Source organism: Cinclus cinclus, unplaced genomic scaffold (genome assembly GCF_963662255.1).
Source record: "Cinclus cinclus unplaced genomic scaffold, bCinCin1.1 SCAFFOLD_32, whole genome shotgun sequence".
NCBI classification, from domain to species: Eukaryota; Metazoa; Chordata; class Aves; order Passeriformes; family Cinclidae; genus Cinclus; species Cinclus cinclus.
The window spans coordinates 2809196-2879944 of record NW_026912098.1 but is presented as its reverse complement, the minus strand read 5'-3'; the positions used below and the strand labels follow the sequence as shown (position 1 = coordinate 2879944).

Here is a 70749-nt window from a genome sequence, read left to right as displayed (position 1 = left end):
CTTGCAGGGACCTTGCAGAGCACCAGCCATGCTGTTTGGGCCCAGCCTGCCCACGGCCAGCCTGGGGCTGCTCCCGGGGCTTTTCTGTGCTCAGCGTTGGCCTGGCCAGGTGTTCTGGAGAGAGCCTGGGCAAGGAGCCTCCAGCCCCCAGGCCCTGCCCTGAGGTGTCAGCGCTGCCCCAGCAGTGCCCATGGCCTGTCCCTGCTGCAGCCCTGGCACTGCCACCCCCAGGGCTGTGCCCGGCCCCGAGAGCACTCAGGCCCTGCAGCAACACCAGGGGCAGGAGGGCAGCGGGGCAGTGGCACGGGAGCAGCACTGGCAACACCAAGTGCTGCTGCTGCTGCTGCTGGGCACAGCTGCTGTGCCAGCACTGATCTGCCCCAGCTCTGCACACAGACATTGCTGCTGCAGCTCCACAGAAGGGAACAAAAGAACATTTCTGGAGAAAACCTTTCTGGGAGATCCTTTATTTCATTTTAAGCCACTGAGAGCATAGCCCCTCATTGACACACTCTGGGGGTCACAGTAAAGTTGCAGAAAAACAAAATGAGAAATGTCACAACGAATGACGTTGGTTTTTACAGTATTTTATTTTAAAGTATTTATTTTTTAGTAGTAAAGAACCATGAAAAGGGAACTCCAAATTGAAAGCAAAAATAAGTATCAAAAATGATTTTTATTGCATGGGATTTGCAGAAAATTCTGGGCGGCTTAATCATTCCAAAACCATCCTGTCATCAGTGTCCACAGTGCAGCCTTGAGCTCCTGGTTCCTCAGGCTGTAGATGAGGGGGTTCAGGGCTGGAGGCACCACTGAGTACAGAACTGACAGGGCCAGATCCAGGGATGGGGAGGAGATGGAAGGGGGCTTCAGGTAGGTAAATAAACCAGTAATGACAAAGAGAGAGACCACAGCCAGGTGAGGGAGGCAGGTGGAAAAGGCTTTGTGCCTTCCCTGCTCAGAGGGGATCCTCAGCACAGCCCTGAAGATCTGCACATAGGAGAAAACAATGAACAAAAAACAGCCAAGTCCTAAACAAATGGAAAATACAATGAGCCCAAATTCCTTGATGTAGGAGTTTGAGCAGGAGAGTTTGAGGATCTGGGGGATTTCGCAGAAGAACTGGCCCAGGGCATTACCCTGGCACAGGGGCAGGGAAAATGTATTGGCTGTGTGCAGCAGAGCATTGAGAAAGGCACTGGCCCAGGCAGCTGCTGCCATGTGGGCACAAGCTCTGCTGCCCAGGAGGGTCCCGTAGTGCAGGGGTTTGCAGATGGACACGTAGCGGTCGTAGCACATGATGGTCAGGAGGGAAAACTCTGCTGACATGAAGAATGCAAAGAAAAACACCTGAGCAGCACATGCAGAGTAGGAGATGTTGTTGGTGTGCCAGAGGGAATTGTGCATGGCTTTGGGGACAGTGGTGCAGATGGAGCCCAGGTCAGTGAGGGCCAGGTTGAGCAGGAAGAAGAACATGGGGGTGTGCAGGTGGTGGCCGCAGGCTACGGCGCTGATGATGAGGCCGTTGGCCAGGAGGGCAGCCAGGGAGATGCCCAGGAAGAGGCAGAAGTGCAGGAGCTGCAGCTGCCGCGTGTCTGCCAATGCCAGCAGGAGGAAGTGCCTGATGGAGCTGCTGTTGGACATTTCTGCACTCTGGGTATAGTCGACTGTTCAAATAGACATTGACAAGTTGGTGTCAATTTCTCTGACTCAGTCCTATGCTATTTCTTTTTGAATCCCCCTAAAATACTGTTCTTCCAGGGGAGAAACTTTGCTTAACTTTTTGAATTTGGGGACTGTTGCTGCTTATTTACTGCCTCATCTTTAGCAGTGCTATCAGCCTGGACACTGAGGAGCATAGATGGCAAACAGAACTCCCTATGCCTTTTGCTCCTTACAGCTTCTTCTGTTTCTGGGTGATTGCACTTAATGCATCCTTGAAAAAAGAAGTAGCCTTTTTAAAGCCTCCAATTCCAAAATAATTTTCCCTAAACTCTTTTTTTTTTTTTCCCTCTGTGCAGATGGACAGAGAAAGAGATACCCAGAGTTGCTCTGGCTCTCTGCTGCCTGGAGTAGTGCCTATTATGGGAGCTGTTTCTCTGTTTCCAAGGCTTGTCCCTGCCAGTGCTGCCAGAGCCCAGCCCAGCCCTGGGGGCTCAGCTCTGCCCTGCAGACCCCTCCCAGCACAGGGCACTGCCCAGGGGCATCTCCCTGGCAGCAGGGCCTGAAGGGCAGCTCAGACAAACTGAGATGCTGCAAGCCAAGGTGCTGCTGCTGCTGTCTGTAGGCAGAGCAGGCTGAGGAGGAGGCACTTTGTGAGGCAGATCTGAGGCACATCTGCTGATGCCCCGTGGGACAGTGCAGGAGTCTCAGGGACACAGACACACCTGACAGCCCCTTTGCCTTGCCTTGAGGAGAGAGCTGAGAGCAGCCCTGGCCATGCAGCAGCATCTCCAGAGCAGGAGGAATCTGCCCTGATGGGGGTGGCTCCTTCCACCTCCAACTTCTGCCCACAGTCCATGGGGAGCTGCCAGGCAGGCTGAGAGCTGTCCCTGGCAGGTGGCACATGCCCTGGGCTGGCCAAGAGCCCTGAGGGCTGCAGGAGCTGCTCTGCAGGACAGCCCTGGGCAGCCCTGGCTGCAGCCCCAGCTTCAGCCCCTGCAGCCGTCCCTGGCAGCAGCACTGGCAGAGTCCTCCTGACACATCCCCCAGGCTGTGGGCTGTGCTGGCTGCAGGAGATCCCTCCAGGAGCACAGGGGACATCGCCCTGCACCCACAGACTCACCATGTCCAGGCCTGTGAAGATGTTTCCCCAAGTGAAGTCTCAGCTCAATGTCTTCCCAGTCCTGATTGCCTTTATCCTGTCTGTGCCTGGCTCCTGTCCCCTCAGTGCCTGCAGTCAGTGCCCTCAGCCCTGCTGGGCTGGGAGAGGAGCTGCAAATCAGCAGAAATGCCCTTTTTGAAGCTTTTCTTAGTTTACCTTAGGAGCCACCTCTGTGCCCTGAGCTCAACGCATCTCAGATGCACAGACACAGCACAAGGACTTTAATGACCCTCTTGGGGACTGGGTGCTGTTTACATCAGACTCAGTCCCTCAGAGAGTGTGTTCAAAAAACTTCTCAAGAACTCAAAACTAAAAGAGAACTCTAAACTTACCTGAAGTTTTAATGGGTTCCACTGAGGGACACAACTGAGTAATTGTCCCAGGTTCCAGTGTAGAGCAGAACACTGGAGACAGCGATGACAGGTGGGGACAAACAAGGGAAAGGTGTCTGTGATGCTGAGCAAACCTGGATGTGTCTCAGCAGTGCCAAGGGCCAAGGGCTGAGCCCCAGCCCCTGGCAAGGCAGATCCTGTCCCTCCCTCCTTGCTCAGGGCTCTTCCCGGGGCACTGGGCTCTGGGGATGTGCAATGCCAAGGGCAGCACCATGGGGCGGCCCCTGCCAGGCTGCTGAGCAGGGACAAGGAGGCAATGAGGCCCCAGCACAGCAAGGCTCACTTGTCCCCTGCTGGCCAAGGGCCCAGGGCCAGCAGCCATGGCCAAAGTGCTGCAGCACTTGGCTCTGGCAGGGCCTTTCAGCTGCTGCCCATCCCTGTGCCCTCTGCAGCCCAGGCTGTCCTACGGTGTCCATGCCCTGCCCCTCTGTCCCTGCAGGCTGTCCTCATCCCCCGGCTGCCCCACCTGGCTGGCCCCTTCCTTTGCTGACAGCTCTGCGTCCTGCCTGCCTCTGCCTGCACACACAAAGCCTTGGGCTGCTCCAGACTCCTTCTGGATGCCAGGTTTCACTACAGCCCTGCCCTGCGAGTGAAATTTCTTTAACCTTGGGTCCAGTCTGGACCATCCCATTTGCTCTTGGCATCAATTCTTTCTTTTTTTCTCAGGCTGTTTTCAACTATGTCCAAAGGATCCCCTATCTATGAAACCTCCCTTCAATCCCTCCCTGCGCTCTCTTCTGTCCTCAGTCTCCACTCCACTGAACACAGAGCTCCTTTGTCCTTATACATTGGTCATGTTCTTGCAGCATCCAGACCCAAACTTGGGAGATTCACTGAATTCCTAGAATTCACAAAATTCGCAGAATGAGTGGGTTGGAAGAGACCTTCAAGAACATCTAATCCAACCCATGTCCTAACACCTCAACTTGACCATAGTCACAAGTTCCATATTCAGACTTTTGTTTAACACATCCATGGATGGTGACTCCACCACCTCTCCAGGCAGACCATTCCAGTACTTTTATCGCTCTTTCCGTGAAAAACTCTTTTCCTAGTATCCAGCCAATTGTTCCCTTTACACAATTTGAGACTGTGTCCTCTTGTTCTGTCAGTTGCTGCCTGGTGATCTCTGGGCCCTCTCCAAGGTGTTGGCAAATGAAAACATTGTGCTCATAGTCTAAGGAAATCACCAGAGAACAAGGCAGCCAAACCTGTCTGTCCTGGCTACTTTTGTCTGGACCCAGTTCTTGGACAGATGCAATTTTGGAGGTAGAATCCCAGATTTGGCATTGGCAGCTTGGTAAGGAGGGCAGTTCTTTTCCACTGCAAGGAAAGCACTGAGTCCCAGTGTGTGGTGGTAGATGGGAGACGCCCTCAGGAGGCCAAGGCCAGCCTGAGCTGTCTGTCCTGGCAGATTTTGGCTGGGAGCAACCCTTGTATATGAAGAACTTTTCATGGGGATTGCCAATTCCAGCCCTGGGCACCTGGAAAAAGGGATGGTTCTGTTCCACAGGAAGGAAAGCCCAGAGCCCCAGTGTTCCAGGGGCTGATGAGAGGCAGCCCATGACATGCCAGGATCAGCTGGACTGTGCAGGTGGCCCCCAGGAGGCCAAACCATCCCCACCCATTCCATATCCCCTTGGTTCCTTGAGGCCCCACACTGTTGCCATGGTCTCCATGGATCCATGGTGCCCTACAGTGTCACAATGGCCCTTTGGTTCCATGGCGTCCCAAAGTGTCACAATGGTCTGCACAGGATGGAAACCACAGATCCCCAGTGTTTCAGGGGCTGATGAACTGCAGTCAGCAGAGGCCAAGGCATGACAGACCTCTCTGTCCTGGCAGGTTTGTATGGAAATAACCCTTGGATATTTGAAATTTTTTAATGTGGAACCCCAGTTTCACCCTTTTTTGGCTGGAGGAGAAGGCCAGTTCTTTTCCATAGAAAGGGATGCACAAAGCCCCTGGGTTTGGAAGGCAGGTGAAAGTTGTTCCTCAGGAGGCCAAGGCCAGCCAGACCTGACTGTAATGGCAGCTTTTGTGTAGGAGCAATCTTTGGATCTAGGAGTTTTGGAGGCAGAATCCCCATTTTGGCTATGGGCACCTGGAGAAGTAGGATGGTTCTTTTCCATAGGAAGGAAAGCACTGAGCCCCAGTGTTTCAGGACAGAATAGAGGTGAGTGCCAGAGGCCAAGACCAGCCGGACCTGTGTGTCCTGGTAACTTCTGTCTGGGATAGAGTCTTGCAGTAAGGAATTTTGGAGGAAAAGTACCAATTATATTGATGGGTGCCTGTGCAAGAGGTACTTTTCCTTTCCATTTGAAGGAAAGCCCAGAGCCCCAGTGTTTCAGGGGCATATGAGAAGAGAGCCTTGACATTGCAAAGGAAGTTGGACCTGTCAGGCCAAGCCAACCAGACCTGTTCCCTGTTCCAAGGAACCCTGCAGTGTCACAATGGCTGTGTCATGTTGGATCCTTGGTTCCATGAGGGCTTGCGGTGTCACACTGGTCCCTTGTTTCTAAGGGGTTCCACAGTGTCACAATGGTCTCTTGCCTCCATGATGACTTGAAATGTCACGTGAGTGATGTAACCCATCTGCCAGTCTTCCCCATATATATATTTGGACCACCGCCCCCCATACCAGAGGGGCTTCACTCGCTTGGCTTGCTTGATGGCAGCACCCGTCTCACAGTCATGGATAACCTGGGAAATACTGTCCATGGTGAGATCCACCCCTCGGTCTCGTGCCCACTTATATGTAGCATCTCTGCCTTGGTGACCTGAGGCATCGTGGGCCCATTGAGCCAGGAACAACTCTCCCTTGTGTTGCCAGTCTAAGTCTATCTGTGACACCTCTATCCTTGCAGCCTGATCTACTGGCTCATTGTGCTGGTGCTCCTCATTAGCCCGACTCTTGGGGACATGGGCATCTACATGATGGACCTTTACGGGTAGCTTCTCTACCCGAGTGGCAATGTCTTTCCACTTATCAGCAGCCCAGATTGGTTTTCCCCTACGTTGCCAGTTAGCTTTTTTCCATCTTTCCAGCCAGCCCCACAGAGCATTGGCTACCATCCATGAATCAGTGTAAAGGTAAAGCTTTGGCCACTGTGCTGTGTCACAATGGACACTGAGTTCCACGTGCCCTGGCAATATCCAAGTGGCACCTGGCTTCCATGAGGCCCCGCTGTGTTTGCAGTGGACACTTGGTTTCCCCAGACTGCCTTGTGCCACAGTGCTCTCCTGGGTGCCATGAGGCCCTGCTGTGCAATAATGCAGCCTTGTTTATACCAGGCCTGGCAATGTCCCAGTGTCACCTGTGGGCCATGGCACCCATCCTGGTCAAAGTAGAACCTTGTGCTGATGTGGGTAAGAGTCTCTACTCAGTTACACAGAGTCCCCAGGCAGGTGCAAAGGAGAGATGTTTTATTGCAAATACCAGTCCTTTCTAAGCAGTTAGCCCATTTCCAGTTACACCGTTTTAAATCATAACAAATATTTTGGCTTACCTTAAAGGGAGACCTGTCCATCTGGAATTAAAGCTCCCTCCATCGTCATCGCACCTTTTGCTGCTTTTTTGCCTCTCTGTCTGACAGCTCATTTTTTTCCTCCAATTCTGAGCTCACCTTCGGGTGTGCCTTAATGTGCATCATTGCTACCTGCTCAGGTAGCTGAATTGCTTCCAGCAGCAATATTTCCTGTGCATGTTTGATATTTTCCCCTTTTGAATTCAACAGTCCCCTTTTCTTTCCAGATGGCTCCATGTGCATGTAGAACTCCAAATGCATATCTTCAGTCTGTATGAATGTTTATTTTCTTTCCTTTCATGATCTCAAGAGCACAGGTTAGAGTAGTTATCTTTCTGTGCCAACGTACCTATTGGTAAAGGTCCAGATTCAATTTCCACTTTGCAGGTGGTAACTGCATACCCAGCATGTCGCTGTCCACTGATGACGTGGCTGGTCCCATCAGTGAACCAGGTTTCTGCATCATCCCAAGGGGTGTCCTTCAGATCTGGGCAGCTGGAGGAGGAGGCTTCGATAGTCTCCAGGCAGTCGTGGTGTACTGGCTCCCCTTGATTTCCACTAAGGAAAGAAGCTGGGTTGATAATGTTAGTCACAATTATCTCTGCATCATCTTGTTCTACCATGATGGTTTGGTGTTTCAGGAACCTTTGTGGGGAGAGCCAGTGCCTGCCCTTTACTTCCAGCACTGCACACACTGTGTGAGACACCAATGCAGTCATTTTCTGGCACAAGGTGACTTTGCATGCCTCTTGAATATTCAGCACCACTGCTGCAATGGCTCTGAGCCTTCCCAGCCATCCCTTGGCTGCTGTGTGTAGTTGCTTGGAGAAGTGAGCAGCTGCTCTCCAGTACAGACCCAGGTCCTGGGCCAGTATCCCCAGGGCAATTCCCTGCTTCTCATGGAGAAACAAAAACAATGGTTCACTCACATCTGGGAATCCGAGAGCTGGAGCTGACATGAGAGCATTCTTCAGCTGGTGAAAGGCCAGGGTGGCCTCTTTTGTGCACTGGAGTTCTCTGTCCCCATTTGTAATGAGCGCATACAGAGCTTTCACACGTACGCCGTAGTCATAAATCCATAATCAGCACCACCCTGTCATTCCTAACAATGTCCACACTTCCTTTACTGTCTGAGGTTTCAGGGTTTGGCAGATTGCTCCCTTGTGATCTTGCCCTACAGTCCGTTGTCCCACACTAATTTCATAACCCAGGTAAATTACCTTTTGCTTCCCTACCTGGGCCTTTTTCTTTGACACCCTGTATCCCTCAACTCCTAGAAAGTTTAGGACGCTCACCATCCAAGGAATACAAGCCTCTTTCATCCTTGTGGCTATGAGGAGTTCATCCATTTACTGCAGTGGTTTTCCTTTTACTGGGGGAGCCTCCCAGGATTCCAGATCTTTGGCAATTTTTTTCTCCAAACAATGGAGGAGAATTTTTAAATCCCTGAGTCAACACCATCCATGTTATCTGGCATTTGCACTTGCTTTTAGGGTTTTCCCATTCTAATACAAAGATTTCTGTCTGTGCTCATGGAGAGGGAGGCAAAGGAAGGCATCTTTAAAGTCTAAAATGGTAAAACAAAATCAACTCTGGTGTTAAGCACATTAGGAAAGCCTATGGGTTTGCTCCCACAGGATAGAGATCTGCAGATATTTTGTTCACAGCTCTTAGATGCTGTACTGTCTGATATGGCCCATCAGGTTTTTGGACTGGTAAGATGGGAGTGTTGAACTCAGAGGGACGTTCTTTTGTAACAACCTTAATTGCAAAAAGTTTTCAACTATCGGGGTAATTCCTTACCTGTCCTCTCTTTTGAAGGGGTACTCCTTAATTCTTGCTGGTTGTTTTCCTTCCTTAAGTTAAATTCCTATAGGAGTTGCATTTTTCACCCTCCCTGTTACCTTAGAAGCCCACACATCAGGGAACACTTGATTTATCATTTCTTCACTAATTTCTCCCTCCATTTGAATGGCTACTAAGATTAAACTTATTGCCTCTATGTACTGTTCATCATTTACCTCCAAAACAATCTCCTAATTTTTAAATTTAATGGTCACGTGTAATTGTTCTAACAAGTCTCTCCCCAGAAGATGTCCCAGGGAATTGGGCAGATATAGAAATTTATGAATGCCCCATTGCTTTCCTAGCCTATACTTTAATGATTTGCCAAAATATGCTTTTTCAGGTTGGCCAGTTGCTCCTATTACTGTAACATAATCCTTTCCCCACAGGTTCCAGAATTTTATTCAGACACTAATACGCTGCCTCCGTGTCAACCAGAAATTACACCTCTTTCCCCTTTCCCCCCAGCTTCAATTTTATAACCAGTGGATCTCCTGGGTTTAGATCTACTGGTCCTCCTCAGTCTTCTTTCACATGTGCAATCACTTTTCCCTTTTCCTGGTTCTCCCTTTTCCTGAAAGCCACCCCAACTTCATTCTGGGCACTGATATTCCCAGTGACCATATTTCTTGCAGATCGCACACTGGTCCCAGCCCAGCCAGGACAGGCCTTGTCTAGGTGGTCCCTGTCTGCCTCTTCCTCTCTCCCTCTCACTTAGAGCAGCTACAAACTTGCTCATTGCTTCTTTATATCCTTCTGCCCACTTTCTAAAGACTCTCCACACCTCATGCACAGAGTCTCTAAGTTCCTCCCATCTCCTCCCCCAAAGCTTTTCAAGTTTATGTCTTATGTCACCCGTAGACTGCGCCAGGAATAAATTGACCAGCTGCTGTATCCCTGTGTCAGACCCAGGGTCCAGTGATGTGTGGTGGCACATTCCATCCCTTAATCGATCAAGGAATTTGGATGGTGACTCAGAGGCCCTCTCCTTAATTTCATAGAACTCTGACCAATTTATAGGTTTGGGAATGCCATTTCCATACCCTTTGGGATCCATTTCTGATAGCTTTCCAACTTTCTCAATTCTGCTGATTGGTTTGGGTCCCACTGTGGATTTTGGAGGGAGAAATAATCTTTCATATCTAATTGTTGTGTTTTATAATAATCTTCTGCCAAATCCCCTGCCATTTTTATAAATTATTGACTTTCAGTCTTGGTCAGTGCATCCAATAATAAGTGCATATCACTCCAGTATGCATTGTGTTCTTTTATTATATATCACAGACATTTAGACATCTTAACTGGATGGCTGCAGTAAGTTTTAGCAACCTTTTCTCATGCCTTCAGGTCGATGGTGGAGAAGGGAACTTTAAGCAATACCGTTCCTCCCTCTGGTCCCACTGCCTCTCACAGAGGTGCCTGTCATATGTGTGTCTGTTGTCTACTCTGGTGAGCGATTCGAGGGGATGAATGGGCTGGGGCTGATGGTACTTCTGAATCTGCATCCTCATCCTCATCCCTTTCCTGTCTTATGAGGGGAGTCATGAGAAAATCATCAGCCAGATCTTGTTCCTGGGCCACAGTCTGGAAAACCTCATCCAATTTTGTACATCTTTGCCCTGGACTGCAGGCTGAACAACACTGCTTTCCTCTCTTAGTCTTATTCTCCTTCTCTAGGACCAATACCAGAGGCTCAGATGGAGCCCTGAGCCCACACATCCCTCTGCCATTTGGGGTGACTTTGAAGGGACAAAAAATATCAGCACATGACACCTCTGTCCACTTCCCTTCCCTCCTAAGAAATAGCATGAGCTGTAATAGTGTGTTATAGTCCAAAGTTCCACTGGGTGGCCACTTCTCTCCATCATCTAATTTTTATCAAGGACACCAGTCCTTGCAGAATCTAATAAGGTCTCTCTTGTTTTCTGAGCCCCAATGTCCAGCAATGTCTTTCTAGTGTGCAATAATACACCCTGTGCAATAAGTCCACCCAGTGGACTGGCTTTAGGAATGTCTTTATTTTGTCCAGTTCCCATTATCTCCTCCTTCTTGTCCTGTCCAGTTTCCACCTAAATCTCTCTTCAGAATTTCTCACAGACCTTTCTCAATCTTCGTCCCATACCCATTCCCAAGTTGCAGGTATTAAATGTGATCTTCCAAAAATCAACATGAGAATCTTAGGTTCAAAACTAGCTCAGTTACGATGCCTTGATTTACACTGAGGGCATAGAGCTTGCTGTTTATCAGAGGAACAATACCAATATTTTTCCCAAGTCCTACACTGTAACAGTAACCACGCACTGTGCCAACCTCTAGAAGCCCAAAAGCTGCTTAACACCTGCCAGAACAATCTATTGCAGTTCTTCTCTCTTCAATGTCCAGTTCTAATGCAGACTGTTCCCAATACAAAGGTACCACTCTTCCTGCTCAAGTTCTACATATTCCTTCCAGATAAACTTGATTGTTTCCCCTTTCTATCCAATAATTCACGGGATTTATGAACTCCCACGGATCCAGCCCAAACCACTGAGGGAGAGGGATTCCTTCTGTTTGTCTAGGTCTAGCCATGGTTAAAACAGACACCAGCCACTCCACATCCAAGCACAACGCTCCTCCATCCACACTTGCACTCACCCCACACTGACCCCGGTCTCTTCCCTTTCCTTTGGCCGCCTCAGTCACCTGAGTTTGAAAACGCGGATAGAGCCGCACGCTCGCTCTGTACCAGAGGTACATCTCACCCACTCATTCACTCACTGACACACTCAACAACTCAACGTGTCCAGACTGAGCAGTCACACAAAATAGCAGCAAAAATCAAGGGTTCACTCGACTCACCCCAGAGTCACTAGTGGGCTGCTCTATCAGCTCAGTGAGACCCCTCTGTTGGCCGCGCTATCAGCTGGGGATAAACTCCTCTCCCTCTGTCTCTGGTCCCCTTGTTTGGCTGCTAGAAACCCACCATGACAGTGTTGTACTTCAGATGTCTCTGTACAACTTACCAGCAGCCCTGTTATTGATATTTAATACATGCCATTTTATCTGCAATGCCAGCAGATCATTGTCTGTCCCCACAGTGAGCGAGACAAGGTTCAGGTTCCCTCCAGGGAAGATCCTGGGATGCACCAGAGAATCTGTTCCTTCACTGGTTCTGGAGCCAGACACAGATCTCCTGGCTGGCTTGCCAACATGAAGCATGGAGAAACTCTCCACAAAAAATAAGTTATAAGAGCAGGCATGTATTTATTCAGTGCTGAGTTGCATGGTGGATAGCTCCTCCAAAAACACTCACACCTTCAGTGACCTGTACCTCTCTTTTTATTCTCCTGAAACTGTGATTGCACAATGCACCTAATACATATTTGTTTCCTAACCCCACTTGTCCCTGCTTAGTATTAAAATTAGCTCCATGTCTCTTTGTGATTGCACACTGCTCGTTGCTGGTTGTTCTGGTGGTCATCTGAGGGTCTTTGTGATGATGTCTCCCTCTCAGTTGAGCTTTTCTCTGTGGAGAGCATAACAGAAGAATGGCTGCGTTGCAAAGGCCACGATACAATCAGGCCAGTCAAAGTGTAGCCGTGGCCTAAGTGACTGCCTGCAGGGACACGGTATCCTTGAGCACAGATATTATACAAAAACAAGGTTGTTGAAAGCAGAAGGAGTGCAGAAAAGTATCTAAAATAGAGGAACTAGCAACTGCAAGGCTTACTGCGAAGGTCATATGCGTCATGAACTATATAACCAATGAAGAGCTATAAGTTTGCAATATGTATGAGCTAATTATTGCATGTATAAAAGTAATTATCTAGCGCATAATAAACGAGGCTCGTTGATCATGATAGCTTGAGACTCGTCTCCCGTGTTCTCCTCCGACAAATGGTGACCACCGACATGATAAATGTGATAAGCCACGGATTTCGGAGAACACGTTGGGTCCAGGTCCTGCAGCTAGAGGGACGAGTACAGAGCTAAAAAAGAAAGTGCTCCATGTCCTGAGCGACCACAGCGGTGGGCTTGGCCGGTACGTGCTGCCGAAGCCTGGAGGGGCTGGAACAGCGCTGACGTGAGTATGGACAGGCAAGGGGCATATGATTTATTTACAGCCTTCTTAAGAAAGAGGCAAATTAAAGGAATAGATTTAGCAAAGGAACTCCCATCCCTTTTGCAGTATGCTTATTCGTATGGGTATTTTATAAACCCTCATACTGTGCACGAATTGTCAGAATGGAAACAGTTTGGAGATAAGTTGTGGGAATTAGTGCTAGAAGATGATAAACCAGCAAAAAAGATGAGCAAATTGTGGAAGGTAGTACACAATGAACTCTTGATGAGTCAGGCGGAAAAAAGAGCGGCACAGGAGGTAGCGACAGCCCAAGAGAGAAATAAAGTTTATACCCGCAATGGAATGCTAGTGCTCCAAATCCTCCCACTTTCACCAGTGTTAATTTACCGGCTTCAGTGCCGCCAGCTCCGTCTGCACCTCCTGTTGAAGATTCAGCAGACCCAGGTCAGGCGCCGCAAGCCCCAATGAGCCCTGAGCCTGTCCCTGAGGCAAAATCTGACCTCGCGGAGGCCATGGCAAGGGAGAGGCGCGAGCTGTGGGCTGCGTTAGCTCGTCAGGGGGTGGAAAAGGGAGACTCTGACCTTGTCGAAGCTGCCACCGAGTCTCTTGCATTTCCAGTTGTTTTTACTCCCAGTCCTCAGGGAGGATTGCAGGCGACTATTACAACGCTAGATTGGAAGCTTTTAGCACAATTGCGTGCCACAGTGGGAAGTTATGGAGTCACTAGTGAACCCGTTAGACAAATGCTGGACTATCTTTTTAACTCCTATATTATGTTACCTTCGGATATAAGGGGTCTGGCACGATTGATTTATACGCCTCATCAGTTAATGCTGTTCAATGCACATTGGCAGCAAGAGGCCATGGCATCAGCCATTGTACAGAGAGCCCCAGGAGACCCGTTGCATGACCTAACAGTGGAAGAATTAATGGGGTTGGGGGCCTATTTGCGAGTTGAAGCACAGGTGCTAATAGGTCCAGATAAATGTCGGGAAGCTATGAATGTAGCAAGGAGGGCCATGAGCAAAATTAAAAGTCCAGGAGGAGTACCTATTTATATGGGCATAAAACAGGCAAGGGAAGAACCACTGGGAGCTTTTGTGGATAAAGTCATAGAGGCAATAGAAAAGGCCGGAGTACAAGAATATATGCAGGGAGCCCTATTGAAACAGTGTGTAATGCAAAATTGCAATACAGCTACTAGAAATCTTATAAGTTCTATGCCAGGAGATTGGCAAATAGCAGATTTACTAGAGAGGGCTGCCTCCCTCCCCTCAGGCTCGCAAGTCTTTTTAGTTAATGCCCTACAAAAGATAGGAGAGGGGTTGCAGGAACAGGCAAAAGCGCTACAAGAGCAGGCAAAATCTTCACAGACTCAGGTCATGGCAGCTCTTGCACCCCTCCAAGTGGCAGTGGTCAACTCTCGCCCCCGCTCTAATGGTAACAGCAAGATAAAATGTTTTCGCTGCAGCAGTAGTGGACATATTCGACAAGAGTGTGCTGTGACGAGAGTCTGGTGTGGGAAGTGCCAGCCCAACACGCACAACACCAGTGCTTGTCGTTGAAAGTCGGGAAACTCGAGACACAGCGCGAGCAGCGGCTGCGTGGGGACACAAGTTGCAGCTGCGATGCCGTCAGGACCAACCAACAACTGCAGCCAGCCACCAGCGGGAGCCTCGGCATGGACGTGGCAGCCTCAGTAGACATCACAATCCTAACCACAATGCCACACAAAATTCCCACAGGACTCCTTGGACCTATCTTAATAAACGGACAACCGGTGGGAGGACTACTTTTGGGTCGCTCATCTGCGTCAATGTTGGGACTTTTTGTTTTACCTGGCGTTATAGACTTGGACTATGAAGGAGAAATCATGATCATGGTCCATACCCCCTATCCCCCAATAAAAATCACCAAAGGGCAAAGGTTGGCTCAATTGGTACCGCTCCCACAATTAACCAGAGAAATAACTCCTTTACAACAAAAGCCCAGGGCACAAGGAGGTTTTGGCTCCACCAGAGGACTGACATTGCTCACATTAGACCTCTCAACACGCCCTAAGCGACCTTGTCAGTTACATTTCCAGGGCCAAAGCATTAAATTAATTGGACTGTTAGATACAGGCGCAGACTCCTGTATTATTTCCCCAGGAGAATGGTCTTCCAACTGGCCGGTACAAGCTGCAACAACCACCGTAACCGGCATCGGAGGAATGACACTGGCTAACCGCACTCCCGTCCTCACCGTAGAAATAGAAGGTAAACAAGCAATGGCATCTTTTTCAATAGCCACGCTTCCTCCCACAGTACAATGTTTAATTGGGCGTGACGTACTGTCGCAATTGGGACTTGTTCTCACTAATGAACACCCTTTAGGGTAGCTGCCATTGCTTGGACTTTCCTGCTCCCACTCACCTGGACCACTAACGAACCTGTGATGGTAAAGCAATGGCCTTTAAAAAGGGAAAGTCTAAAACATGCACATCAGCTGGTACAAAAACAATTTCAACAAGGACATTTAAAATTGTCTACCAGCCCATGGAACACACCTATTTTTGTAATAAAAAGAAATCTGGGAAATATCGATTGCTCCACGACCTAAGAGCTGTAAATGACCAGATGGAGCCAATGGGGGCCCTTCAACCGGGTCTCCCTAATCCGACCATACTGCCTGAAAATTGGCCCATTCTCATCATTGACTTAAAAGACTGTTTTTTCACGATTCCACTACACTCGAGCGACACCAAGCGTTTTGCATTTACACTACCAGCAATTAACGGAGGAGAGCCAGATAAGAGGTTTGAATGGACTGTTTTACCACAAGGCATGCGAAACTCGCCCACCATATGTCAGCTTTATGTTGATGCTGGACTGCAACCTTTAAGACGACAACTGCCTGACACAATTATTTATCATTATATGGATGATATTTTGTTTTCACAACCCGAGGACTTTACAAAAGAGCAAATAGAAAAAATCAGAAAAACATTAGCAGATTCCTCCTTAATCATAGCTCCAGAAAAAGTTCAAAAAACCCCACCATGGAAGTACTTAGGCTGGACTATAACTAAACAAATAATCAAACCACAAAAGTTGTCAATTGCCACTACAATAGCAACTTTACACGATGCTCAAAGACTTTTGGGAGACTTACAATGGCTAAAACCAGTTACAGGCATTCCAAATAATTTACTGGAAAAGCTACAACCATTGCTAAAGGGAACTGATCCCTGTACGCCTGTGAGCCTCACGTTAGAACAACAAAAAGCATTACAACATATTGGCACTTGCATTTCAGAAGGTTTTGTGTCACGCTTAGATCCGGAGCTACCCCTATGCCTTACCATTTGGCATAATGCACCCCACTTACTTGGAGCTATTACGCAACGTAAAAAGAAAACGGGGGAGAGGGTGCTAGAGTGGATTTCGCCACCACTGCAGAAGCGAAAAACATTAACCACAAAAATTGAAAACCTGGCCATATTAATAAAAAGAGGTCGCATGCGAATCCTGGAGATTACTGGCTTAGAACCAGCAGTGATTAATCTGCCCATCGAAAAACCTACATTGGATTGGTACCTGCTGAACTCTACTGACCTTGTAGAAGCACTGCTGGGAGCAGGAGCACGAATAGAGACAGGGACTCTGGCACCTAGAGCACTGCGATGGATAGGAGAATGGAGTTGGATCGGCAAGCCACTAAGAGAAGAAAAGCCCATCCCTAATGCTGTTACAGCCTTCACCGACGCGGGAAAAAGGACGCGCAGAGCAGCGATTGTCTGGGAAAAGGGAGAGAAATGGCACCAGCAACTCCTGGAAGCAATGCCCGAGGATAGTTTGCAGACATTGGAGCTTTTGGCTGTCGTATGGGCAGTGACTCACATCACTGAACCTTTGAATGTGGTGTCCGATTCACTTTATGTAGTGGGGGTTGCTGCCAGAATCGAGGATGCTGATATTAAGAATGTGCAGAACAAAAGGCTGTATGAGCTGTTTTTACAGCTCAAGCGTGCTCTGAGAAACAGAACAGAGGCCTATTCAGTGTTGCATATTAGGAGTCATAAATGGAATGTAGGCCTAGGAGAAGGAAACAAAAAAGCTGACGACTTGGTATCTGCGGCCATTACAGTACCTCTGCCTCAATTTACATTAGCCAGAGAAGCTCACTCAATATTTCATCAAAATGCAAAAGGCTTGCAAAGACAGTTTCGCATCTCGCAAGCCGAGGCTGCAGCAATTGTTAGGAGCTGCCCTGTTTGTGCCAATCACAATAATGGCGTGGGCTTGGGAATGGGGGTCAACCCAAGGGGGACCGTAATTAATGAAATCTGGCAGGCAGATGTCACCCATGTAGCTAGTTTTGGTCGGCTGAAATACCTGCATGTTACTATTGATACACATAGTCATTTTATTTGGGCTACAGCACAGCCGGGTGAAAAGGGGCTTCACGTAGTCAGACACCTGACTAGCTGTTCCGCAGTCATGGGAGTTTGCCAGCAGTTAAAGACGGACAACGGGCCTGCCTATGTCAGCCGCAGGGTTCAAAGCTTCCTGAGTCAATGGGGAGTCAAACATCTCACGGGTATACCGCACAATCCTCGGGGGCAAGCAATAGTAAAAAGGGCCCATAACACATTGAAAAGATATTTAGACAAATTTAAGGACACCCTAGACATACAAGAAAGACTTCAAAAGACATTATTCGTGTTAAACCACTTGTGTGTATTTGGGCAGGAAGAGGTTCCGGCTGCTGTCATGCATAAAATACGTGAGCCAGACGATGACAGGAAGAAATCAACAGGGTTGTGGGTCAAGTACAAATATCTCCAAACAGGACTCTGGCAAGGTCCAGCTGAAGTTCTCTTTTGGGGAAGGGGTTATCTCTGTGTTTCCACCCCTACAGGGCCTGAGTGGATCCCTGCGCGCTGGACTAGGCCAGCGAACCGACCACAAGGTGGAGACCGTCAGGAACCGACCCCTGCAGTTGGAGCTGCTGGTTCGACCACATCGGCCCTTTTTGTGGACAATACTTAGCCCAGCTATCACAGAGCCTAGAACAGCAGATCAATTAGCATATTTGCTTGCTTGCTTAGCCAATTTTTGTGCCGAGGAGTTAAGGCTTTATGGATGCTTAAACTGTGGGGACCAATATCATCATGCATGGGTGCTGATACATTGTGGGGGTTGTGGTCAAGACACTTGGGTACATCAACAGGCAACAGGTGGGAGATTGTGGTGTTTTTCGTGTCGAGGAGCCTGGAGAAATAAGACTCATCGACAGGCACTTGAGGAAAGCACAGGATTACCCTTCCACCAAGCGGTTCCCTTATATGAGAGCCCTGAGCAAAAAGTTCTGGCATATGCCCGTTGGGAGCTTCAACGCTCAGTAGAGAGGGCTAGAGCAATACGTAACTCTCACATAGTACAGAAGCAGTGTGACGTGTATTACAGAATCCCTCGACAGTGGGTAGTCCACCCCCAAGAGTGGGAAGCACTCTGTAACAGATATCAGCGGTTGAGAGTTAAAAAGCAAGCACAAAAGAATAGAAAGAAAGATCAGCAATGAGAGAAAGCGAGTTAAAGCTAGTGTGAACTACTGTAACATCATTTTACCTATATGCTTCCGCTGCTATTTGGGTCCCTCCACAGCCAAAAGAGAACATATGGGTGACGTTAGCCAAAAAATGGGGTAAGAAGCTATATGCCTGGCACTGTTGTCGCCGGGAAATCCCTTTTCAACGTGCCTGGTAGGAGTGCCACTGAATTCATGGCCATGCCCAGAAGGAGTATCCTCCTGTAATGCCAGCAGTCCCACTAACAACGTGGACGGCTGGGACAAGATTATACCCCATTTTCCACAGGCTCCGCTAGAACCTCAGGAACTTGAAATATTTGGCTCAATTAAAGCAGATGCATGTGTCCAATTTAATTGGACAAGTGTGTATCGCGCAGGCCCTGGTAAACAGGGTGCCAATCTCTTATTTCCTATGGTTGTTAACGCTACCCAGCCGGTATACCGCAACGTCTCTAGGTGGTGCAATTATACAACTAGCAATTTGTCGCTGTCCTCTAACTCGCCAGTTAGTTTGCCTCCAGGAGTATTCCTTATATGCAGAGATCGTGCCTGGGCAGGAATCCCCTCCAAATTAGTAGGAGGACCCTGTACACTTGGGCAACTAACATTGCTTACACCAAATACGTCCATGATTTTACGACATAAAAGCTATTTTAAAAGCAAAAGGATGGCGCATGCTTTCACATCCGAATGTGATGATAAAGCCACCGTCTGGTCCCGTGGAAAGATTTTTGGGGCATCATTGGTCCCAAATATAGGTACCGCGCAAGCCTTAACCACCTTAAGAAAACTAGGATGCTGGCTTGCAAAACAAACTAATGCCACATCGATTGCACTGTCACAATTGTTAACAGACGTTGATTCAGTGAGACACGCTACCTTACAGAATCGAGCCGCCATCGACTTTTTGTTATTAGCCCAAGGCCACGGGTGTGAAGACTTTGAAGGTATGTGTTGCATGAATTTATCAGACCACTCTGTTTCCATACACGCACAATTGCAGCAATTACATACACTAACCACACCCTTACAACAAAACTCTGGGTTTGGGCTTGAAGACTGGATAAAAAGTCTTAGTTTAAGTCCCTGGCTGTCGTCCGTATTGCAACATTTAATTACAATCGGGATTGTAATTTTTAGTGTGCTTATTATAGTGCCATGCCTTTTTAAATGCTGGCAAAGCGCAATAATGCGAGCTATAAATCAAAAAGGGAATACATCCCTACTAGCACAAAAAGAAAACGGGGCAGTGTGGAGAGCATAACAGAAGAATGGCTGCGTTGCAAAGGCCACGATACAATCAGGCCAGTCAAAGTGTAGCTGTGGCCTACGTGACTGCCTGCAGGGACACGGTATCCTTGAGCACAGATATTATACAAAAACAAGGTTGTTGAAAGCAGAAGGAGTGCAGAAAAGTATCTAAAATAGAGGAACTAGCAACTGCAAGGCTTGCTGCGAAGGTCATATGCATCATGAACTATATAACCAATGAAGAGCTGTAAGTTTGCAATATGTATGAGCTAATTATTGCATGTAAAAAAGTAATTATCTAGCACATAATAAACGAGGCTTGTTGATCATGATAGCTTGAGACTCGTCTCCCGTGTTTCTTCCGACAGGGCACGGCCAGGGATTTGGGGTGGTTGTGAGCCCAGGGCAGGAGCCGGCCCTTGGCCTTGCTGAAGCTCATCCAATTGTCCTGGGCCCATGGCTCCAGCCTGGCCAGATCCCTGTGCAGAGCTTGCTGCCCTGCAGCACAGCCACACTCCCAGCCAGCTTGGGCTCCCCTGGACACTGACTCAGGGTGCCCTCCATGGCCTGGTGCAGATCAGCAAGGAACACCTTGAACTGCCCTGGCCCCAGTCCTGAGCCCTGGGGACACCCCTGCATGTGGCTCCATTGCCCAGCACTCCTTGGGCTGCACTTGTGCACTTGTGCTCCAGTTTGTCCCAGTATACCCCAGAATTGATCAAAGTATTCAAAATTAGTTCCAGTATTGCCCAGTATCAGTCCCAGTATGTCCCGGTATGTCCCAGTGTGTCTCTGTGTAAGCCCCCAGTCCATCCCAGTCCACCCAGTTTCCCCCTCAGCATTGCCAGTGTTCCCCAGTATGTCCCAGTCCTCCCCAGGGTTTCCAAGGAATACTGAACTTCTCACGGTTGCCGTGGCACCCAAACCCAGCAGTGGGGTCAGTGCAGTGTCCATGGCCACAGCCCCTGGCAGTGCCCAGTGCAGGTTGGGATGATGATCCACCCTCACAGCTGGCCCAGGGCAGCTCTGCAGTGGTTTTGGTGGCACCTTGGGCTGGCACACACCTGAGGAGTGTGTCTGATTGCAGTGGGGGAAATTAGAAGATTGCTTCAAGAAAAAAGGAAAACCCCTTTGCCAGACCTCCTGAGGAGTGACCCTGGATCAGTATCGGTCACTGAATGCTGCAATCACCTCTGCTCTCTAGAGAACAGTAATAAAAAGGACACCATTTAAAATAGGAATGTGGTTACATTTCTTAGAAGTTCTTCTTGTAATATTTGTCCTTAACTGAAGTTGAAACTTTGCTCATCAACTGCACCAGACCAGAGGGAAATCAAGGCAGAGCTGTGGTTTGTTAGGAAACCTCTCAAGAGCTCCAAGTCACAATCAAATTCCAAAGTTTCTTTTCCTTTTAATGGATCCCACTGAGGGACACAACTGAGAAAGTGTGCCCAGGTTGCAGTCAGAGCAGGAAATTGGAGGCAGTGATGACAGGAGGGGACAAAGAGAAGCCAAGTCTTGGTGGCCTGGGGCACAGCAGGGTCTGTGCCAGCAAGGGCTGTGAGCAGACACCTTGTCCTGAGCCACTGGGGCCTCCTGGCACAGTCCCAGCAAGGCTGGGCACTGTCAGCCCTTGTCCTGCCCTCAGCATCCCCCCACATGCCAGTGGCCTCAGGGATCTGCTGGGACCAGTCCCTGGGGAGCCTTGGTCAGGAATGGCCCTGGGGGCTCCTTCATGCTCCCAGGGACTGCAGGTTTTTCCATGGACTTTGGGTTTTGCTTTTGCCTTGGAGTCTCTGAGAAGTTCTTGCAATCATGGCCTCCCATTTTCTGCTTTAATTAGTCTCTTTGAGAGCCTTTCTCAGTGACAACACTCAGTGGGGCTCATGGGATCTTTAAGGTACTTCAATTTTTGAGGTGCTTTCCTTTGTCCTTTCATCTCTCAGTCTCTCAGATGTTTTTGGACATTCGTGGCCCCCAATTCTCTCCTCGAAGGAGTCAAAGAGAATCCTGTGTTGGGGATGGACCTCAGTGGAACCCATTAATGCTTTGAGACACTTTGGGTTTTTCTTCTGACTCTCAGTCTTGGAAGGATAACTGCAATCTCCTCTCAGGCCCTGAGGTTCAAGGGCTCAGCACCAAAAGCACCACGGGGCTCACTGGGATCAAGCAAGTCCTGACAAACCACGGCTCTGCCTTGATTTCCCTCTGGTCTGGTGCAGTTCTTCAGGAAGGTTTTCAAATCCACTTAGGGAGAAATATTTCAAAGAGCTTCTAAGAAATATCCATTCCTATTTTGAATGAATGGTTTTTAATACTGCTCTGTTTAGAGCAGAGTTGACTGCAGCTCTCTGTGACTGATGTTGATCCAGGGTCTCTCCTCAGGAGGTCAGTCCTGCTCAGAGGAGCTGTGACTTGAGGTCTGACCCGGTGTGGACAACCTTGCTCCATATTCCCCAACTCCATCCTGTCTGTCCTCCCTCATCTGGGATCTGCTTTGCTTGGAGAACTGGCTGCACTCAGACAGAGACAGGATTTTCCTTTAATTTTTTAGAAGAATCTAGAATTCCTAACTTTCACCATTAAAAACAGACACAATCCTCAGGTGTGTGCCAGCCCAAGGTGCCACCAAGGAGGTTCCCCTTCCCTAAGGCAGAACCCTGGAAAGAATGTTTGAGACCTTTGAACTCCTGGGTTCCCTGAGGCCTTGCAGTGTCACAAAGGTCCCTTGGTTCCAGGAGGTTCATTGGTGTCACCATGGTGTCTCTCCTTGGTTCCAGGAGGTTCACTGGTGTCACCATGGTCTATCTCCTTGGTTCCAGGAGGTTCATTGGTGTCACCATGGTCTCTCTCCCTGGTTCCAGGAGGTTCACTGGTGTCACCATGGTCTCTCTCCTTGGTTCCAGGAGCCATCACAATGTCACAACAGCCCCCTGGTTCCAGGAGGTTCCTGCAGCAGGACTTCCCCTGTGGCACAGCAGAGCTCATCTGTTCTGTCCATCAGCTGGGCCATCACTCAGGGCATCTTCCCCCTCTCAGCAATTGCTGACATAACCCAGGCTGGACATCTGTCCTGTGCTGAGTTATCTCTGGTGCCAGGGAGGTGGAATTCCCAGCTGACCATGAACATCCTGCCTTGAGAGCAGACTGAAGGGAGGGAGATAAGCCTTGAATTTCTGAGTGACACACACTTCACTGTACAAACTATAAAATATACACAAAACTTTCACCATACAAAACTCTTCTGCATAGTCCCTGGAAGCAGGTAGGGCTTCACTCCCAAATCTGGATGAATCTTCATGGTTCCTTTTCTGGAAGTTGAGTGAAAGGGCTCCATGTGCACTCCCTCATCAGTTCCGTGGTAAGTTACATTGACTCCTGGTCTCTGCTATTTCTTCACTAGCTGTAATATAGGTAACTTTATTGTGCAGTGTCTTTGTAGTTCTGTTTATGCTGCGCACTACGTATGTTACCTAAAGTCTCTTGTCTGTTAATCTTGAGTCCATTCAAAATAAATATTTCATTTTATATTAGACATAATTTGCCATTCTAAAGAACTTGTGAGCAAAGGGAGTTTGGAGTTCAGGTATCCTGAAACAGAGCTACTGCCACAAACCTGAGCATAAGGCAGGACTTGTCTAAGTTTTCACTAAAGTTTTAACATATTTCATTTAAAACAATGAACTAGAAATTTTTTTCCCATTTATTCTTTTCCTGTTTATAGATTGATCTGACCAGTCTCCAGTTTATATTGATCCCCAGCATCACCTCACGCACTCTGAACAGATATGAACATCAAGACCCTTTATGGCTGACAATCAATCACACTCTGTCCCTGCCCCCACCCCACCATTTCCCTCATCCAAGCCCTGGCACTCAGAGCAGCCCAGTGCAAATCTGAGCTTCCTCCAGTCCAGGCTGTGCCTGCAGCTTTCAGCTCCTTGGCACCAAGTCCCAGCTGCTTTCCTTGGAGAAGGAGCTGCCCCAGACACAGAGGGATGTTCATTTGGGGTCAGCAAACAGAAGCCAAGGCAGGCCCAGCTCCATGGCAAACACAAGTGCAGCCCAAGGAGTGCTGGGCAATGGAGCCACATGCAGGGGTGTCCCCAGGGCTCAGGACTGGGGCCAGGGCAGTTCAATGTGTTCCTTGCTGATCTGCACCAGGCCATGGAGGGCACCCTGAGTCAGTGTCCAGGGGAGCCCAAGCTGGCTGGGAGTGTGGCTGTGCTGCAGGGCAGCAAGCTCTGCAGAGGGACCTGGACAGGCTGGATCCAGGGCCCAAATCCAACAGGATGAGGTTTAACAAGACCAAGAGCTGGGTCCTGCACTTTGACCACAACAACCCCTGCAGTGCTCCAGGCTGGGGACAGAGTGGCTGGAGAGGGGCCAGGCAGAAAGGGACCTGGGGCAGTGATGGACAGCAGGGTGGACATGAGCCAGCAGTGTGCCCAGGTGGGCAATGGCACATGGCCTGGATCAGGAATGGTGTGGCCAGCTGTGCCATCACTGATCTGTCCCCAGCTCTGCACACAGACATTGCTGCTTCTGCTCCAGAGGAGGGAATACAAGGAGCATCTGCCATGAAAAGACTTTTTGCATATCCTATATTTCATTTAAAATGATGAAGAGCACAGCTCTGCATTGACACAATCTGTGTGTCACAGTAAATGTGGAGAGGAAAAAAGGAGAGATGGCAGAAACAATGGGCTTGGTTTATAGACAATATTAAAAACTGAAAACACAGATAAAAAACAGGGGAAAAAAATCCAAAGAGAACTAGCAAAGATTACTTTTATTACATGAGCTATGCAAAAATTTGCTACAACTTTAATGCTTCTTAAATTGTCCAGTCATCAGTGTCCACAGTGCAGCCTTGAGCTCCTGGTTCCTCAGCCTGTAGATAAGGGGGTTCAGGGCTGGAGGCACCACCGAGTACAGAACTGACAGGGCCAGATCCAGGGATGGGGAGGAGATGGAGGGGGGCTTCAGGTAGGTAAATGTGCCAGTGGTGATAAACAGAGACACCACAGCCAGGTGAGGGAGACAGGTGGAAAAGGCTTTGTGCCGTCCCTGCTCAGAGGGGATCCTCAGCACAGCCCTGAAGATCTGCACATAGGAGAAAACAATGAACAGAAAACAACCAAAAGCTAAACAGACACTAACAGCAATGAGCCCAAGTTCCCTGAGGTAGGAGTGTGAGCAGGAGAGTTTGAGGATCTGGGGGATTTCACAGAAGAACTGGCCCAGGGCATTGCCATGGCACAGGGGCAGGGAAAATGTATTGGCTGTGTGCAGCAGGGAATAGAGAAAGGCACTGGCCCAGGCAGCTGCTGCCATGTGGGCACAAGCTCTGCTGCCCAGGAGGGTCCCGTAGTGCAGGGGTTTGCAGATGGACACGTAGCGGTCGTAGCACATGATGGTCAGGAGGGACAACTCTGCTGAGATGAAGAACACAAAGAAAAACACCTGAGCAGCACATGCAGAGTAGGAGATGTTGTTGGTGTGCCAGAGGGAATTGTGCATGGCTTTGGGGACAGTGGTGCAGATGGAGCCCAGGTCAGTGAGGGCCAGGTTGAGCAGGAAGAAGAACATGGGGGTGTGCAGGTGGTGGCCGCAGGCTACGGCGCTGATGATGAGGCCGTTGGCCAGGAGGGCAGCCAGGGAGATGCCCAGGAAGAGGCAGAAGTGCAGGAGCTGCAGCTGCCGCGTGTCTGCCAATGCCAGCAGGAGGAAGTGCCTGATGGAGCTGCTGTTGGACATTTTTGGTGTCTTGGCATGTGGACCTGTAAAATAATAAGAAATCATGGAATAGTTCAATTTTGGGAGGACTTGAAATATCCCAGCCCAGCTTGGTGTCACTTTCCCCCCTCTGCCTGCCCAGGGCTCTGCTGCCTGGAGCTCTCCCTGCCAGCTGCTGCTTCCCTGTGCCCAGGGCTGGGCCCTGCCAGTGCTGCCAGAGCCCAGCCCAGCCCTGGGGGCTCAGCTCTGCCCTGCAGACCCCTCCCAGCACAGGGCACTGCCAGGGCCAGCTCTGCCTCTGCAGGCTCTGATGGCAATGTCAGAGCAACCCTGAGGAGGTTGGAAAAGTGACACTGATGGTGCCTGTAAGGGACCCTCTGCTGATTTATTTCTTTTCCTGGTTTATTCAGACCTAAGAGAAATTGTTTTTATTGTTCTCAACCTGAACACACATATGAATATCAATGTTCAATTTTCCATCTAGGCAACCCTGAGCAGTACATTATAAAATCAGGATTTTCCCTTTTATGCAGCCCCTGACTTGCTGTGCTCCCTGTATAATCTATTTGGAAATGTTCTGTAGTTGAATGTCGTGCTGGGAGCAGTCCTGATCATTGCACCATCCTCACCACACAAGGAGAACACTTCCAAGTCTCAGCAGCTGTCTCCCTCCACACAGACCTTGTCCCCCAGTGCTGTCAGCAGCTCCCAGGGCTGGCTGAGAGCTGTCCCTGGCAGGCAGCAGAGTCCCTGCCCAGCACAGCACCCTGGGCTGCAGGACCCTGCTCTGCAGGACAGCCCTGGGCACCCCTGGCTGCTCTACAGGAGAGAGAATCAGAGAATGTACTCACAGAGTCTGTGGGCGTTGGGATGTTCCAGCTTTAGGAGATCCCTGCATGAGCTGCAGCTGCATTGTCCTGCAGCCAGAGGCTTCCTGTGTCCAGGGCTGGGAGTGATTCTGCCCCAGGCACTTGGGAGCATCTTCCCAGCCCTGACTGATTGAAGCTCTCTGTGCTGTGCCTGGGATGGCTGCAGGCCATGCCCTCAGCCCTGCTGGGCTGGGAGAAGAGCTGCAAATCAGCAGAAAGGTCTTTTTGAAGCTTTTCATGGTTGCCAAGAGCTGCCTCTGTGCCAGGAGCCCAGCCCAGCTCACTAGCAGAGACACAGCACAAGGACTTTAATGACCCTCTTGAGGCTTGGATGCTGTTTACATCAGACACGGTCCCCCATACTGTGCTTAAAATCTTCACAAAAACTCAAAGTCATATTCAAACTGCAAAGTTTCTTCAAGTTTTAATAGACTCCAGTAAGGAACACAACTGAGTAAGTGTCCCAGGTTCCAGTTAGAGCAGAACACTAGTGGCAGCGATGACAGGTGGGGACAAACAAGGGAAGGGTGTCTCTGATGCTGAGCAAACCTGGATGTGTCTCAGCAATGCCAAGGGCCAAGGGCTGAGCCCCAGCCCCTGGCAAGGCAGATCCTGTCCCTCCCTCCTTGCTCAGGGCTCTTCCCGGGGCACTGGGCTCTGGGGATGTGCAATGCCAAGGGCAGCACCATGGGGCGGCCCCTGCCAGGCTGCTGAGCAGGGACAAGGAGGCAATGAGGCCCCAGCACAGCAAGGCTCACTTGTCCCCTGCTGGCCAAGGGCCCAGGGCCAGCAGCCATGGCCAAAGTGCTGCAGCACTTGGCTCTGGCAGGGCCTTTCAGCTGCTGCCCATCCCTGTGCCCTCTGCAGCCCAGGCTGTCCTACGGTGTCCATGCCCTGCCCCTCTGTCCCTGCAGGCTGTCCTCATCCCCCGGCTGCCCCACCTGGCTGGCCCCTTCCTTTGCTGACAGCTCTGCGTCCTGCCTGCCTCTGCCTGCACACACAAAGCCTTGGGCTGCTCCAGACTCCTTCTGGATGCCAGGTTTCACTACAGCCCTGCCCTGCGAGTGAAATTTCTTTAACCTTGGGTCCAGTCTGGACCATCCCATCTGCTCTTGGCATCAATTCTTTCTTTTTTTCTCAGGCTGTTTTCAACTATGTCCAAAGGATCCCCTATCTATGAAACCTCCCTTCAATCCCTCCCTGCGCTCTCTTCTGTCCTCAGTCTCCACTCCACTGAACACAGAGCTCCTTTGTCCTTATACTTTGGTCATGTTCTTGCAGCCTCCAAACCCAAACTTGGGAGATTCACTGAATTCTTAGAATTCACAAAACTCACAGAATGAGTGGGTTGGAAGAGACCTTCAAGAACATCAAATCCAACCCATGCCCTAACATCTCAACTTGACCATAGTCACAAGTGCCATATTCAGACTTTGTTTTAACACATCCATGGGTGTTGACTCCACCACCTCTCCAGGCAGACCATTCCAGTACTTTTATCACTCTTTCCGTGAAAAACTCTTTTCCTAGTATCCAGCCAATTGTTCCCTTTAAACAATTTGAGGCTGTGTCCTCTCATTCTGTCAGTTGCTGCCTGGTGATCTCTGGGCCCTCTCCATGTTGTTGGCAAATGAAAATATTCTGCTCATAGTCTAAGGAAATCACCAGAGAACAAGGCAACCAAACCTGTCTGTCCTGGCTACTTTTGTCTAGTCCCAGTTCTTGGACAGATGAAATTTTGGAGGTGGAATCCCAGATTTGGGCATTGGCAGCTTGGTAAGGAGGGCAGTTCTTTTCCACTGGAAGGAAAGCACTGAGTCCCAGTGTGTGGTGGTAGATGGGAGACAGCCCTCAGGAGGCCAAGGCCAGCCTGAGCTGTCTGTCCTGGAAGATTTTGGCTGGGAGCAACCCTTGTATATGAAGAACTTTTCATGGGGATTGCCAATTCCAGCCCCGGGCACATGGAAAAAGGGATGGTTCTGTTCCACAGGAAGGAAAGCCCAGAGCCCCAGTGTTCCAGGGGCTGATGAGAGGCAGCCCATGACATGCCAGGATCAGCTGGACTGTGCAGGTGGCCCCCAGGAGGCCAAACCATCCCCACCCATTCCATGTCCATTCCTTTACAAATCCATTTCTCACAAATATCAATCACACAATGCTGCAATCATGTCAGCTCTAGAGAGAACAGTAATAAAATACACACTTTTAAATAGGGATGGAGATTTCTGAGAATCTCTTTGACACATTTCTCCATAACTGGAGTTGAAATCCTTCCCGATGAATGGCACCACACCAGAGGGAAATCAAGACAGAACCATGGTTTCATAGGAAACCTCTCAAAAATTCAGTCATAATCAAACTCCAAAGTCTCTGATATCGTTCATGGGTCCCACTGAGGGACACAACTGAGAAAGTGTCTTCAGGTTCCAGTCAGAGCAGGAAATTGGATGCAGAAATATCAAGTTGTGTGGGAAATACAGGCATGGAGAGCTCTCAGGGCCTTGTTCATACAGGCTGAGAGATAGAGATGGATCCAAGGTTTGACCTAAGACCTTGGAGTAAGCTTGAAGTACTAGAGTGCTGAAAGTAAAATAGACATGAATCAAGAATATAAGTTTGCAATTTAAGTAGAAATATGTTTTAAGCAAACAGATATGTATTATGTAAGCAAAGCATTATGTTAAGTGAGATCTTAAAAGATTTTCAAGTTTAGCAGTAGAAGCTGTAATAAAGGTAGCTAGAAGTTTAAGGTGTATCAGTATAAGTGTGTGAAGTGTTATATGATTGGTTGAAAAATGATGCGTTGCAGCAGAGCCATGGGAAGCAAAGCAAATAATGACTGGTGTAAAAAGACAGTAGCAAAGTTCCTAGAAGTATTGGATTGGCTAAAAGCTTACATAAGTCATTATAACTAAGAATGAAGCAGCTCCTGATATTATGGCATTGGAGCTAAGACTTTTTGTGTCTCAGCCTTCTTTGAGACTGCTGCCACGAGGCAATAAATCATGTTTTGCAATGTCTCTCTCTTGCCCCATCATTTATAGTAATCATCTCCTGGTAGGGATTATTTGTCCATCAGATGTGCTGATTGAAATCAATAAGGATTTCAAGACACCAAATCTACCCCATTAAAATCAATAGGGATTTAGGGACACCAAATGTACCCAATTCAAGTCAATGGGATTTAGGGACACCAGGTCTATCCATTGAAGTCAAAGGGGATTTTGCCAAAACTTGCTGCTAAAATGGGTAAATTTGGGTAAATTTGGGAGACATCTTGGGCTGAATTCTGGGAATTTCTGCTCCAGGTTGACAGTGCTGATGCTTTGGAAGTTGTGGATGAATTCCTGGAAGCCAGTCCCAAATGCCTGATGCCACACCTGTGGCTCATGCTGAAGCTGTTCCTCCAGGTAGGTGGGAAAATTTCCATTTTCAGCCTAAAGTGTGGGAATTGCTATCAGAAAATTGGGGTTTTTAGCAGCAAATATTTTGGGACATCAAGTCTGCCATTTGAGGTGAATGAAGATTGAACAACATCATGTCTACCCCACTGAAATAAAGGACTGTCAGGACACCTGGTCTACCACGTTGAAGTCAATGGGAATGTAGAGAAACCAGGTCTACCCAGAAAAAGCAATGAGGATTTTGGGATACCTGTTTTAGGAGGCCCCAGGGTTTTTCTGTGATCCAGGTGTCCAAGGGGTACCCAGATGTATCCAGGTGATTTTTGGGGGGATCCAGGAGATTTTTGATGCCCCTAGGTGTCCCGATTCACCTTGATGGGCTGGGAAAAGATCACAGCCACCACTGCATTGTGGCAGTTGATGTGGACACAGATGACCCTTGGTGTTGGGGGCCTGTCAGAGGGCACCCTAACATTCAGGGGGTCCCCCAAAACTCCAGGTGAAGGCCTCTGGGGTGGGAGGGAGCCCCGAGTTACCTCGGGAGAGGATGCAGTGCAGGTACACTCAGGCGCTTTGGTCTGTGGGGTCGGTGAAGACGGCATTCTGCACCAGCTCCAGCTCTCGCAGGGGCAAAGGGGGCACCCCAAAATCTCAGGGGGGAAGTGAGGTCAACCAAATTCATGTGCGTAAAAACTCTATAAGCCACAAAGGAAGTTCTGGGTATGTATTTTATATAGTGCTGAGGTGCATGTGGGATAGCTGCTCCAAAAACGCGCACACCTTCAGTGACCTGTGCCTCTCCTTTTATTCTCTACACATTAGCACTGCACAGTACACCTAATACACATTCAATTCATAACTCCACCTGTCTATGCTTTGTATAAATATTAGCTCCACACCATTTTGCAACTGCCCACTGCTCCTTGTTGGTCGCTCTGGTGGTCGTCTGGGGGTCCTTAGGATGAAGTAAACCCTTCTTTGTGCGTGTGTGTATTAGTCTTTGGGGTCTTTCCAGACCTTGGTACCAGTCTTTGCTGGCTCAGGGGTCTAAGGCTCTAAGGTCTAAGGTCTCACTTATCTGGAAGGCAACTCGATCTTCCACCTTGTTTGCACATTCTTGCTCCTCTGTCTTAACTTGTAGCCTTGCTCTCTTCTCCTGTTCCTGCAAAGACAGAGAATGTGAAGTGTTCATAGAATCTTGTTAGCCTCTTTCAAGTCAAAGCATCCTCCTGTATTTTTACCATGAAATGTTTATTTTAATTCCCCCTGTTTCAGTGTCACAATGGCTCCTTGGTTCTACAGAGCCCCACAGCTTCATCCTTGACCCTGGGTTCCATAGGGGTCCTGAGTTTCACAAGGGTCCCCTTGATTCCATGAGGCACAAGAGTGTCACAATGGTCTCTTTGGTTCCATGAGAATCCATAGCGTCTCCATGGTGTCCTTGGATCTGCTGCTGTCTTTGTCACAATTGACCCATGGTTCCATGAGGTTCTGCAGTGTCACCATGGTCGCTGTCAGAGGCTGGATGAGATCCATGTCCCGAGACACCTCGGGATGAGCTGCCCATGTTGTCCCAAAAAGGCGTTTAAAAGTCTGAGCCCTTAAACTGGCAATCGGGGTTTCGCTGCTCCCCCCGGTGGGGCAGGAGACTCAACAGCAGCAACAACTATCTTTACCTCCGCTTTCATTTCATTTAAGGTGTTAATAACCGTGCACCAGGTGGTAGGGAAGTCTTTAATTTCTCTATCATTGCTCATGATTGTCATGTCCTGCATGTTATCACCTAGAGCACGCCAAGCCTCTGCTTGAAACACAAGCGGCGGGCTAGCGAGAAACCCGTGTTCTCGTGCCCACTTCAATAATTTGGTGAGGGTCTTCTCCGCTACTGATTCCTCTCGCTTAGCAAGTATACTAAGCAGTAGCTTCACCACAGCAGCACATTCACTTTCCATGCTTGTCTTTAATCAGGACCGGGAAGAGAGCGCTCGATTCTTCCTACCTCCTCTAGGGACGGTCCCTCGCTCCTCTTTCTGCTTTGCCTCACCACACGCCGTGGCACGATTAGCCAGTTCGCATCAACGCCTATGCATTGATAGCAAAAACCGCGTCCCACCACGCTGCGTCCCTGTTCGGACACCACTTGTTATGGAGGAATTCAGCGAGGGAAGAATGTAATTAATGAATTGGGACAGCGAGCTCTCCTCTATAGGGTCAGCCCAGGCACGGAGCCACTGCGTATGCCTGCGTACAGTGGTCATTTGCCCTCCGAGTGCTGTTTCTCGGAGCTTGCCTGCTCACTTACCTCCCACAATGGGTCGAATCGAAGGTCCCTGTTCAGGGGCCACTTGTTACGAGGAGTGACCAGAGTCAGAACCGCAACACTCATAGAGTTATGGTGAATGCTCCACTTTATTATACAAGCTGTTGTCTTTTATAAAGTTCTGACATAAGTGCATGTGCTCACATGCCTAATACTCATATTTATTGGCTACAAATAACTGTTCATACCCTGCAACTACCCTACTAATTGGTTACAGCATTTTATGTTTATGTTCTACTTTCTTGCTCTTGTGATTAGCACATCCTGGCTTGCTTTCTCACTCTTGCCACCTGTTTATCTCTTAGTCCAAGGTCAGCATGCCTTTGCTAGCACTAAAACAGCCCAATTTACCCAACACTGCAAAGCAAACTCTCTGCGGCCTCACTGGCCAAAAACTCCTCCACACATGTCCACCCTGTTGTCCATCAGTGCCGCCAGGTCCTTTTCTGCCTGGCCCCTGTCCAGCCACTCTGTCCCCAGCCTGGAGCACTGCAGGGGTTCTTGTGGTCAAAGCGCAGGACCCAGCACCTGGTCTTGTTAAACCTCACCTTGTTGGATTTGGGCACTGGATCCGGCCTGTCCAGGTCCTTCTGCAGTGCCTTCCTACCCTCCAGCACATCCACATTCACACCCAGCTTGGTGTCACCAAGATTCCATGAGGCCCTGGAGTGTCACATTGGTGTCGATGATTCCACGGAGCTTCCCAGTGTCACAATGTGCCTTTGGTTCCATAGGACCCCTTGGTGTCACAAAGTCCCTTGGATCCTTGGGCCCTGCTGTGTCAAAATGGTGCTTTGCTCGCATGAGGTCTCACAGTGCAGCAATGCTCTATTTGATTCCACAGTGCCACAATGGCCTCTAAGTCCCTGAGAGTACCACACTGTCAAACATGTTTCCTTCATTCCATGAGTCCCTGAGGAGCAGCACTGGCCCCTTGGTTCCAGGGGGCCCTGCAGTGTCACAATGGCCCCATCATTACAAGGTCCTGCTCTGTCACAATGCTCTGCATGGTTCCACAAGGCCCTGCAGTGTCAAAGTGACCTCTTGGCTCCATGAGGCCTCCGAGTGCCACCATGAATTCCTGGGTGCTGCAGTGTCACAATGGAGCCCTGCTTACACAAGATCCTGCAGTGTCACAAGGGACCCTTGGTTCCATGGGGCTCCACAGTGTCACAGTTGTTCCCTTAGTTCCAAGAGTCCTTGCCATGGAACAATGGCCCCTTGGTTCCATTGGGCCCCAGGCTCCCACAAGGCTCTCCTTGGTTCCACAGTGTCACAATGGCCCCTTGGTTCCACAAGGCCCTGCAGTGTCACAGGGGCTTCTGTGGTTCCACGAGGACCCAGACTGTCACCATGGGCTCCTTCCTTCCATTTATCCCCACAGTGTCACAATGGCCCCTTGCTTCCCCAGGGCCCTGAAGTGTCACAATCATCCCAGAATCACCCAGGCTGGAGAAGACCTTTGAGAGCATCAACTCCAACCTGTGACCCAACACCACCTTGTCACCCAGACCATGGCACTCAGTGCCACATCCAGTCTTTCCTTAAACACTTCCAGGGATGGTGACTCACCCACCTCCATGGGCAGCCATTTCCAATGCCCTTCCAATCACCCTTTTTGTGAAGAATATTTCCTAATGTCCAGCCTAAATCACCCTTTGTGCAGCTTTAAGATTACATCATCTGCTCCTGTCTCTGTTCCCTGGGAAAACAGCCTGACACCCACCTGGCTGTTCCCTCCTGTCATGTTGTAGTGAGTGATGAGGTCTCCCCTGAACCTCCTCTACTCCAGGATAAATGACCCCAGCTCCCTCAACTGCTCCTCACAGGACTTGTGTTCCAGACCCCTCATCACCCTTGTCACCCTTCTCTGGGCACACTCCAGCCCCTCCATGTCCATCCAAAATTGGGGGTCCTAAAAGTGGACACAGCACTTGAGGTTCTCTCCTTGTTTTCCCACTGTCACAATGCTATCCTTGGTTCCACAGGGCCCTGCTGTGTCACAATGGCCACTTGTTTCCATGGGGCACCCCAGTGTCACAAGGGTCTCCTTGGTTCCCCAGTGGGATAATGCACCCTGGGTTCCATGAAGCCCTGCAGTGTCACAATGGACATTTGCAGGGCTGGAACCCCTCTGCTCTGCAGCCAGGCTGAGAGAGCTGGAGCTGTTCAGCCTGTGCACAAGAAGGCTCAGGGAGACATTAGAGCCCATTCCAGACCTAAAGGGGCTTTGAGAGAGTTGGAGAGGGACTCTGGACAAAGGCCTGGAGTGACAGGCCAAGGGGGAACGGCCATGAGGTGAAGGAGTGCAGGTTTAGATGGGCTATTGGGAAGAAATCTTCCCAGTGAGGGTGGTGAGGCCCTGGCACAGGTTACCCAGAGAGGCTGCAGACTCCCCACTTCTGGAGGTGTCCAAGGCCAGGTTGGATGGACCAATCTGGTCCAGTGGAACCCCAGTGTCTCAGGTCAGATTAGAGGTGACCACCACAGATCAAGGCCAGGCAGAGAAGTATGTCCTGGCAGCTTTGGTCTCAGAGAAACCCTTGCAAACAGGGAATTTTGGAGGAGAAATGCCAGTTTTTTCCCTGGTTGTACAAGAGGGACAGCTCTTTCCCATAGGAAGGCAAGCACTGAGCCCCAGTGCTTGAAGGCCGGTGAGAGCCAACCCTCAGGAAGTCAAGGCCAGCCAGGCTTGTTGGTTATGGCAACTTTTGTCTAGGAGCAATCCCTGGATATTGCAAATTTTTGAAGGGGAATCCTGTTTCAGTAATGGGTACCTGGAGGATAAGGACAGTTCTTTTCCATTTGAAGGAAAGGTCAGTGCCTCATTAGAGCAAGGGCACATGAAAAGTGACCCTTGACAAGCCAAGGGCAGTTGGACCAGTCAGGCCAATCCAACCAGACCTGTTCCCTGTTCCCTTGGATCCATGGGGGCCCTGCAGTGTCACAGTGGTTGTGTCACACTGGTCCCTTGTTTCCATGAGGCCTTGTAGTGTCACAGGGTTCTCACTGATACTGCAGGATCCCAATGGCCCCTTGGTTCCATGAGGACTCACAGTGTCACAATGGTCTCCTTGGTTCCATGAGGTCATGAGGAGCCCCTTGATTCAACGAGGCCTCAAAGTGTCCTCATGGCTCCAGGATTCCATGAGGCCCCTCAATGTTAAATGGACCTTGGGTTCCACAGGCTCCTATACTGTTCCATGAATCCTTAGTTCCATGGGGCCCTGTAGTGTCACAATGGACTCCTTGGTTCCATGGTTCCACGAAGTGACACAATCACTTCTTAGCACGACAAGACCCCATAGTGTCACATTGGTTCCTTGCTTCCATGAGGCCTTGCAGTGTCACAATGGACTCCTTGGTTCCATGAGGCTGCCAAGTTTCACAGTGGCCCCTTGGTTCAGTGAGGCCTGTGATGCCTTAAGATTTTAGCCTTTATATTTTTCAGGTCCTCTACTGAATTTGGGCATTCCTCTGAACTCCACACAAAGCGTTAGTTAAAGGTCTTCACATTTTGGTCAGACTAAACATTTCCTCTGAAAATCAAGAACACACTAGAGCCTCAGACTCTGAAAAGTAAAAGCAAAAAGGAATTGTGGGGGGGAGCAAACTGGGGGAATATAGCTTTGTAAAGACTAAAACCCCAATGTCATGAACTCTTGATTAAGGTGTCAGTTTACTTTTGAATATCAAGTGTTAATAAGCTCTTAATTAAAGTGTTAGCTTGCTATTGAATATTAAGTTGTAAAATGCTAAATCTTACCTTTTGTTGTCATTGTTAAGTGTTAATATCCCTTGGTAAGTTCAGACGTGTTCTGCTGATCCTGTATTTGTATCCCTTCCCATCACCTGCTCTGTACCTGTGCCCCATTCCATCCGGTATCAGTTCACTGCTCCCAAGAGACTGCGCGCCCAAGGCTATATGCAAATTAGAGACATCCAGCATCCTGCAGAACAAAAGACCCCCAAAGACAATGAGCTGGTGTAAAACTAAAGACTGAAAATAACATTCCTGAGCCAGCAAAACAGTAAAGAACATCAAATCGTCAAGCAGAGCTGGTTTCCACCTTGTCACATAACTTTAACAGCACCCATCCAGAATAACACCCCTAGACCACCATCCCACAGGTGTCTTCCTAGGGACTCTTGCGAGGACGGAAGCCCCAGCTCTGCCAAGAGACAGAGCTGTGCATTTGCCTCCTCAGCATTGTCCAGCAGGTGCAGCAGAGGTGTGTGTGACCCCTCAGGCTCCCCACCCAGAGCTGACCTTTAAAAAAGACCTTTAAAAAGGAGCTTGTCTCCTGGCCTTTTCTAACAGCTTCATTACTGAAGTTGTAATTGGAGGAATAACCTCTGATATTTCAATGTGTCAAAACTTATATCTGTCTGAAAAACTCATGACCATGTTTCATCTTAGTTGAAGACTCTGGGAGGCTTTGCACTACCCAACAGGCATCACCTATAGTGTCACAATAGACTCCATGGTTCCAGAAGGCCCTTCAATGTCAAAACAGACCATTGATGATTCCATGATATCCCACAGTGTCACAATGGCCACTTGGTTCCATTGATCCCCACAGTGTCAATATGGTCCCCTTGGTTCCAAAATGCCCTAAAATGGCACAACGGCCCTTTGGCTTCACAAAACCTCAAATTGTAAAAATGGCCTCCATGGATTCATGAGGCCCTGCTGTGTCACACTGGACCCTGGGCTCCCTGATGCTCCACAGTGTCACAATGCTCTCCTTGGTTCTGCAGTGTGAGAATGTCCCCTTGGTCCCTTGGAGCTCACACTGTCACTCTTGTGCCCTTGGTTCAATGAGGCCCTGCAGTGCCACAATGGTCCTTTAGTTCCACGTGGCCTCCAAGTGTCATCATGGTCTCCATGGTTCCATTGGGCTCTGCAGTGTCACAATGGCCTCCATGGTTCCATGAGGCCCTGAACCGTAACAAAGGTCTCCTTGGTTCCACGGTGTCAGAATGGCCCCTTTGTTCCATGGAGCTCCACACTGTCACTGTGCTCCCCTTGATTCCATCAGGCCCTGCTGTGCTAAAATGGCCCCTTGGTTGAACGGGGCCCTGCAGTGCCACAACAGCCCCTAGGATCCAGCGGGTCCCAAAGAGTCACAATAGTCTCTGTTGTTCCATGACACTCCACAATGTCACAATGGAACTTTGTTTCCATGAAGCCCAAGCAGGCACAAGTGACCCCTTGGTTCCATGAGGCCTGGCACAACCAGAATGGCCCCTTTGTTTCATGGGGTTTGGCCCTTTGCATTCATGAAACACATCCAGGTTTGTGCAGCGTTGGAGACACCTTTCCCTTGTTTGTCCCCACCTGTCTTCAGTGTCACCAATATTCTGCTCTAACTGGAACCTAGGGACACTTTCTCAGTTGTGGCCCTCAGTGGGACCCATTACAACTTTAGAAAACTTTGAACTTTAAATCTCATTCTCAGTTCTTGAGAAGTTTTTTGAACACTCTTTCAGGGTGTAATGTCTGATGTAAACAACACCAAAGCCCTGAGAGGGTCATTAAAGTCCTTGTGCTGTGTCTGTTCTGCTGAGATGAGCCAGGCTCCTGGCACAGAAGGAGCCCATGGAAACCAAGAAGAGCTTCAAAATGACATTTCGGCTAAGGAGCAGCTCTTCTCCCAGCCCAGCAGGGCTGAGGGCACTGCCTGCAGCCACCCTGGGCACAGCACAGAGGCACAGAGAGCTTCTATCAGTCAGGGCTGGGAAGATGCTCCCAAGTGCCTGGGGCAGAATCACTCCCAGCCCTGGACTCAGGAAGCCTCTGGCTGCAGGACAATGCAGCTGCAGCTCCTGCAGTGATCTCCTAAAGCTGGAAGATCCCACTGAAAACAAATCTGTAAGTACAACTCAGAGTATGTCCGCTGTAGAGGAGAAGAAGCCAAGAGCTTCAGCTCACTTCCAGGATATTTTCAAGAAGAAGATTTCTATAAAGATGGGGAATTTCCTGAGATTGTTTCCAAATTCCTTCTCCCGTGAAATGGAAAAGATAAAATATTATAAAATTATTAATTTTGTATCTGAGAGACCTGAATTGTAGCCCTGGGTGCTCTGTAAGTCAATGGTAGTTTTCTAAAGAGGTTTCAGCCACTCTGCCCTTGGACAGCACCAGCATCCCCTGTGCTGGACCCATCAGGCTCAGTCTGACCTGTCCTTTCTCCAAGCTGCAAACAGAACCTGCCCCCAGCCAGTGCCCTGAAAACAGGCAGAGTTCTGTAGGGACAAGGAGAGTGCACAGAGATTTGGGGTGTGTGAGTGCTGGCAGAGGGAAACAACTCCAGGAGGAAAATCTCCAGGAAGCAGAGAGAAGTTCAGGGAAGGAGAGAAAACAAAAACCAAAAATGTTGTGGCAGGGAAAGTTTAGAGATCTCCATAGGAAACCCCTCACCCAGTGCAGCCCCTCGGTCTGAAGAAGCCCCCTCCCTCCTGTCCCCCAGCCAAGCCTCTGCCCTCAGGGCTGGGGCTCCAAGGCGTGAAGCCCCTCCTGTGCAGGCAGAGCTGCAGCAGAGCCGTGGGGCAGCTCTGCAGCCCCGGGCCCAGTTCCCTCTCCTCTCATCACTTTGCCCCACAGAAGGTGCTCTGTTATCCCTGCCAGCAGCAGAAATGCTGAGGGTTTCTGACACCTAAAAGAAGTCAGCAAGAAAAATGAACAATACCTTTTTAAAAAATGTAGAAAATGTTGACAGGTTTTACCATTCCCATTCCTACACAGCAGGAGTGAAGATGATGAGGGGTTCCTGTTCATAGGAAAGGATTTCCACAGAAAATATTGAACAGTAGGTCTGGTCCCTGTCCCCTCCCACCCGTGCAGAGAAGACCTGAATTGACATGAGGACCTGAGATGATGTCCTTCCCATCACTGCAGCTGTGGTCTCCACAAAACACACCTCCCACTCAGCCCTGAGGGAGCATTTCCTGAAAGAGAAAGAGTTTTCTATTTGAAAGCAGGAATGTCTTTGATTTTGGAAATGGCTTTGATTTTGTGTTATACAAGTCCCACCTAACTTATCTCTTACTTCTTGTCCTGTAAAAGATTTTCATGCCAAGAGGGGCCAAATGTCCAACAGCAGCTCCATCAGGCACTTCCTCCTGCTGGCATTGGCAGACACGCGGCAGCTGCAGCTCCTGCACTTCTGCCTCTTCCTGGGCATCTCCCTGGCTGCCCTCCTGGCCAACGGCCTCATCATCAGCGCCGTAGCCTGCGGCCACCACCTGCACACCCCCATGTTCTTCTTCCTGCTCAACCTGGCCCTCACTGACCTGGGCTCCATCTGCACCACTGTCCCCAAAGCCATGCACAATTCCCTCTGGCACACCAACAACATCTCCTACTCTGCATGTGCTGCTCAGGTGTTTTTCTTTGTGTTCTTCATCTCAGCAGAGTTGTCCCTCCTGACCATCATGTGCTACGACCGCTACGTGTCCATCTGCAAACCCCTGCACTACGGGACCCTCCTGGGCAGCAGAGCTTGTGCCCACATGGCAGCAGCTGCCTGGGCCAGTGCCTTTCTCCATGCTCTGCTGCACACAGCCAATACATTTTCCCTGCCCCTGTGCCATGGCAATGCCCTGGGCCAGTTCTTCTGTGAAATCCCACAGATCCTCAAGCTCTCCTGCTCCAAATCCTACCTCAGGGAACTTGGGATCATTGTGCTAAGTGCATTTCTGTATTTTAGTTGTTTTTTGTTCATTGTTTTCTCCTATGTGCAGATCTTCAGGGCTGTGCTGAGAATCCCCTCTGAGCAGGGACGGCACAAAGCCTTTTCCACCTGCCTCCCTCACCTGGCCGTGGCCTCTCTTTTCCTCAGCACTGGGTTTTTTGCCTACTTGAAGTCCCCTTCCATTTCCTCCCCAACCCTGGACCTGTCCCTGTCAGTTCTGTACTCAGTGGTGCCTCCAGCCCTGAACCCCTTCATCTACAGCTTGAGGAACCAGGAGCTCAAAGCTGCAGTGTGGAGATTGCTGGCACGAGGATTTCATAAACATTGAACGGGGGGCCAATTTTCACAAATCACTTGTAATAAAAGTAATTTTGAATACTTCTTGTTAGTTTGGTTGTGGAATTTTCTTCCTTTGTTTTTTTCTATTGTCCACAAAGGAAATTTGTAGATTGTGCAGGTTATAATTTTGTTTCTCTCCACCTTCACAGTGGCCACAGAGTGTGTCAGTGAGTAGCTGTGCTCTAAGTGTCTCTAATGAACTAAAGGATCTCTCTAGCAGCAAAGTTTCCTCCATAGATGCCCATTTTGTTCCCTTCCCTGGAGCTGCAGCAGCAATGTCTGTGTGCAGAGCTGGGGCAGATCAGTGCTGGCACAGCAGCTGTGCCCAGCAGCAGCAGCAGCAGCACTTGGTGTTGCCAGTGCTGCTCCCGTGCCACTGCCCCGCTGCCCTCCTGCCCCTGGTGTTGCTGCAGGGCCTGAGTGCTCTCGGGGCCGGGCACAGCCCTGGGGGTGGCAGTGCCAGGGCTGCAGCAGGGACAGGCCATGGGCACTGCTGGGGCAGCGCTGACACCTCAGGGCAGGGCCTGGGGGCTGGAGGCTCCTTGCCCAGGCTCTCTCCAGAACACCTGGCCAGGCCAACGCTGAGCACAGAAAAGCCCCGGGAGCAGCCCCAGGCTGGCCGTGGGCAGGCTGGGCCCAAACAGCATGGCTGGTGCTCTGCAAGGTCCCTGCAAGGGGAGAGCCTGGCAAGGAGCAGCAGAGCAGGGGCTGATCCATCCCCAGTGCGCTGGACACCCCAGGGCAGCGTCCCAGAGCGTCCTCGTGCACCTGCCAACAACATCCCCCCTCTGCAGCCCTGGCCTCTCCCCCAGCTCACACAGGTGCCCCATCCTTGCAGGCACACACACGGCAGCACTGCCTCAGGAGCCCCTGTTTGCATTGCACAGAGCAGGCGTCAGCACCGCCATGGTGCTGCTGTGGGCAGAGGGACCTGAGGGAGCACAAATGCCATCAGCCCCTGGGGCCAGCAAGGGCTGCGGGACCAGAGGGAAACCACTCAGGTTTGTCGTGGCCTCTGAAGTCAGACAGAAAGTTTGTTCCCATGAGCTGTGACTTTCCTGTCCCATTGCAGACATTGCTGCTCAGAGCCAGGGCTGCCTGGCAGCCACCCCCACACTGCTCTGAGCATTTCCTTTGCTTCATCTTTGCTTTCTTTACTCTTTCCTGATCCCGATTTCTTCCTGTTGCGCTTCCCTGTAACCTCCCCTGCAAACCACCCATCCCTTTCCTCTCTGTCCCCACTCCCCATTTCACTTCCTGAGCTGGCACCATGGGAACGTCCCTTGGGGTGCAGGATCATCCTCCAAGTGCTTCAGGAATGGTCTGCAGGGTCTTGCAGTGCCTGGTGCCGCTCCCTTGCCAGAGGCACCACAGGCCAGGGGGGCACATCTGGGCTGGTGTGTCTGGCTGTGGGGCTCCCTGTTGTGGGCAATGAGGAGGGGCTGGAGAGGCTCTGCAGGACTGACAGGATGGGCTTTGGGGGCTGTGAGGAGAAGCTGAGGGACCTGGGCTGCTGCACCTTCTGAGGAGGAGGCCCAGGGCTCATCCTGAACTGCTCAAGGGGTGGTTTCAGAGAATCACAGAACGAGGAAGGCTGGAAAAGGCCTTGGAGACCATCAAGTCCAACCTGTGCCCTGACACTGCCTTGTCTCCCTGAGCTTCCTTTTGTCCAGGATAAACAATCCCAGTTCTCCCAGCCCCTCCTCACAGGACTTGTATTCTAGACCCCTCACCAGCCTTGTTGCTCTTCGCTGGACACACTCCAGCCCCTCCATGTCCTTCCTAAATTGGGGGGCCCAGAACTGGACACAGCACTGAAGGTGCTGTGCAGAGCACAGGGGAGGAATCACTGCCCTGCTCCTGCTGGCCACACCATTCCTGATCCAGGCCCAGGTGCCAATGGCCTTCTTGGCCACCTGGGCACACTGCTGGCTCATGCCCAGCCTGCTGTCCATCACTGCCCCCAGGTCCCTTTCTGCCTGGACCATTTCCAACCACTCTGTCCCCAGCTTGTAGCACTGCAGAGGTTGTTGTGGTCAAAGAGCAGGTCCCCATTCTTGGTCTCATTAAATGTCACCTTGTTGGATTTGGGCCCTGGATGCAGCCTGTCCAGGTCCCTCTGCAGAGCCCTCCTACTCTCTTGCACATGAACACTGCCAGAAAACTTGGTACCACCACAGTTCTATGAGTCCCTGAAGTCTCACAATTGTCTCCATGATTCCATGAGGCCTCCCAGTGTCACAATGGCCTCTTGGTCTCAAGAGGCACCACAATGTCATACATGTTTCCTTCATTCTAAGAGTCCCTGTCGAGCAGACCTGGCCCCTTGGTTCCATGGGGCACTACAGTGTCACAATGGCCCCATCATTACACGAGGCCCTGCTCTGTCACAATGCTCTGCATGGTTCCACAAGGCCCTGCAGTGTCACAGTGACCTCTGTGGTTCCACGAGGACCCAGACTGTCACCATGGACTCCTTGATTCCATTTATCCCCACAGTGTCACAATGGCCCCTTGGCTCTATGGTGCCATGTCGTACACAGTGTCACTCTGGTCCTCTCAGTTCCACCAGGCCCCGCAGTGTCACAGTGGCCCCTTGCTTCCCCAGGGCCCTGCAGTGTCACAATCATCCCAGAATCACCCAGGCTGGAAAAGACCTTAGAGAGCATCAAGTCCAACCTGTGACCCAACACCACCTTGTCACCCAGACCATGGCACTCAGTGCCACATCCAGTCTTTCCTGAAACTCTTCTAGGAATGGTGACGCACCTACCTCTCTGGACAGCCCATTCCAATGACCTTCCAGTCACCAATGTTGTGAAGAATATTTCCTAATGTCCAGCCTAAATCTCCCTTAGTGCAGCTTTAAGGCTGCATCCTCTTCTCATGTCTTTGCTCCCTGGGAGAAGAGCCTGACCCCCACCTGGCTGCTCCCTTCTGTCAGGGATTTGTAGAGAGTGATGAGGTCTCCCTTGAGCCTCTTCTTCTCCAGGATAAACATCCTCAGCTCCATCAGCCACTCCTAAGAGGAACTGTGTTCAAGACCCCTCGCCAGCCTTGTCGCCTTCTCTGGACACACTCCAGCTCCTCCATGTCCTCCCTAAATTGGGGGGCCCAGAACTGGACACAGCACTCAGGGTACTGCCTAAGCAATGCCAAACAAAGGGGAAGGATTACTGCCCTGCTCCTGCTGGACACACCATTCCTGATCCATAGGAATCACTGGAGCTGGATGACGGAAATGGTAGGAAGGCTGTGGGGACAAAGCGTGACTGATTGTCAGCCATGAAGGGTCTTGATTTTCATATCTCTTCAGACTGCACTAGACGGTTCTGGGGGTCAATATTAATTGGACATTGCTGATGTCAACCAAGAAACAGGAAAAGAAAACCTAACAGGACAAAATACTTCTCTCTGCATTGTTGTCAATATAGTATATTCTCTTGGAATACACTTCTGAAACGTATCTAATTAATAACAGAGGATTTGATAACTTCACTTATTCCCACTTATTCACTTATGCTTTTTTCTTCATCTGTTTTGAACAAATGTTTATGAGCCTTTGTCTCTGAGGGTCTGAACTCCATAAAGAAGAGGCTTCTGGAGTAGTAAAATTCTTCAGCAACCTCTAAATCATTGAGGATCCATCCTCATCAGAGCAGGAATGAGCAGAAATGAGCCCAGCTTTGTGGCTGCCCCAGCTTTGGGATGGGCCCTGGGCCTGGAGCAGGAGCAGCTCTGGAGGGCCCCAAGGCCGGGGCTGTTGTGCTGGCCTGGGCAGATGGGATGGCAGGAGGGGCCGCAGAGCTCTCAGGAGCTCAGGGAGAGGGCAGCAGGGCACACAGGGAGCCTCCTTTGGCCTTGGCCAAGCACCTTCCCCCATGGCCGGGGCTCAGTCCTCTCTGGGCTGCACTTGCTCACCCAATGGTGATGGCAGCAGCTCGGGCACTCGCAGTGTGGTCAAACCCACACACGATACAGGGGATGCCAATAGCAGTGCTGTGGGAGCTCCGCTGTCAATGCAGCAGGGTGGCAAGGAAAGGATAGGGGTCCTGGATATCAACCATCCCTCCCTCGGCTTCCTGCACTTCCTGCTTCTCCTCCCATGCTGCGTTCCCGAGGGTGCACTCACTCTCCTTGCTGCTTCCCTGGTGGGTGGTGCCCATGGCATCTCTGCTGGGCTCTCATGGCTGTGTCCAGTGCATGGCTCTGAGCACCTTCTCTTTCTCCTGGGGAAAATCACGTTCCCATATCTCCAGCCGCTTCTTCTTTTTATAAGAGTCTTCTGTTTTCAAGGATCCCCAGCAGGTTTTTCCATTCACAAGGTCCAGACCTCCACAGATCTCAGCTGCTGGCAACTCTTCCCAGTCACCTTCCCCTGCTGGGGTTCCATCTCCACCGCTGTCCCCATGGTCAGGTTATTGCTGATCACTCATGGCAGTGGAGACAGAAGGGATGACACAAAACTTCATGTTCATGTGACAGTAATTACTAACATTTCAGTTATAAAATTACAGTCAGGATTAATTATAACTGTAAGGCCTCAAGGCCAGCTGTTAGCCACTACACACAGCCACTGAGCAAAGCCACTGACCAGCCCCAATCACCACTCCTCACAGCTCACAGACCACCTCCACTGACCACACCAACAACTGACCACACTGCACTGGCCACCCCATTTACCACACCCACTGACCACCCTCTCACTGCCCAAAGCCACTCACGAACCCCCAGCAACCAACTGACCACACCCAATGACTACCCAAATGACCACACCCAAATGACCACACCCAAATGACCACACCAGTGACCACAGCCCACACCACTGACCACCCCCAGAGACCTTCCAACTGCCCACACCCACTGCCCACACACAGTGATCACACCCACTGACCACAGCCCAAAGAACTCCCAGCTGACCATACCCCAGCTAACAACCCCCAACCATAACCACTGATCACACCCACTGACCACACCCATATCCAAAAAACCAATGCCCACACCCCACTGACCACACCCACTGACCACACCCCAATGACCCCTAAACTGACCATACCCCTAATGAACAGCTCCATTGTCCTTAACCAGTGACCACAGCCAATGACAACACCCATATCAGGAAACCAATGTCCACACTCACTGACCACACCCCAATGACCACATCCACTGACCACTCCCCCTTGACCAAACCCCACTGGCCACACCCCTTGACCACACCCAAAAGACCTCCCAACTGATGATACACCCAGGGACCACACCCACAACCCACATCCACTCCCCACACCCACTGACCAAACCCCAATGACCAACCCAATGACCACCCCCTCTGACCACTCCACACTGACCATGTCCAATGACCACACCCACTGACCATAACCACTGACCACACCCAGTGAACACACCTATTGCCAAGACACCAATGCCCCCACCCCACTGACCACACTCACTGACCACAGCCCACCAAATTCTGCCACGGACCACCCCCACTACCCACATCTACTGACCACACCCAACTGACCACACCCAACTGACCACACCTACTGACCACAACCACAGTCCACACCTACTGACCACAGAAACTGACCACACCCCAATGACCCCCAAACTGACCATACCCCCACTGACCACCTGCACTGACCAGAATCACTGACACCCACACTGACCACACTCACTGACTCCATCCATACCAAAAAAACAGTGCCCATATCCTAATGACCACCGCAACTGGCTGCACCCACTGACCTCCCCCAATGACCACATCCACTGCCCACACAGACCGCACCAAGAGACCACCCCTCACTGACCACATCCCAATGACCACACCCACTGACCACATCCACCGACCACACCTGTAGCCTTGTGAAGCCATGTGTTCAGTGACTGAATTGTCTGTAAAGGCATCTTCCTTATCAGTCACCATGGACTCCTGAGTTCTGTGAGGAGACACGTTCCCACACTGTCACAATGGCCCCTTGGTTCCATAAGGATCCATAGTGTCTCCATGGTGTCCTTGGATCTGCTGCTGTCCTTGTCACAACTGACCCATGGTTCCATGAGGTTCCGCAGTGTCACCATGGTCACTGTCAGAGGCTGGATGAGATCCATGTCCTGAGAGACCTCGGGATGAGCTGTCAGTCAGTCCCACAGTGGGCTGGTGCTGACCCAGGCTCTCATTGCCCGAGCCATCCCAAGTCCCACCTGGGGGGAGGCCCACGAAGGGCCAGGGGCTGAGAACACAGAGCAGGAGCTCATCCCATGGTCTGTACCCTGCCTTCTCCTGGGGTCTGTGTCTCACCCACACTGGAACCCTAGGAGTTGGTAGCCATGTGTGTGTGTCTTTCTAGAGAGCTTCTGTCTTTCTGTCTCTCTCTCTTTCCTCTAATTCTAATGTTCTTTATATGGAACAGTTTGGCTACCTCATCAAGTTAAGTATTTAGAGGTTTCTAGATTAAAAAGGCAAAGTTAATGAAGTTACTGTTATGATAAGACCTTTATTTTGGCTAGACGCTATATTAAACCCTTTTCCAAAGTTCCTTGATATTCTATATTTTGTAAGTAAAATTTTGTGTCATTTTGAGCTCTTGAAAATATCTGGCTGGGGTTCCTCTCGTGCACCAAGCTTGAGTAAAGGAACCTTTGGTTACCCCCAGCATTTCATTGCTCTGGGCTGTTACAGCCCTGCAGGCTCACCATGGCCTCTTGTTTCCATGAGGCCCCACAGTGTCACCCTGTGCCTTGGTTCCATGAGCATGTGGAGTGTCCCACAGGCTGATGCCATTTGTCCTTGCTGCCCCTGCCATCCCACTGCCCCAGCAACAGCCCCGAGCCACCCGTGAGGGACAGGCCCTGCTGTCCCAGGCCTGGGCTCAGCCTTGGCCTTTCTGCTTCCTCCAGCCAGCCCAGGCCTTGCTCAGCATTGCAGTTCCCTGCTCACAGCCTTTGGCTCCTGCAATCCTGCCCTCAAGGATCTGCTCTCCCCAGGCCCTGGGGAGCCTTGGGCACTCCCTGCCCTCACTCATGGCGGCCACTGATGCTCCAAGGCACTTGCAGTTTTGCTGCTGACTCCTGCAGCAGCTTCTTCAACCTTCTCTCAGTGCCTCAGGCTCCTGCAGTCAGCCCCAAATCCCCAAATCTGGGCATCATTAAAATACACAAAGGCCTTGGGAGCTCTTTGTCTTCCTTCCATTGTCTTCAAGTCTCCAGGGCTTGTGCAGCTGCTTGCAGTCACTTTGGAGCTCTGTTAAGGAGGGAGATTTCAAAGTGCACCTCATGATTTTTGGTTTTAATCAAGAGCATATTATTTTTATTTTTCAGTTCATTGCAGAGGAGATAGAAGAATGATAGATCATTCTCCAGGTGATGTTGATGCTGAATGTCTCCTTAGGAGGTCTGGGCACAGAGAAGAATGATCCCTTTCAGGGCTGACCCTGTTTGGACAACCTGCTCCTCACCCCCACCCTCACTGTGTCATTGCTCATCTGGGACTGACATCCTGAAACATAAAAAAATCCCCCCAAAACTATTATACTACATAAAGTAAATAATTACATTATATATTTTATCTCTATAAAAGGAAATTTTATTAATTTTAATAAATGAAAAATAATTAAATTTACTAATTTTTTCCCATTTTTAAGAGGAAATAATGTTTTATTACCTATTGTTTTTACATTTCTATTAAAAATCTATACATTTTTAGCAACCAGTGAAATTACTTATCATTGGCTCTAGGTAACACAATTCCCTTAATTATTGGTTCTCCATTTCTCCTTCTTTATACTAATTAGGATTTTTTTTCAGTCCTTTTGTAATCCTTATTATCATTTTGTCATTTAAGTTAAAATAAGCCACTCTGGGGTCCCTGGAGACACTTCTGGGATATATGTGGGTCAGGTTTGGGTCTGTGGAGGGAATTCAGAGAGAAGTTGAGGGTCTGCAGGACACTTCAGGGAGCAGGGTGGGCACTGGGCAGGGCACTGAGGGATTCTGACGGACACCTCGGCATCCGGGGCAGCTCTTGGGGGTCCGGGGGGAAAACTTGGAGGTCAGGGAGGGGAATGTGGAGCCCTTCGGGGTCCGGGCGGGCACTTGGGGGGCTCGAACGGGACTCTCTGGGGCGCGGGGCATGATGGGAGTTGTAGGCGCGGGTAGAATACTGTTCAATGGAGCCGCGGAGCATCACGGGAGTTGAAGGCGCAGCCGCAAAGTCTCTCTGGAGTGCGCGGTGCATGACGGGAGAAGAAATCACGGCTGGATTAGCAACCGACGGGAATCGCAGAGCATGATGGGAGCTGTAGTCCCGGAAGTGTCTGGGACGGGGCATGTGGGGTCCGGGAAGGCACCTGGGGGACGCTTTTGAGTCCGAGCTGTGACTTGAGGTGCTCAGGACGGAACGTGTACGGTTCGGGAGCATTTGGAGGGGAGCTTGAGGAGTTCTAAAGGGGCCCTTTAGGGCGCGGTGCACGGCAGGAATTTTAAGAGTGAAACTGTTATGAGGTGCTGTGGGGCCGCGGGAGATGACAGAAGATGAATTCCCAGAAGTGATTGTAACAGGAATCTGTGGGGCTGGGAGCATCCAGAGAATCCGGAGCCGCTCGTGGGGGCTTCTGAGTGGATGGTGAGGGGGCAGTTCGGGATCCTGGAGAGTGTGGGGGACGCTTATGGGACATAAGGGGAGGGGGGCAGATAGCGGAGTTCCGTGGAGCGCGGGGCATGATGGACGTTGTAGTCCCAGCTCCAATGGGGCTCTATCGGGCCGCGGTGCATTATGGGAGTTAGAGGCAATAAAAGATGGCGCTGTCACCAGGCCCCGCCCCCAGTCCCCGATCCCCGGCGCTGATTGGCTGCGGGTAGTGATAGGCGGGGGCGGGAGCAGCCCATTGAACCCCTCCAGTCCCTCCCAGTACAGCCCAGTTCATCCCCAGTACAGTTCAATACAACCCCAGCACCTCTCCAGTGCCTCCCAATACACCTGAGTTCATTCCTACTCTCGCCCAGTTCTCCCCAGTGTCAGCCCCAGTACACCCCAGTGCCCTCCGTCATCCCCACGCTGTTCAGAGTGTCTCCAGTTTGTCCCCATATACCCCATTATCACTCAAAGTATTCAAACTTTGCTCCAGTATTGCCCAGTGTTAGTCCCAGTGTGTCCTGGTATGTCCCAGTGTGTCTCTGTAAGCCCCCAGTCCATCCCAGTCCACCCAGTTTCCCCCTCAGCATTCCCAGTGTTTCCCAATATGTCCCAGTCCTCCCCAGGGTTTCCAAGGAATATTGAACTTCTCACGGTTTCCATGGCACCCAAACCCAGCAGTGGGGTCAGTGCAGTGTCCATGGCCACAGCCCCTGGCAGTGCCCAGTGCAGGTTGGGATGATGATCCACCCTCACAGCTGGCCCAGGGCAGCTCTGCAGTGGTTTTGGTGGCACCTTGGGCTGGCACACACCTGAGGAGTGTGTCTGTTTGCAGTGGGGGAAATCAGAAGATTGCTTCAAGAAAAAAGGAAAACCCCTTTGCCAGACCTCCTGAGGAGTGACCCTAGATCAGTATCGGACACTGAATGCTGCAATCACCTCTGCTCTATAGAGAACAGTAATAAAAAGGACACCATTTAAAATAGGAATGTGGTTACATTTCTTAGAAGTTCTTCTTGAAATATTTGTCCATAACTGAAGTTGAAACTTTCCTCATCAACTGCAGCAGACCAGAGGGAAATCAAGGCAGAGCTGTGGTTTGTTAGGAAACCTCTCAAGAACTCCAAGTCAGAATTAAAGTCCAAAGTTTCTTAAAAGTTTTAATGGGTCCCACTGAGGGACACAACTGAGAAAGTGTGCCCAGGTTGCAGTCAGAGCAGGAAATTGGAGGCAGTGATGACAGGAGGGGACAAAGAGAAGCCAAGTCTTGGTGGCCTGGGGCACAGCAGGGTCTGTGCCACCAAGGGCTGTGAGCAGACACCTTGTCCTGAGCCACTGGGGCCTCCTGGCACAGCCCCAGCAAGGCTGGGCACTGTCAGCCCTTGTCCTGCCCTCAGCATCCCCCCACATGCCAGTGGCCTCAGGGATCTGCTGGGACCAGTCCCTGGGGAGCCTTGGTCAGGAATGGCCCTGGGGGCTCCTTCATGCTCCCAGGGACTGCAGGTTTTTCCATGGACTTTGGGTTTTGCTTTTGCCTTAGAGTCTCTGAGAGCTTTGTGCAATCATGGCCTCCCATTCTCTGCTTTAATTAGTCTCTTGAGAGCCTTTCTCAGTAGCAACACTCAGTGGGGCTCATGAGATCTTTAAGGTACTTCAATTTTTTCAGGTACTTTCCTTTGTCCTTTCATCTCTCAGTCTCTGAGATGTTTTTGGACATTCGTGGCCCCCAGTTCTCTGCTCAAAGGAGTCAAAGAGAATCCTGTGTTGGGGATGGACCTCAGTGGAACCCATTAATGCTTTGAGACACTTTGGGTTTTTCTTCTGACTCTCACTCTTTGAAAGAAAACTGCAATCTCCTGTCAGGCCCTGAGGTTCAAGGGCTCAGCACCAAAAGCACCACGGAGCTCACTGGGATCAAGCAAGTCCTGACAAACCACGGCTCTGCCTTGATTTCCCTCTGGTCTGGTTCAGTTCATCAGGAAGGTTTTCAAATCCACTTAGGGGGAAATATTTCAAAGAGTTTCGAAGAAATATCCATTCCTATTTTGAATGAATGGTTTTTAATACTGGTCTGTTTAGAGCAGAGTTGACTGCAGCACTCTGTGACTGATATTGATGCTGGGTCTCTCCTCAGCAGGTCTGGGCTGCTCAGAGGAGCTGTGACTTGAAGTCTGACCCAGTGTGGATAACCTTGCTCCATATTCCCCAACTCCATCCTGTCTGTCCTCCCTCATCTGGGACCTGCTTTGCTTGCAGAACTGGCTGCACTCAGACAGAGACAGGATTTTCCTTTACTTTTTTTAGAAGAATCTAGAATTCCTAACTTTCTCCATTAAAAACAGGGTCACTCCTCAGGTGTGTGCCAGACCAAGGTGCCACCAAGGAGGTTCCCCCTTCCCCAAGGCAGAAGCCTGGAAAGAATGTTTGAGACCTTTGAACTCCTTGGTTCCATGAGGCCTTGCAGTGTCACAAAGGCCCCTTGGTTCCATGAGGTTCATTGGTGTCACCATGGTCTCTCTCCTTGTTTCCATGAGGTTCATTGGTGGCACCATGGTCTCTCTCCTTGGTTCCATGAGGTTCATTGGTGTCACCATGGTCTCTCTCCCTGGTTCCACGAGGTTCATTGGTGTCACCATGGCCTCTCTCCTTGGTTCCATGAGGTTCATTGGTGTCACCATGGTGTCTCTCCTTGGTTCCAGTAGGTTCATTGGTGTCACCATGGTCTCTCTCCCCGGTTGCAGGAGGTTCATTGGTGTCACCATGGTCTCTCTCCTTGGTTCCAGGAGCCATCACAATGTCACAACGGCCCCCTGGTTCCATGAGGTTCCTGCAGCAGGACTTCCCCTGTGGCACAGCAGAGCTCATCTGTTCTGTCCATCAGCTGGGCCATCACTCAGGGCATCTTCCCCCTCTCAGCAATTGCTGACATAACCCAGGCTGGACATCTGTCCTGTGCTGAGTTATCTCTGGTGCCAGGGAGGTGGAATTCCCAGTTGACCATGAACATCCTGCCTTGAGAGCAGAATGAAGGGAGGGAGATAAGCCTTGAATTTCTGAGTGACACACACTTCACTTTACAAACTATAAAATATACACAAAACTTTCACCATACAAAACTCTTCTGCATAGTCCCTGGAAACAGGTAGGGCTTCACTCCCAAGTCTGGATGAATCTTTGTGGTTCCTTTTCTGGAAGCTGAGTGAAAGGGCTCCATGTGCACTCCCTCATCAGTTCAGTGGTAAGTTACATTGACTCCTGATCTCTGCTATTTCTTCACTGGCTGTAATATAGGTAACTTTGTTGTGCACAGGGTTTGTATCTACCTGTACTTCTTTGGTTTATCCTGGGCAGTAAGTAGTCCATTTAACGTCTCTTGCTGTTATTCATGAGTACATTAAATAAATAATTAAATTTATAATAGACCTAATTTTCCATTCTCAAGAACTTGTGGGCAAGAGTAATTTGGGGTTTAGGTATTTGAAACAGAGCTACTGCCACAAACCTGAGCATAAGGCAGAACTTGTCTAAGCTTTCAGTGAATTTGTAACATATTTTATTTAAAAACAATGAGCAGGAATATATTGTTTTCCCATTTATTCTTTTCCACGTTATAGACTGATATCGCCAATCTCCAGCTGACATTGACCCCCAGCACCTCCTCATGCACTCTGAACAGATATGAACATCCAGACCCTTTATGGCTGACAATCAATCACACTCTGTCCCTACCCCCACCCCACCATTTCCCTCATCCAAGCCCTGGCACTCAGAGCAGCCCAGTGCAAATCTGAGCTTCCTCCAGTCCAGGCTGTGCCTGCAGCTTTCAGCTCCTTGGCACCAAGTCCCAGCTGCTTTCCTTGGAGAAGGAGCTGCCCCAGACACAGAGGGATGTTCATTTGGGGTCAGCAAACAGAAGCCAAGGCAGGCCCAGCTCCATGGCAAACACAAGTGCAGCCCAAGGAGTGCTGGGCAATGGAGCCACATGCAGGGGTGTCCCCAGGGCTCAGGACTGGGGCCAGGGCAGTTCAATGTGTTCCTTGCTGATGTGGACCAGGCCATGGAGGGCACCCTGAGTCAGTGTCCAGGGGAGCCCAAGCTGGCTGGGAGTGTGGCTGTGCTGCAGGGCAGCAAGCTCTGCACAGGGATCTGGCCAGGCTGGAGCCATGGGCCCAGGACAATTGGATGAGCTTCAGCAAGGCCAAGGGCCGGCTCCTGCCCTGGGCTCACAACCACCCCAAATCCCTGGCCGTGCCCTGCCCCTGATCCCCACAGCCTGTCCTGTTTCCTTCATCCCTGCATTGCCAGGGACTCTGTGGGACAAGGGAGCTCTGCTGTGGCTGTGGAGGGAGGTGCAAGAGCCACCAGTGCAGTGGGCACCACAGCTCATCAGGTTTGTGTCCTTTGGGGGTCAGGAACTGCTGAGACTCAGAGGCACAGGAAGGCTTCTCTTCATAGGCCAACATAAGAAGTGTATCAATGTTATAATTTAATAAACATCAGAATTCTTCCCTCAGCTCTGTGCAATGTCAAACCAGTATCAGATATGTCCACCATGCACAAGGGATTTCCATTCAGAAACAGTTTTAGAAAAAGACATTAGAAAGGGTGATTCTATTACAAATGAAAACACAACTAAGACTGATGTGAAATTATCAGAGAACAAGTGGAGAAGGAAATCTGGGAGCAATGGGAGGGCCATACAACCATCTGGTCTAGTGAAAAGGTATCCTTAGACATGGCCATTTAAACAGGAGAGCGGGTAACACCCAAATGGAGAGGGACATGAAATAATAGACAGCATAGTAGTAACACAGGTAGAGGGGAAGAGCAGGATTTCTTCTCCTGTCATCAGTACATATCCAGGAAATTTCTGTTCTCTCCTGGTGGGAAGACATGGATATTTCTTCAAGTACTCAAATGCCCCAGCTAGTGAGATGTGTTCATGCACCTTGCAAGTGTCAGGTTCCCTACACCCCCAGAGGGCTCCTGTCCCATAAAAATCTGCTCTGGCCCATTCCAAAATCGAGAGCAGCATTGTACCAGGATCATCAAGGTGCTGAGGATGGAAGGGACCTCAGCAAGTCTGCAGCCCAAGCTGTCAGAAACTGGGTCAGACCAAGTGGTTTAAGGCCAGATGTGATCAGAATTTGATTATCCAAAAGAAGAGTGATAGGGCATTATCTGAGAACCTGTCTGAGACCATGGGAACAAGAGTTTTCCACATGTCCTGTCTGATCTCCCCTCTGTCCCCCTTTCCACCCATTGTCTTTTGTCTCCCCCCTGGCCCCCGGTGAAGATCCTGGCTCTGTGTTCTCCATCAGCTCCTGGCTGGCACTGCCAGGCTGGGATGAGGAGCCCCTCAGCCTTCCCTGCTCCGGGCTGGACAAGCCCAGCTCCCTCAGCCACTGCTCACAGCCAAAGGGCTCCAGCCCCAACTTGGAGGCCCTTCCCTCACCCTGCTCCAGCTGCCAGACATCTTTCCTGCCCTGGGCAACCCAAACCAGGCCCCAGTGCCCTGGATAATCCACGTCCTTGAGGTCCTGGTCCCACAGCCTTGGGTGCTCCTGCCCTGCCTCGCTGCCAGGGCACACGGCTGCCTCCTGCCCAGCTCCTGCCCACCAGGAGTTTTCTGACAGGGCCTGGTGGATACAGGGAGGGCTGGGGATGTTGTCTACTTGAACTTTAGCCTTTGACACCCTATCCCACAGCATTCCCTGGAAAAGCTGAAGCCTGTGGCTTGGAGCGGTTCACCCGTACCTGGGCTAAGAACTGGATGGACATCGGGGCCCAGAGAGTGGTGGGGAATGGTGCCACATGCAGCGTGTGTGCAGTGGTGTCCTGCAGGGATCAGTGTGGGCCCAGTCCTGTTTAACATCTTTATTGATGATGTGGAGAAGGGAGCACAGTGCACCATCAGCAAATGTGCAGATGGCACCAAGCTGGGTGTGAGTGTGGATGTGCTGGAGGGCAGGAGAGCTCTGCAGAGGGACCTGGACAGGCTGGATCCAGGGCCCAAATCCAACAGGGTGAGGTTTAACAAGACCAAGAGCTGGGTCCTGCACCTTGACCACAACAACCCCTGCAGTGCTCCAGGCTGGGGACAGAGTGGCTGGAGAGGGGCCAGGCAGAAAGGGACCTGGGGGCAGTGATGGACAGCAGGGTGGACATGAGCCAGCAGTGTGCCCAGGTGGGCAATGGCACCTGGCCTGTGTTATAAGTGAGTTACAGGAATTGATAGAAATAAATTTGATTAGATTAAGTATGATTTATTGAGTAAGTTATAGTAACTAAAACAGTGTTGGGTGGTTGGGGAGTTTTTGTTTTATTAACCGTGTATGATTTTTTATTTCATAGTTTTGATTTTTTTATTTTTAATTTTTTGTGTCATGTATCTTTTTTGTTGTGTTTTGTGTATGTGTGGTGTGATGTGTTTTTAGAGGTTTTTTTTGTTTTCTAGTCATTGTGAGGATGAAGGGTTTTTTGTTTGTTTGTTTTGATGAATTTTTATATATTTCTTATATAATTTTTAGGATTTTTATTTTTTTTTTATTTTATTGGATGGTTGTAGTTAGATTTAATGTTTGTAGCTAGGTTTTATGTTTGTAGTTGGATTTTGGGTAATGTATATTTTGTTGGGTTTTTTTGTTAATTAGTTTGGTGAATAAATATTGATTGCATTTTGTTTTATTATTTTTTATTTTGTTTATTGTACTGTTGTAATTTTTCATGATCTAGAATTCGAGTTTTAGTTAAGATTGGGGGTTTTTGTTGGTTTATATTTAGTTTGGATGAGTATTAAATGGGTAGTTTTTAGGTGGATTTTTATAATAGTAGTTATTTTGTTAAGAATATATGCTTTAGATGATAATTTTAAATTAGTACTATTATTAGTTTGGTAAGAGATGATAAGAGGGTGGTAAGTTATGGGGAATGGTTAAACTATGATTTATATTAATTTTGTTGGGGGTTTCTTGTGATTTGTTTTTTTTAATTTTTTTATTGTCGTTTTGTTATGGTATTTTGTGTAATTTTGGTATGATTTGTATATATATAGGATTTTTTTAAGAGTATTGTAAAGGTTTTTTTTGTTGTTGTAAAAATATTAATGGATGAGGAATGGTGTGGCCATCAGGAGCCGAGCTGCTGTGCCACCCCTGACCTGCCCCCACCTCTGCACACAGATATTGCTGCTGCAGCTCTAGAGAAGGGAGCAGAAGGAATCTTCAAAGAAATGAGATCTCCAGTAAAAACAGTTTTTGGAGATCCTTTAGTTAATTTAAAGCTACAGAGAACAGAGCACCTCATGGACAGAGTCTGGGGCCAAAGCAAAGGTGGAGAGACAAAAAAATATCACATATATGGGCATGATTTTGTGCACAAATTATTAGACTAAAAGGAAAAAACTTTCGGCAATGAAGGAAAAGAAAGAATTCTCAAAAATTATTTATATTACAAGTGACTAGGAGAAAATGGCAACTCACAGAAATTGGCAAAGTTCACTGTTTCTGAAACCTTCCAGTCATCAGTGTCCACAGTGCAGCCTTGAGCTCCTGGTTCCTCAGGCTGTAGATGAGGGGGTTCAGGGCTGGAGGCACCACTGAGTACAGAACTGACAGGGACAGATCCAGGGATGGGGACGAGATGGAGGGGGGCTTCAGGTAGGCAAAAACCCCAGTGCTAATAAACAGGGAAACCACGGCCAGGTGAGGGAGGCAGGTGGAAAAGGCTTTGTGCCGTCCCTGCTCAGAGGGGATCCTCAGCACAGCCCTGAAGATCTGCACATAGGAGAAAATAATGAACAAAAAACAACCAAAGAAAGGAAAAGCACTAACAGCAAGGAGCCCAAGTTCCCTGAGGTAGGATTTGGAGCAGGAGAGTTTGAGGATCTGTGGGATTTCACAGAAGAACTGGCCCAGGGCATTGCCCTGGCACAGGGGCAGGGAAAATGTATTGGCTGTGTGCAGCAGAGCATTGAGAAAGGCACTGGCCCAGGCAGCTGCTGCCATGTGGGCACAAGCTCTGCTGCCCAGGAGGGTCCCGTAGTGCAGGGGTTTGCAGATGGACACGTAGCGGTCGTAGCACATGATGGTCAGGAGGGAAAACTCTGTTCCAATGAAGAAGACCAGCAGAAACACCTGAGCAGCACATGCAGAGTAGGAGATGTTGTTGGTGTGCCAGAGGGAATTGTGCATGGCTTTGGGGACAGTGGTGCAGATGGAGCCCAGGTCAGTGAGGGCCAGGTTGAGCAGGAAGAAGAACATGGGGGTGTGCAGGTGGTGGCCGCAGGCTACGGCGCTGATGATGAGGCCGTTGGCCAGGAGGGCAGCCAGGGAGATGCCCAGGAAGAGGCAGAAGTGCAGGAGCTGCAGCTGCCGCGTGTCTGCCAATGCCAGCAGGAGGAAGTGCCTGATGGAGCTGCTGTTGGACATTTACTGTGTCTTGGCGTGGGGACCTGTAAAAAAAAAATAAAAAGAAATCATGGAATAGTTCAATTTTGGGAGGACTTGATATATCCCAGCCCAGCTTGGTGTCACTTTCCCCCCACTGCCTGCCCAGGGCTCTGCTGCCTGGAGCTCTCCCTGCCAGCTGCTGCTTCCCTGTGCCCAGGGCTGGGCCCTGCCAGTGCTGCCAGAGCCCAGCCCAGCCCTGGGGGCTCAGCTCTGCCCTGCAGACCCCTCCCAGCACAGGGCACTGCCCAGGGCCAGCTCTGCCTCTGCAGGCTCTGATGGCAAAGTCAGAGCAACCCTGAGGATGCTGGAAAAGTCACACTGATGGTGCCTGTAAGGGGCCCTGTGCTGATTTCTGTCACTGTCTGGTTTATTCAGACCTGAGAGAAAACCTTTTTATCTTTCTCAACCTCATCTGAAACATGAATATCAATGTGCAGTGTTCCATCTTGGCAACCCTGAGCAGGAGATTATAAAATCAGGATTTTCCCTTTTATGCAGCCCCTGACTTGCTGTGCTCCCTGTATAATCTATTTGGAAATGTTCTGTAGTTAAATGTCGTGCTGGGATCAGTCCTGATCAATGCACCATCCTCACCGCACAAGGAGAACACTTCCAAGTCTCACCAGCTGTCTCCTTCCACCCAGACCTTGTCCCCCAGTGCTGTCAGCAGCTCCCAGGGCTGGCTGAGAGCTGTCCCTGGCAGGCAGCAGAGTCCCTGCCCAGCACAGCACCCTGGGCTGCAGGACCCTGCTCTGCAGGACAGCCCTGGGCACCCCTGGCTGCTCTACAGGAGAGAGAATCAGAGAATGTACTCACAGAGTCTGTGGGCATTGGGATGTTCCAGCTTTAGGAGATCCCTGCAGGAGCTGCAGCTGCATTGTCCTGCAGCCAGAGGCTTCCTGTGTCCAGGGCTGGGAGTGATTCTGCCCCAGGCACTTGTGAGCATCTTCCCAGCCCTGACTGATTGAAGATCTCTGTGCCTCTGTGCTGTGCCTGGGATGGCTGCAGGGCAGTGCCCTCAGCCCTGCTGTGCTGGGAGAAGAGCTGCTCAGCAAGAGAAATGGGTTTTTGAATCTCTTCTTGGTTACCAGGATTGTCCTCTATGCCAGGATCCCAGCCCAGCTCAGCAGCACAGACACAGCACAAGGACTTTAATGACCGTCTCTGGGATTTGGTGCTGTTTACATCAGACTCAGTCCCTCAGAGAGTGTGTTCAAAAAACTTGTCAACAACTGAAAGTCAGATTGAAACTTCAAAATATCTTAAACTTTTAATAGATCCCTCTGAGGGACAGGAATGAGAAAGTGTCCCCACGTTCCAGTTAGAGCAGAACACTGGAGGCAGTGATGACAGGTGGGGACAAACAAGGGAAAGGTGTCTGTGATGCTGAGCAAACCTGGATGTGTCTCAGCAATGCCAAGGGCCAAAGGCTGATCCCCAGCCCCTGGCAAGGCAGATCCTGTCCCTCCCTCCTTGCTCAGGGCTCTTCCCGGGGCACTGGGCTCTGGGGATGTGCAATGCCAAGGGCAGCACCATGGGGCGGCCCCTGCCAGGCTGCTGAGCAGGGACAAGGAGGCAATGAGGCCCCAGCACAGCAAGGCTCACTTGTCCCCTGCTGGCCAAGGGCCCAGGGCCAGCAGCCATGGCCAAAGTGCTGCAGCACTTGGCTCTGGCAGGGCCTTTCAGCTGCTGCCCATCCCTGTGCCCTCTGCAGCCCAGGCTGTCCTACGGTGTCCATGCCCTGCCCCTCTGTCCCTGCAGGCTGTCCTCATCCCCCGGCTGCCCCACCTGGCTGGCCCCTTCCTTTGCTGACAGCTCTGCGTCCTGCCTGCCTCTGCCTGCACACACAAAGCCTTGGGCTGCTCCAGACTCCTTCTGGGAGATGTGTTGCACCACAGCCCTGCCCTGGGAGAGAAATTCCTTTCTCCTTGGGTCCAGTCTAGGCTCTCCTCTCAACTTCAGTTTCAACTCCACTGAGCAGAGAACTCCTTTGTCTCTGTGCCCAATGTGCCCAATGTGCCCAATGCCACCAAACCCGACCTTGGGTGATCTCTGGGCCCTCTTAGATGTTTTTGCTATTGAAAAGATTCTGCTCATAATCTGCAAAAAACGCTGCAGGAACAAGGCAGACAGATTTATCTGTCCTGCATAATTCCATCTGGGAGCAATTCTTGGATATGTGGAATTTTGGAGGCCACATGCCAATTTTGGCCATGGCCCCTGGAGGAGAAGCAAGATTCCTTTCCGTATAAAGGAAGGAAGAGTGCACCAGTGTTTCACGGGTGGATGAGAGGTCACCTCCTGAGGACAAGGCCAGCTGGAGTGGTCTGGTCTTGTATGTCTTGCCTTGGAGAAACCCTTTTATATATGGAATATTTTAGGGGGAGCTCCAATTTCAGCGATGGGTAACAGCAAAGACAGATGGTTCTTTTCCATAGGAAGGAAAGCCAAAAGCCCAAGTGCTCCAGGGGCAGATGAGAAGCAGCCCTTGACATGCTAAATTCAGCTGGACGTGCCAGGTGGTCTGTGGGATTCCCAGCCAGCCAGATCTGTTCCATGTCCCTTTGGTTCCACGAGGCCCCTCAGTGTCAGAACGTTCTCCTTGCTTCTGCAGGATCACAATGTCCCTTTGCTTCTGTGGAGCCCACAGTGTCACAATGGTCTCCATGATTCCATGGGACCTTGCAATGCCACAATGTTCTCCATGGATCCACGGTGCCCTGCCGGATCACAGCGACCCTTTGGCTGCACGAGGCCCTGTAATGCAACAATGGCCTCTTGGTTCCACACAGCCCTGCTGCTTCACACCGGCCCCTTGGCACCATGCAGCCCAGCAGTGCCACAGTGATGAACTTGGTGCCACGGGCTCCCAAAGGTGTCACCACCATCTCCATAGGAAGGAATCCACAGACCCCCCGTGTTGCAGGGGCAGATGTGGGGCAGTCACCAGAGGCCAAGGACAGCCAGACCTGTTGCTATTTTCAGATTCTGCCTGGGAGTAATCCCCAGATATACGGAATTTTAGAGGTGGAATACCAATTTCAGACATGGAAATCTGGAGGACAAGGACAGTTCTTTTCTGTAGGAAGGAAAGCACAGAACACCAGTGTTTCAGGAGCAGGTGAAAGGCGGCCACCAGAGACCAAGGGCAGCCAGAGCTCTCTGTTCTGGCAGCTTTCACTTGGGAGCAATCCGTGAATATATGGAGTTTTGGAGCTGGAATCCCAATTTTGGCCATGGGCGTGTGGTCGAGATGGATGTTTTCTTCCATAGGAAAGAAAAGTGGGAAGCCCAAGTGCTTTGGAAGAAGATGAGAGGTGGCCACCCTTAGGCCAAGCCAGCCAGACCTGTCTCTCCTGGCACCTTTCATCTGGGGGAAATCCTTGGACACAGGGATTTTTAGAGATAGAATCTCAATTTTGGTCGTGCCTGAATGGAAGAAGAGTTCTTTTCCTTAGGAAAGAAAAAATGGAGGCAAAGTGTTTCAAAAGGCAGATGAGAGCCAGCCCTCAGGAAGCCAAGGCCAGCCAGACTTGTCAGTCATGGCAGCTTTTGTCTGGGAGCTGTTCTTGGATATAGGGAATTCTGGAGGTGGATTCCCAAATTTTGGCCATGGGTGCCTGGAGGTGAAAGTTGCTTTTTTCCTGTAGGAAAGGAAGACACATGTAGCTACAAGGTCTTTTAGAGATGAAGAGTCCAATAGAGCATTAACACCTGTATCATTGATGCTTTTAACCCAATAACTGAATTCCCATGTCCCTTAGTGTGACACTGACTGACCAACCAGAAACTGCTACCTGAAACCCATGAAGAAGAAGGAAGAAGAAGGAAGGTGAAAACTGGAAGAGACAACACCAAAAATCCTCCATTTTGTCTCATACCTATTGCTGTATTATAAAACCCTCCAATTTAAAACCCATCACCATGGGAAAGCACACACTTCTATTTCACTGCACACTCGTCATTTGAACTTCATCACTCCTGTCTAGAAGCCGTCTCCAAGGAAGGCCTCAGGTCAAAAGCAGTGCTCTCCAGTGGGTCAGTGCCTGCCAGCACAGAAACCTCAAAAACCCCAGGTTTCTGGGATCCAACAGTGCCTCTCTTTTTATTTTCTACAAACCAGGACTACACAATTCACCTAACAAATGTTCATTTCCTAACCCTGTTTGTCCCAGCTTTGTATTAAAATTAGCTCCACACCTCTGTGGGACTGAGCACTGCTCCTTGTTGGTCACTCTGGTGGTCGTCTGAGGGTCCTTGGGATGAAGTAAACAGTCTTCCTCTCCATTGAACTTTTCACCTTGTCTGCTTGTGCATACTCTTTTTTAGTCCATTGGTCATCTTCTGGACTTTGATACCAGTTTTCCTGCTTCAGGGCTCTGCAAAACCCCTTTGTCCTGTGATTTTTGCATCCTGTTTGTGCATTCTAGCTCTTTATCTCATCTTGTAACTTTGCTCTCCTCCTGTTCTTGTACGCACAGTAAATGTTTAGGAATTCCATTTGCTTTTGTCAGCCCCCTTTTACTCAAAGCATTTCTTGATGCTCGATTCTTAAATCTCAATTTCTCTGTCTCAGTCCCCTCTTTTCTAGAAAATTAGTAAATTCCTTTAGTTAATCATATTGATACCTTTTCCTTTTTCCAGTTTATCTCCACAGCTCGCTCTTCTCGGCGTGTATCCCTCATTGCATCTCCATGTATTGCCACTAAGGAAGTCAGTGCTGCTCTCCACTTTAACATCCTCCAATTCCAAACAAGTATTGCAATAGACAGCACCAGACTCACATCTGCTAATGTCAGTATGACAATGAGAGGGTGGTGAAGTGTGTTCAAAATCCCAGCTGTAGTTGGTGACCATCCAAAGAGTGCATTGCACTGTGATGATTTGTGTCCTGGTTTACTCTTTGTAACACTTTGCTTATATCTTTTATATCATTCTAGACTGTAACTAGAATCCTCTGCCTATTTTCTGAATCTCTTTCAGGATTTTTGTCGAGTTCTGGCATTTCATTACTAATGAAATCAACCTTCCTAATGCAATGTTCATTCCAATGGGTCTAGGTGATAATTTATGATATATTGTCTAGTTAGATCTCATCAGCTGGTGGGATGTGACTGGTGCCAAGTATCAAAAGGCATACCTGACAGTCCTGATAAAATTTCAAATATAAATATTAGAATGGTTCTTAGTAGGTAAGATTCCATTGTTATCATCAATTTCTACAGAAGCACAAGCGGTTTTTAAACATGCACAGCCTAGACCAATATATACAAGTACAGTCTTTTGACTAGATTTCTGCAAGTTAAATTACTGAATGTTCTCAACTGCAATGTACTCATTTTGCTTGAGTAAGTTTAAGTTTCAGTTCATTGTCACCTGGTATGACTTTCCAAGGGGCTTCTGTAGCCTTTTTCACTAGGGAATGGTGAATCCAGGCACTCTGTTCCTTGATCTTTACTGCAGGGAAGGCAGGAAGGAGCACCTGGAATGGACCCTCCCACTGTGGCTCCAGAGTTCTCTCTGTAAGAGTATTAACATACACATCATCTCCAGGCTGTGTGTCCTGCACTGCTCCGTCTGTCCCTCTGCTCTGAGTTCCAGCCACATGTTTCTCAATTTCTCTGAGTTTCTTACTTAAGGCTACCATACAGGCAATCATCCTTTCTTCCCCCACTTCAGTGGACAATCCCTTTTGCACTCCATATGGTCTCCCATAAAGCATTTCAAAGGAACTTAGTTTTTCTTTGGCTCCTGGCTTGGTTCAGATCCACATCAATGCCAGTGGGAGAGATTGAGGCCAGGTTAAATTAGCTTCTTGTCCTAGCCTCACAGTTTGCTGCTTAATTTAATGATTCATTTTCTCTACTTGGCCACTTGACTGGGGACCCTATGGGGTATGGACGTCCCAGTCTATGCCCAGGTGACGACTGATTAGGTGCACTATTTTTGAAATCAAATGTGGCCCTCTATCTGAAGATACCGTGGCTGGAACTCTGAAGTGTGCTCTTATCTCTTGTAACAATACCCTGGTTACCTCCCAGGCTAAGGCAGTTCTGGTGGGTAAAGCCTCTGGGCACCCTGAAAAGGAATCCGTAAACACCAGCAAATATCCCTACCCCCCTTTTCTGTGGAGTTCTGAAAAGTCAATTTGCCACTGTTGTCCAGGCCCATGGCTGTGGAGACACTGAGAGGCATTCCCACTTAGGGAGACATCAAAAGCTTTTGTCACAGCAAATTCCAATGTAACCCTGTTCTGTTCCCTTGTTCTCCCCGTGTCCCTTCCCTGTCCCTCAGTCTTTCAGTCACTCCCACCCTGTTTCCCCTTTGGCTCCCATGCCCTAACCCCACCTTTGTGCCCCCCTCCCCATGTCCCCTGGTAATTGGTCTCTGATGATTCCCCCCACCCCAGATACCCATGGACTTGAACCTGGACCCTCACCACAAGCTTTGCCTCTGCCTTTGCCTCTGACCTCTGGACTATCCACGTGTGTGGCTGAAATAAACATCTCTGTGGAACTCATACAAAGGCCCTTCCTGCTTTTTCACCTGCAGTCATCGTAACAGCTCTCCAGGACACTCCAACACATGGCCTTTTCCAATCTGGCCAAGTTTTGGTTTGGGGGTATTCCTGGGTTTGGTCTGGAGGCAAATGCCACACTGCCAGGTTACCTGAATGACCGTAGAGTACAAATTTCTGGGAGTACTTTTTTCAATTAGATAGTTATACAGGGCATCTACTCCCCAGTGTGTTTTCTGGTGTTCCTCCCTTAATAATGACCAGAACAGATGAGAAGGGATGACCATCGTCCCTTCTGCAGTAACAGTGCATCCCTCTTGGTTACATGTTCCTCCTTGATCCCTAATTAGTTTTCTATGCTTTCTGATAGATACTGGCTTACCTTCAAGGGCGACCTGTCCATCTGGAATTAAAACTCCCTCAATGCTCATCTCACTTTTGCTGCTTCTTTTGCCTCTCTGTCCAGCAGCTCGTTTCCTTCCTCCAATTCTGAGCTCACCTTCTGGTGTGCCTTAATGTGCATGATTGCTACCTGCTCAGGTAGCTGAACTGCTTCCAGTAGCAGAAAGAATTTCCTGCACACGTTAGATGTTTTTCCCTCGTGAATTCAACAGTCCCCTTTCTTTCCAGATGGCTCCATGTGCATGTACAACTACAAATGCATACTGTGTGTCTGTATAAATGTTTATTTTACTTCCATTCATTATCTCTTGGGCTTGGGTTAGAGTGATTATCTCACCTTTGTGCAGAGGTACCTATTTGTAAAGGTCCAGATTCAATTTCCACTTTGCAGGTGGTAACTGCATACCCAGCATGTCACTGTCCACTGATGACGTGGCTGCTCCCATCAGTGAACCAGGTTTCTGCATCATCCCAAGGGGTGTCCTTCAGATCTGGGCAGCTGGAGGAGGAGGCTTCAATAGTCTCCAGGCAGTCGTGGTGTACTGGCTCCCCTTGATTTCCACTAAGGAAAGAAGCTGGGTTGGTAATGTTAGTCACAATTATCTCTGCATCATCTTGTTCTACCATGGTGACTTGGTGTTTCAGGAACCTTTGTGGGGAGAGCCAGTGCCTGCCCTTTACTTCCAGCACTGCAGACACTGTGTGAGACACCAATGCAGTCATTTTCTGGCACAAGGTGACTTTGCATGCCTCTTGAATATTCAGCACCACTGCTGCAATGGCTCTGAGCCATCCTGGCCATCCCTTGGCTGCTGTGTGTAGTTGCTTGGAGAAGTGAGCAGCTGCTCTCCAGTACAGACCCAGGTCCTGGGCCAGTATCCCCAGGGCAATTCCCTGCTTCTCATGGAGAAACAAAAACAATGGTTTACTCACATCTGGGAATCCGAGAGCTGGAGCTGACATGAGAGCATTCTTCAGCTGGTGAAAGGCCAGGGTGGCCTCTTTTGTGCACTGGAGTTCTCTGTCCCCATTTGTAATGAGCGCATACAGAGCTTTCACAAGTACGCCGTAGTCATAAATCCATAATCAGCACCACCCTGTCATTCCTAACAATGTCCACACTTCCTTTACTGTCTGAGGTTTCAGGGTTTGGCAGATTGCTCCCTTGTGATCTTGCCCTAGAGTCCATTGTCCCACACTAATTTCATAACCCAGGTAAATTACCTTTTGCTTCCCTACCTGGGCCTTTTTCTTTGATACCCTGTATCCCTCAACTCCTAGAAAGTTTAGGACGCTCACCATCCAAGGAATACAAGCCTCTTTCATCCTTGTGGCTATGAGGAGTTCATCCATTTACTGCAGTGGTTTTCCTTTTACTGGGGGAGCCTCCCAGGATTCCAGATCTTTGGCAATTTTTTTCTCCAAACAATGGAGGAGAATTTTTAAATCCCTGAGTCAACACCATCCATGTTATCTGGGATTTGCACTCGCTTTTAGGGTTTTCCCATTCTAATACAAAGATTTCTGTCTGTGCTCATGGAGAGGGAGGCAAAGGAAGGCATCTTTAAAGTCTAAAATGGTAAAACAAAATCAGCTCTGGTGTTAAGCACATTAGGAAAGCCTATGGGTTTGCTACCACAGGATAGAGATCTGCAGATATTTTGTTCACAGCTCTTAGATGCTGTACTGTCTGATATGGCCCATCAGGTTTTCGGACTGGTAAGATGGGAGTGTTGAACTCAGAGGGACGTTCTTTTGTAACAACCTTAATTGCAAAAAGTTTTCAACTATCGGGGTAATTCCTTACCTGTCCTCTCTTTTCAAGGGGTACTCCTTAATTCTTGCTGGTTGTTTTCCTTCCTTAAGTTAAATTCCTATAGGAGTTGCATTTTTCACCCTCCCTGTTACCTTAGCAGCCCACACATCAGGGAACACTTGATTTATCATTTCTTCACTAATTTCTCCCTCCATTTGAATGGCTACTAAGATTAAACTTATTGCCTCTATGTACTGTTCATCATTTACCTCCAAAACAATCTCCTAATTTTTAAATTTAATGGTCACGTGTAATTGTTCTAACAAGTCTCTCCCCAGAAGATGTCCCAGGGAATTGGGCAGATATAGAAATTTATGAATGCCCCATTGCTTTCCTAGCCTATACTTTAATGATTTGCCAAAATATGCTTTTTCAGGTTGGCCAGTTGGTCCTATTACTGTAACATAATCCTTTCCCCACAGGTTCCAGAGTTTTATTCAGACCCTAATACGCTGCCTCCGTGTCAACCAGAAATTACACCTCTTTCCCCTTTCCCCCCAGCTTCAATTTTATAACCAGTGGATCTCCTGGGTTTAGATCTACTGGTCCTCCTCAGTCTTCTTTCACATGTGCAATCACTTTTCCCTTTTCCTGGTTCTCCCTTTTCCTGAAAGCCACCCCAACTTCATTCTGGACATTGATATTCCCAGTGACCATATTTCTTGCAGATCACACACTGGTCCCAGCCCAGCCAGGACAGGCCTTGTCTAGGTGGTCCCTGTCTGCCTCTTCCTCTCTCCCTCTCACTTAGAGCAGCTACAAACTTGCTCATTGCTTCTTTATATCCTTCTGCCCACTTTCTAAAGACTCTCCACACCTCATGCACAGAGTCTCTAAGTTCCTCCCATCTCCTCCCCCAAAGCTTTTCAAGTTTATGTCTTATGTCACCCGTAGACTGCGCCAGGAATAAATTGACCAGCTGCTGTATCCCTGTGTCAGACCCAGGGTCCAGTGATGTGTGGTGGCACATTCCATCCCTTAATCCATCGAGGAATTTGGATGGTGACTCAGAGGCCCTCTCCTTAATTTCATAGAACTCTGACCAATTTATAGGTTTGGGAATGCCATTTCCATACCCTTTGGGATCCATTTCTGATAGCTTTCCAACTTTCTCAATTCTGCTGATTGGTTTGGGTCCCACTGTGGATTTTGGAGGGAGAAATAATCTTTCATATCTAATTGTTGTGTTTTATAATAATCTTCTGCCAAATCCCCTGCCATTTTTATAAATTATTGACTTTCAGTCTTGGTCAGTGCATCCAATAATAAGTGCATATCACTCCAGTATGCATTGTGTTCTTTTATTATATATCACAGACATTTAGACGTCTTAGCTGGATGGCTGCAGTAAGTTTTAGCAACCTTTTCTCATGCCTTCAGGTCGATGGTGGAGAAGGGAACTTTAAGCAATACCGTTCCTCCCTCTGGTCCCACTGCCTCTCACAGAGGTGCCTGTCATATGTGTGTCTGTTGTCTACTCTGGTGAGCGATTCAAGGGGATGAATGGGCTGGGGCTGATGGTACTTCTGAATCTGCATCCTCATCCTCATCCCTTTCCTGTTTTATGAGGGGAGTCATGAGAAAATCAACTGCCAGATCTTGTTCCTGGGCCACAGTCTGGAAAACCTCATCCAATTTTGTACATCTTTGCCCTGGACTGCAGGCTGAACAACACTGCTTTCCTCTCTTAGTCTTATTCTCCTTCTCTAGGACCAATACCAGAGGCTCAGATGGAGCCCTGAGCCCACACATCCCTCTGCCATTTGGGGTGACTTTGAAGGGACAAAAAATATCAGCACATGACACCTCTGTCCACTTCCCTTCCCTCCTAAGAAATAGCATGAGCTGTAATAGTGTGTTATAGTCCAAAGTTCCACTGGGTGGCCACTTCTCTCCATCATCTAATTTTTATCAAGGACACCAGTCCTTGCAGAATCTAATAAGGTCTCTCTTGTTTTCTGAGCCCCAATGTCCAGCAATGTCTTTCTAGTGTGCAATAATACACCCTGTGCAATAAGTCCACCCAGTGGACTGGCTTTAAGAATGTCTTTATTTTGTCCAGTTCCCATTATCTCCTCCTTCTTGTCCTGTCCAATTTCCACCTAAATCTCTCTTCAGAATTTCTCACAGACCTTTCTCAATCTTCGTCCCATACCCATTCCCAAGTTGCAGGTATTAAATGTGATTTTCCAAAAATCAACATGAGAATCTTAGGTTCAAAACTAGCTCAGTTACGATGCCTTGATTTACACTGAGGGCATAGAGCTTGCTGTTTATCAGAGGAACAATACCAACATTTTTCCCAAGTCCTACACTGTAACAGTAACCACGCACTGTGCCAACCTCTAGAAGCCCAAAAGCTGCTTAACACCTGCCAGAACAATCTATTGCACTTCTTCTCTCTTCAATGTCCAGTTCCTAATGCAGACTGTTCCCAATACAAAGGTACCACTCTTCCTGCTCAAGTTCTACATATTCCTTCCAGATAAACTTGATTGTTTCCCCTTTCTATCCAATAATTCACGGGATTTATGAACTCCCACGGATCCAGCCCAAACCACTGAGGGAGAGGGATTCCTTCTGTTTGTCTAGGTCTAGCCATGGTTAAAACAGACACCAGCCACTCCACATCCAAGCACAACGCTCCTCCATCCACACTTGCACTCACCCCACACTGACCCCGGTCTCTTCCCTTTCCTTCGGCCGCCTCAGTCACCTGAGGTGGAAAACGCGGATAGAGCTGCACGCTCGCTCTGTACCAGAGGTACATCTCACCCACTCATTCACTCACTGACACACTCAACAACTCAACGTGTCCAGACTGAGCAGTCACACAAAATAGCAGCAAAAATCAAGGGTTCACTCGACTCACCCCAGAGTCACTAGTGGGCTGCTCTATCAGCTCAGTGAGACCCCTCTGTTGGCCGCGCTATCAGCTGGGGATAAACTCCTCTCCCTCTGTCTCTGGTCCCCTTGTTTGGCTGCTAGAAACCCACCATGACAGTGTTGTACTTCAGATGTCTCTGTACAACTTACCAGCAGCCCTGTTATTGATATTTAATACATGCCATTTTATCTGCAATGCCAGCAGATCATTGTCTGTCCCCACAGTGAGCGAGACAAGGTTCAGGTTCCCTCCAGGGAAGATCCTGGGATGCACCAGAGAATCTGTTCCTTCACTGGTTCTGGAGCCAGACACAGATCTCCTGGCTGGCTTGCCAACATGAAGCATGGAGAAACTCTCCACAAAAAATAAGTTATAAGAGCAGGCATGTATTTATTCAGTGCTGAGTTGCATGGTGGATAGCTCCTCCAAAAACACTCACACCTTCAGTGACCTGTACCTCTCTTTTTATTCTCCTGAAACTGTGATTGCACAATGCACCTAATACATATTTGTTTCCTAACCCCACTTGTCCCTGCTTAGTATTAAAATTAGCTCCATGTCTCTTTGTGATTGCACACTGCTCGTTGCTGGTTGTTCTGGTGGTCATCTGAGGGTCTTTGTGATGATGTCTCCCTCTCAGTTGAGCTTTTCTCTGTGGAGAGCATAACAGAAGAATGGCTGCGTTGCAAAGGCCACGATACAATCAGGCCAGTCAAAGTGTAGCCGTGGCCTACGTGACTGCCTGCAGGGACACGGTATCCTTGAGCACAGATATTATACAAAAACAAGGTTGTTGAAAGCAGAAGGAGTGCAGAAAAGTATCTAAAATAGAGGAACTAGCAACTGCAAGGCTTACTGCGAAGGTCATATGCGTCATGAACTATATAACCAATGAAGAGCTATAAGTTTGCAATATGTATGAGCTAATTATTACATGTATAAAAGTAATTATCTAGCGCATAATAAACGAGGCTCGTTGATCATGATAGCTTGAGACTCGTCTCCCGTGTTCTCCTCCGACAAATGGTGACCACCGACATGATAAATGTGATACGCCACGGATTTCAGAGAACACGTTGGGTCTGGGTCCTGCAGCTAGAGGGACGAGTACAGAGCTAAAAAAGAAAGTGCTCCGTGTCCTGAGCGACCACAGCGGTGGGCTTGGCCGGTACGTGCTGCCGAAGCCTGGAGGGGCTGGAACAGCGCTGACGTGAGTATGGACAGGCAAGGGGCATATGATTTATTTACAGCCTTCTTAAGAAAGAGGCAAATTAAAGGAATAGATTTAGCAAAGGAACTCCCATCCCTTTTGCAGTATGCTTATTCGTATGGGTATTTTATAAACCCTCATACTGTGCACGAATTGTCAGAATGGAAACAGTTTGGAGATAAGTTGTGGGAATTAGTGCTAGAAGATGATAAACCAGCAAAAAAGATGAGCAAATTGTGGAAGGTAGTACACAATGAACTCTTGATGAGTCAGGCGGAAAAAAGAGCGGCACAGGAGGTAGCGACAGCCCAAGAGAGAAATAAAGTTTATACCCGCAATGGAATGCTAGTGCTCCAAATCCTCCCACTTTCACCAGTGTTAATTTACGGGCTTCAGTGCCGCCAGCTCTGTCTGCACCTCCTGTTGAAGATTCAGCAGACCCAGGTCAGACACCGCAAGCCCCAATGAGCCCTGAGCCTGTCCCTGAGGCAAAATCTGACCTCGCGGAGGCCATGGCAAGGGAGAGGCGCGAGCTGTGGGCTGCGTTAGCTCGTCAGGGGGTGGAAAAGGGAGACTCTGACCTTGTCGAAGCTGCCACCGAGTCTCTTGCATTTCCAGTTGTTTTTACTCCCAGTCCCCAGGGAGGATTGCAGGCGACTATTACAACGCTAGATTGGAAGCTTTTAGCACAATTGCGTGCCACAGTGGGAAGTTATGGAGTCACTAGTGAACCCGTTAGACAAATGCTGGACTATCTTTTTAACTCCTATATTATGTTACCTTCGGATAGAAGGGGTCTGGCACGATTGATTTATACACCTCATCAGTTAATGCTGTTCAATGCACATTGGCAGCAAGAGGCCATGGCATCAGCCATTGTACAGAGAGCCCCAGGAGACCCGTTGCATGACCTGACAGTGGAAGAATTAATGGGGTTGGGGGCCTATTTGCGAGTTGAAGCACAGGTGCTAATAGGTCCAGATAAATGTCGGGAAGC

The 70749-nt window shown here is 49.5% G+C and overlaps 4 protein-coding genes across 4 annotated transcripts in view; 1 reads left to right on the top strand and 3 right to left on the bottom strand.

The window, feature by feature from the left end:
• Positions 1–7366, bottom strand: part of LOC134057317 (olfactory receptor 14J1-like) — an 11565-nt gene extending 4199 nt beyond the window's left edge. The window contains exons 1-4 of the mRNA XM_062514309.1: positions 7093–7366; positions 3157–3228; positions 2786–2796; positions 802–1443 (exon numbers count right to left, since the gene is read on the bottom strand). Of these exons, the coding sequence (XP_062370293.1) occupies positions 802–1443; positions 2786–2796; positions 3157–3228; positions 7093–7366 (999 nt within the window). The remainder of the gene's footprint in view (positions 1–801; positions 1444–2785; positions 2797–3156; positions 3229–7092) is intronic.
• Positions 7367–24303: 16937 nt separating this feature from the next.
• Positions 24304–25236, bottom strand: LOC134057370 (olfactory receptor 14A16-like). The gene has a single exon (XM_062514360.1). The coding sequence runs from the start codon at positions 25234–25236 to the stop codon at positions 24304–24306; it is 933 nt and encodes a 310-aa protein (XP_062370344.1).
• A 13652-nt stretch (positions 25237–38888) lies between these two features.
• Positions 38889–39833, top strand: LOC134057375 (olfactory receptor 14J1-like). Its single transcript, XM_062514364.1, has one exon. It carries the CDS (start codon positions 38901–38903, stop codon positions 39831–39833), a length of 933 nt encoding a protein of 310 aa, XP_062370348.1. The 5' UTR covers positions 38889–38900.
• Positions 39834–42856: 3023 nt separating this feature from the next.
• On the bottom strand, positions 42857–56518 carry LOC134057316 (olfactory receptor 14J1-like; the record flags this gene model as incomplete). Its single annotated transcript, XM_062514308.1, has 4 exons — positions 42857–42944; positions 43045–43097; positions 44955–45077; positions 56057–56518. Coding segments are annotated over 4 exons (726 nt in total), but the record flags the coding sequence as incomplete, so codon positions are not given.
• Positions 56519–70749: the final 14231 nt, after the last annotated feature.

What these genes read in the sequence shown, in the direction of transcription:
- LOC134057370 (XM_062514360.1), bottom strand. Translation starts at nt 25,236, where the DNA reads ATGTCCAACAGCAGCTCCATCAGGCACTTCCTCCTGCTGGCATTGGCA.
- LOC134057375 (XM_062514364.1), top strand. Translation starts at nt 38,901, where the DNA reads ATGTCCAACAGCAGCTCCATCAGGCACTTCCTCCTGCTGGCATTGGCA.